The sequence below is a fragment of the Impatiens glandulifera genome, chromosome 9, assembly GCF_907164915.1.
Source record: "Impatiens glandulifera chromosome 9, dImpGla2.1, whole genome shotgun sequence".
Classification (NCBI taxonomy): Eukaryota; Viridiplantae; Streptophyta; class Magnoliopsida; order Ericales; family Balsaminaceae; genus Impatiens; species Impatiens glandulifera.
The window spans coordinates 28,557,083-28,614,853 of NC_061870.1; the positions used below are offsets into that span (position 1 = coordinate 28,557,083).

The following is a 57,771-nucleotide window of genomic DNA, read 5'->3' on the forward strand; positions in this document are numbered from 1 at the left end:
GCCATCATTACTGCCATAATGAAGATCATGATCAACTGTTCTTTAAGTTATAGATACATATCTCTCTATATATAACAAGTGATCAAAATGAGGGATCTAAATCCAATTCATCAACAACAACAACAATTGGACTTGGATCACCACGAAGTCAATCAATAATTTTTACTTAATTCACGAGAAATGGTGAAGACGGGGATTAATAATGATGTTGTGGAGTACTCACCTTCTTCGAGTTTCAAGATTCTGGCCATGAGTTCAAGGCGGAGGCGGTGTCAAAGAAGGAGGGTGGTCCGGCTAGGGAACAGGCGTCAGAGAGGGTTCATGGTGCGGTGCAGGCCCGTGGTGCAGTGGGGGGTTCGGGTTGTGGTCTGTCCATTCAAAATGCTGAAGAAGATGTTAATGGAAATGGCATCAAATGGAAAACTCTTGGAGAATTATTGCTGGTCTACTTTGCCCACTCTGCTTCGTCCCCAGTTCTTTCCATTGTGTTGATCATCATTTCTTTTTCTTTTTTGTATGTTGTGACTACTTAATTGACTTTGATCATCAAATGTAAAGTTTGAATCTTTTAATGTATGATGTATCTATCTATTGTTGTTTACTTATTGATTTTCTACTCTACTGTCAACGTTTTTAGGAAATTTTAGTTTAAAAAACAAAAGTAGATAACATATTATATATCTATAAAACAGAGTAACTTGACTTATTAAGATTTAAGCATAACTATAAACAAATCTGGGAAGCAACACAACAATAAAATAGTCCCACCAGAATACCAACAAAATCAAATTACAACAAAACAAAATCTTAAAAATAAAATATAAGAGAAACAATATTTTAACATATGTATAAAAAAAGTCTACATCTAAGTGCTCAAAATCTCATGTTCCATTCACACTTCAAACACTCATACAGATTTATCCCGGTCCGACCACCCGAAAATTTAGTTGTTGGACCAATGCATACTGATTTTCTTCCATTTTCCGGTCATCGGAGTAGTGATTTCTTTCTCCATCAACAATTCATTGATTTTTTTTTGAATTATTAGGTTTTTTCTTCTTTGTTATTTGACGAAAGTTATAATTTGAATATGTGAATATTGTGGTAGATAGTTTTGATAGATCAAAGCATAAACATTTGATGGTGACCATGTTTAATTGTTTTGTGAAAATAAATAAATAGAGAAATTATGGTTTCTTATTAGTAAATATAAATAAAATGAATATAATAAAAAAAATTATATAGTCACTGATTACAATAGACTAAAATATTCTTAAGTATTAATAAATTAAAATATTTTTAAGTGTTAATAAAAATAATAAAATTAATATATCTAACATTCACCTCCTACGATCACTCAATTGCCGGATGAGATTGCGGATCATCATCTTCGTCACTCTACTTGCATTCATAAATCTACTAAACTCCCCAATTTTGTGTAACACTCTTATTTTACTTCATTTGCTTCGTTTATCATTTATCTTCATTGTTTTTATGAGTCTTCATCCTCTACAGAGAGTTCGTGATTCACTTTGACAGGTTGTTATGGTTAAGTAACTTATTATTTTACATCAGAATTATACATGAGATTTAGTTTTACTACTGTCTAAAAAATATGTCATTGACTCTCATTGAGTCTACAAGATTAAAACAAAATAAGATGGTTTCATTGAGTATACAAGACTTGATTTGTTGCTAAAGGCTATTCTCAAGAATATAACATGAATTATGAGAAAACATTTGTTATTGTTACGAAAATGACGACTGTTCGCACTTTGATTGATATTGTTTCGGTTTGCCAATGAAAAATCTCTCAAAAAGATGTGAAAATTGTTTTCTTGAATGATGACCTTCATGAAGAGGAGACGGACATGGTGTGAGACGATGAATTGTTCAAACTGTTCAAATATATAGGGATCCAATGTCGGAGTATCAATTATATTACCAATATGCGGTGAGAAATAAGCCCATTGTGCACTCGGTGGCGAACGTTGTTGTTGAGGTGGTCATAGTTGCTGTTTATTTTTATTCACCAATTTCGAACATTGAACCTTCCAATTACCCTTCTGCTTGCAGAATGCACATTCATCTAGAGAGGTCTTAGAAACATATAGATTTTTATTGCTAGCAACAAAAACAGATGGATGTGTAGGTGTAACAGATCCCTAGTCTATTTTAGACCTAAGTCGAATTTCCTCTATTAGAAAGATGGGAGTGATGTAGAATTGTTCCACGTAGTCCCTCAAAATCATTTCGAATGCCATTAAGAACTGCACTAAATGTTGCTCTTCTCGACGAGCTATGTAGGGTTCAAAATTTCGCAATTCTACATACTCATTGAAGGTCACATGATCCCAGAGATTAGACATGGCAAAATAATTTTTTTTATACTCTTATCATTTTGCTAAAGTGAGGGAATGTCTGTCTCTAGCTTATACTGCTTAGCAAAATTCGTATATGGTAGTCTAGCCATATGATCCCAAACTTCTTAGGTGTATCATATTTGACAAACTGAATTAGGTGTATCATATTTGACAAACTGAATCAATAAAATGGATAACAGAATTGTTAATCCGCATAAAAAATTTCGAGTTATCTGGCCATATAATTGGACTAAAAAATTATCATTTGCAAGTTTAATCCGCACCCATGTTACATAATTTCATATAGATTTTACCTGCATAAATTTTTTCATAGCATAACTCTAATATGTATAATTTTTACTGTCTAACTAAACACTCGTCAAACTAAACACTGATTGACTGAAACAAATCATCTTTACGACCAAACATGGTGAAAACATAGCAACAAATACGACTCTCAAAATATAACAACGACAACACAAATATAAATCTCCAAACAAAAAAAACAGCTAGAACAACAACTAATCAAAAGGAAGCCAAAGTGAAAAATACCATTGATAATTACAGACTCCAACACCAAACCCAGATCGAAAGCTGTATAATGAAAATTTTAAATTGAACAAAACGAATCCATAAATGAAGTCTCTGATACCATGATAAGCTAAAGAGAGAAGCTATTATTTCTTATTAACAATTATAAATATCCTTAAGTACTAATAAACTAAAATACCGTTAAGTATTAATAAAAGATAATAAAAGTAATATATATTTAACACTTAAATACTAATAAAAGTAATATATTTATCATTTTGTACGTGTTTAAGTAAGTGATTATATATACAATTTAAATATATACAATTTAAATATCATAATATATATATTTTTTTCAAATCGAATCGAACTGAAATCTCTATATATATAATGATGCTTAATTTTTAAAGTGTCCGGATTGCCGGGTCGAGAGCTGTGGTTAATTTGGATACTTGGGTCGGATTGTGGGTTGACCCGTTTTTAAATTTAAAACGGTTAAAAATAAAATTAAAAATGCTAGAGGTATGTTTCGAACTTGCAACCTAACAAAACAAGTACAACTCTTTAACCAACTAGGCTACAAAGACTTTATATTTTAAATTCAACACCAAATTTGATAAACGCGGGACGTTTTAATATTAATATAAGTTCAACTTTTTAACTAACTAATATATAATGATGTTGAGTAAATGGATACTTGGGTCGGATTATGGGTTGACTCACCCATAAACTTAAAACGGTTAAAAAATGTCAAAAAATGTTATCCATAATTTTTTTCACGATTTTTATATTATTACTCGTGGAAATGCACGGGCTAAATGCTAGTTAATATTAATGACAGAAATTTTATAAAGTTTGATTATCATCATTAATATTGTCTAGGATTTGAAGTTCGTTTGAAAAGATATAATATTTAAAATAATAAAGTAAAAGTAATTTGTTTTTAACTTATTTAATTTTAATCAATATAGTCTCCACTATATCAAGGGAGAATTTGACGAGATGACTCTCATAATAGGGTTGAATGAGCTAGTGATCCGCGCATAATTTTAAATGCGTCGGTGACCACTTCATATTTTTTTTGGACGAAATTGCTCATGTCGCGAGACGCAACCGGATGTCAGGTGAAAAGTCCACAAATCGCGAGACACAACCCCGGTTGTGAGAAGCAACCGACAATTGCGAGACGCAAATTTTTTTTTTGAAAAGTTCACAATCGCGAGATCTATTCGCGGGATGCATTCGCGAAACGCAATCACGAGATGCATTCGCGAAAGAACTTTTCACATGCATCCGGTTGCGTCTCGCAATAGGACAATTTCGTCTAAAAAAAATTTTAAGTGATCACCGACGCAATATAATTTATGCGTAATTATTTGAAAAAATTATTAGGTCATTTCTTCCAATTCCCCTATCAAAGTATGGTCTTATTTAATATGAGCTGTTGGGGGCATTCATGTAATTCAAACATAATCTACAACTACTACCCGCCAGTAAAACGGTTACGCGTCTGAACGCCTTCCCGGCTTCCCCTCGCTCTCTCACAAACAATACACAATGATGATACTCAAAGTCGCCATTGATAAGCAAATTCCATCTTCTACGCGCATTATAGCTCACATTTCTATGCCAGAGCCATCTCCGATCTACATTACACGAGAAAACCAACACACGCCTTTTGCAAAGATCATCATGTCACACTGAGGACAAATTCGCCTTCTCAATCAGGTCAGTAGCTTAAATTCCTATTCTACGGTGCATATTCTTCGCAGATGAACTCATTTCCCCAATTAGATCCTCTCATTTTCACATACATGATTCCATTGACAATCGCGCAAACATAAATTGGAAAGAAGCTTGAATTCTAATTTGTGATGTTTATTTACTGCGTTGAACAGCAGGGAGAAGACATGGCTTCATTTCAAGTTCCAGGAAGCGTTATTCGAAGTTCTCTTCCCTATCCAAGGATTCCTTTACGAATATACAGAACTCAAGGCGCGTGCTCCGTTTATAAATGGCGACCACTAAAGAATGTGTGCCAAAGAAAAAGGTGATTGCAAGAGGTCTTAGGCTTATATTAAGTTATAATTCTTTCTATCTAGTTAACGTATGGACATAATTGCAGGAATCCTTCTTATACAGATCGCGGCCTCTATAAATCAGTGTTTATCATTTGCTCAACTTCGGTATGTTTTATACTTGTTTTGTTAATTGATTCTAGATTTAAATCAAGCGGGAAGGAGTTTAAAATAGTATAATGATAGAATCTTCTTTGCAATTGCTCCTGAACCTTTGATGTCATTATGAATATAAGAGGTTTGAGGCTTCTCTGCTTTGACAGGATGATTCGAGTGAGATCTTCAAAGATGGATCTAATAGGGATGATAGTATTGAAAACAAACTTGAGGATACTAAGAAGGCTCTTTCGGAGGCTCGCAAAAGGCAAGAAGAAATTGAAGAAAAGAGAAATTTGCTACTTCAAGAGTTGGAGGAATCAGAAGCTATATTGCAGAAACATGCTGAGGCTTTCAGGCAAGACAAAGAACATGCTGTATCAAAACAGGAAGCAGTAACATCGCAGTTAGGTCAGAATCTCCAAGAATCAATAGAAGAGAAGGTTAAGTTGGAATCCAAATTTGTTCTTGCAAAGAAAGATGCTTTTGAACTTGCATTGCAGGTTGAAAAGCTATCAGAGATTGCATTCCAGCAGGCCACTTCTTACGTACTAGAAGATGCAAAACTGAGGCTTTCTGCTGCCGAAGCTCGTGCTGCTGAAGCAGCCTACAATGCTGAAAAACATATCAGAAACGCTGCTGAAGGTGCCATAGGGTCTATTTTAGAAAGGTCAAAAGAAGCTATAGAGAAGGCATTGACTATTGCGGGAAAGGACAGTGATCATGCTACAACAAATGTGGATGTATTTGCTGATGGTATAAATACAGATGATGAGATTGATTCTACCAAGAATATTGAGTTGCAAAATTCTGTGAATAAGTTGAGATCTCAGTTACTTCTCTCAGAAAATGATATCAGTAAGTTAAAGATGCAAATAGAGAAATCCCATGCACAAGCCAGTGCACATCAACTCCGATCAAATGAAGCGAAGAAATCATTTCTTGAACTCCAGGAGTCTAGTATGAATAGGGTTCATCAGAACGAGGAAGAAATTAAGCTATTGATGGATAAATTGGAGAAGGAAGCAGCAGATAGAAAACAATCTGCTTATGAGGCCTTTAAGGTAGAATTAGAATCTGTCAGGGCTGCTGTCTTAGTTGCTAAAAAAACTGTCCACTCCAAAGATGATATCTATGTGAGAAGATGTGAAACTCTCCAGAGATCATTGAAAGCATCTGAAACCACTTCTAAGAAGTGGAAAGAGAGAGCAGAAACCGCAGAATCATTCTTGTTGACGACAAGCCCTCCTACTAAAGAGGATCAAGATACATTTTTTATTGCGAATGGTGGACGACTTGAGCTCCTAATGAATGATGATTCCCTGCAATGGAAATTGCTGAGTGATGGTCCTCGAAGAAAAATACCCGTTTGGATTTCGCAAAGAATTGATTCATTTTGTCCTAAATTTCCACCGCGTAAGCTTGTCTTGTCTGAATCCCTGTCATTTTCAAAATACAAGACCTTGGAACTGCCCAAGCCTGATGAAATATGGTCAATTTCTCATGAAAAGCCAAAGGAAGGTGATGTACTTGTTGAGCATGTAATTGAAAAGGATATTATAGATGATAAGAGAAGTCTATTAGACCGAATTCTTCAGAGAAAAACTACTCAATGGCAGAAAACACCAGAACTAAAAAAATTAGGTATGTTGTCCCCAAGTGAATGAATCCATATTTTAAGGTTTTAAAATAAGAGAATTTTGTATTATTCTATGCAGAACCTGGAACTGGTACAGGACACGAGATTGTGGTGAGCATATATCATGTTTGTTTCATATAATTGTTTTGGAAACAATTATGAATCCTGGACACAAGGTTTAACTAACTAACTAACTAATGAATTCCTGTTGATATCTAAGCATTAGTTATGTTTCAAATGAATTTTGTTTTTTAATAGTTTCCATCTTAATCTGTTATTCAATAATCTAGTCTTGCATTAGCCTTGTTTACATTATACATATCTTACTTACTTACAAGTTTCAAGCCTTCAATTGGGAAAGCTGGAGAAGACAGTGGTATGTGGATCTGGCACCTAAAGCAGCAGATTTGTCTCAATGTGGTGTCACATCTGTGTGGTTTCCACCACCAACAGAATCAGTTGCTCCACAAGGTTGTCTATCTTCATATTTACTGATCCTTAAGTGTTATGTTTCTTCCATTGTATATCTGAGTCTGTTCTATTTGGAGAAAGAACCTTATTATGTTGGAGAGATCTGGTGTTTGCCTATTCCACAACAATCAGTATAATATGTCTGCCTCAGATGATAATTTTGATTAGGAGTAGGTATAAAGGTTTCAATAACAGATTAAACAATAATAAATCATTAACAACTATTTTCTGAACGAAACTGCAGGTTATATGCCTTCAGATCTCTACAACTTGAATTCCGCCTACGGCACCGAGGAAGAACTCAAGCATTGTATAGAGGAGATGCATAATCACGGCTTGGTGGTAATGTTCTTAACTTAAGAACTAGATGAAAAAAACTTGAGCGACTGTAAAGATCTGTACACTTGCGTGTTCTTTAATATGATACGAATCAAAGACCAATTGATAAGAAGACAAAGAATTGAAAATACGTTTCTTGATAGATTGAGAAAATTGAACTCAAAGGTTCAACACATTATTTATAGAATAAAAATGAAATAGGTCCATAGACTTCTTACTTTTTTTTGGAAAATGTGAGACAAAACTTTTGATAGAAACCCATTATAAGTTTATAGTGAAATGTCTCAAGTGACCACCACACTAATTATGGTTGTTGAAATTCATATAGTTGATTCATTGTTAATAGATGTCTTTTTGTGGAGAGTGATATTGACTTCTTCTTTTCTGAAAGTTTAATCTTCATTAATAACAGAGGCATGATATTGACTTCTAATCATTAACAATTTTCTTGATTCTACTGTAGGCCTTGGGAGATGTCGTTTTGAATCATAGATGTGCGCATAAGCAGGTTACCAAATTATTATTTAACTGGTCATATTATTTGCTCTTTTATTTTCTTCTGATAAGAGGGTTAAGCCCATTATGAGATATAGTAAGTAGTATGTGACATTTTCATGATGAAGTAAACTTGGTCCAATTTGTAAATATCAGAGTCCAAATGGTGTTTGGAATATCTTCGGTGGCAAACTTGCATGGGGTCCTGAAGCAATTGTTTGTGATGATCCAAACTTTCAGGGTCGTGGAAATCCTTCAAGTGGTTAGAAAAGTCCTATCCATGCATGCTACTGGTTTATTAATTTGTTTCCTACCCCATAGGGCCATAACCATATAATAACAGTACCTAGGCTATATTACATATGGATGCAGGTGACATATTCCATGCAGCACCAAATGTTGATCACTCCCAAGGTTTTGTAAGAAATGATATCAAAGAGTGGCTACAATGGTTACGGGATGAGATTGGTTTTGACGGGTGGCGCCTAGATTTTGCAAGGTAAACATATCATAGATTGAAAGAGACTACTATATATGTACCTCAGCAGCTGGTACCTATTTATTGAATGATCTTGTTTGCAGGGGTTTCTCTGGTGGATATGTGAAAGAATATATAGAATCTTCAAATCCTGCATTTTCAATTGGAGAATACTGGGATAGTTTGGCTTATGAGGGTGGAAATTTATGCTACAATCAAGGTATATATATATAGATATAATTAAATGAAAGGAAAGCTATGATATATAATCCTGAGTATTGGCTCGGTTGTTGGGCAGATGCTCATAGGCAACGGATAATCAATTGGATAAATGCTACAGGGGGTACATCATCAGCATTTGATGTTACAACAAAGGTATAATTAATTTGGCTTAATATGGAAGGTGAATTTAAAATCCATATGGTTTGTAATTGTAATTCATGTAATTGTAGGGAATACTACATCATGCCCTTCACAATGAGTTTTGGAGATTAATTGATCCTCAGGGAAAGCCAACTGGAGTAATGGGATGGTGGCCCTCACGTGCTGTCACATTCTTGGAAAACCATGATACTGGTTCTACACAGGTGGGGTGCATAATTAGTTAATAATGCCTCGTCGAACATAATCTAATGAATTTATTTTGAATAATAAAAAAAGGGTCACTGGCCATTTCCAAGAGAAAAGCTTCCTCAGGGATATGCATACATTCTAACCCACCCTGGAACGGTAAATAATAATAATATTATTATAAGTTGTTGTTGTTATGATATTAATGAGATGAGATGATATGATATGTTATGCAGCCAACACTATTTTATGACCACTATTATGATTTTGGGCTGCGTGAAGTGATTAATGAACTAGTAGATGTTCGTCGGCGGGCGGGAGTGAGCTGCAGAAGCTCGGTGAAGATATTTCATGCGAACAATGAGGGGTATGTGGCGCAGGTTGGTGATACTCTGGTGGTGAAGCTTGGATATATTGATTGGAACCCATCCAAGGAAATTCACCTTGAGGGAACCTGGAACAAGTTTCTTGACAAAGCTCAAGATTACCAAATTTGGTTTAGAGAGGACGTTCTACTCAATTGAATCCATTCATCCATCCACTCCCCCCACAACCACTAATCAACCATCCATCTTTTTTTCATTATAATCATAATAATAATCACTCTATTTTAGGATTTATATATAACCTTACACCAAAGTACATTAATATATTTTTTATTAAAAAACATTATTTGAATGTAAACAAACATTTTTTTAGTTTAAGTTTGGACAAAAAAAAATTATAAATATATATCTAATTAAGTTATCTTGAAAGATAACAACATCAAATAATTAAAAAAAACTAAAGAAAATAAACACAAGATTTATATTGGTTCACAAGATTTATATTGGCTCATTTGAAACCAACTTACATCCACTTTCGAAGCAAAAGAGACTAGACTTTACTATCAAAATGTTATATGAGTATTACAATCATTTTATCACAATTAAAAACTCACATAACTCATAAAAAAGCGATGCTCTCAAGACAGATACTTAACTTTCTAAAGTGTTTAGTTGCACATGTAAATAGCCTCAACTAGGAGTGTTCAACCAATTGGTTAAACGGTTCCGGTTTTGCTCTTTGTTTTACAAACTGATTCATCGACCGATATTGGTATTGGTTTTACCTACCTGTTCCAGTCGGTTAATCGAGTTTAACCCTAGAACCAATAATTCAATTTTTTTAATTAATTATTAAAATTATTAAATAAATTGTATTAACGGAAAAGTCCACCTTTATAGAAATTGGTGAAAAAGAAAAAGAATTAAATAAACATAAGTTAAATTAAATTTAAATAAAAGATGTGACCTTATATTTTTTCAAAAATTTTGGTTGACCGGGCTCTTGTCGAGCTACTGTTAGGAGTGCTAGGTTACCCAGATGGATTATTAAATATTATAATATATTTAATATTTAAAAAAATTAATATAAATATATAATTAAATTATTACCGGTTAAACCGATAGAAAAATAGTCTAACTAAAAACCGAACGATTTAACTAGTAAAATAACTAGTTAACTAAAACCGTTAGAATCGATTAACTAATAAACTTGTAAAATGAAACCGATAATCTACCGGTTCGGTTCAGATATTGATTTTTTGATTTATTTGCATGGTCTTCACCTCAACTAATCAACACTAGTAGTTTGTCCAAAATTCTCTAAATTTTTTTCTAATATTGTTATTATATTTTTTTAGTTGTATTATCATAATAAAAAAAAATGTAATTTTTTTTTTATGTTTCTTATTTTCTTGTATCAAGAGTACCAATAAATATAATTTTCTTTTATTTAACATATTTTTTCTTGTACAAGGATGGTTACATAAATATACTATAATTTCAACATTGTAAATAAATTCTCATCATTTACAACAATTTTAGTTTAAGTTTGGACATGAAATAGTAAATATATATCTAATTAAGCTATTGTACAATATTATTTTAGCTAAATAAATATTATGTTCACACTTTTTTTTTTAATTTTTAAAATATATGTACAATCATTACGCATCAACCCGGTTATTATATTTCACCTTTAAAAAGTCCAAATTTTATAAATTATTTTCAAATGAAATATATGTGAAGCTAACTTGGCTTGGTTCCAAATAAGGGTCATAAAGTTTATGGGTTATATATAATATAAATTAAAGACTTATCCATTTATTGGTTATTTTAAGTTACTTTTAAATAAATTTGTTCAATGAAAACTTTAAGAAATAATTATTTGAAAAACAATAAAGATTGTTAAAATAATATTTTATAAAATAGTTGAAAAACCTTTTATCATTTCTAAAAATATTATAAAATAGTAAGATTTATATAAATAACTCAAAAATTAGAAATTATTTAATTAGTCTATTTCACATGACTCTTTCTCTCAATGGATAGAAATAGAATGTGACATAAGTTGGTTTGACCTAAAATAGATAGTGGAGAACTTTACCCACAACTTTGGAAGGGTTTCTCACTAACTTATTCTAACCATCCAAATAAAATAAAATAAAGGTATATACTATATACTACAACTTGAAATACTGAATTGAATTTTTCTAATTGGCTCAATCTTCTCCACTATTTAGTGAAATTGACCTCACAAGTTAATACTTATTTTGTACATAATTTAACTTAAATTGTTCACAGTATGTAGAGTAAGAGGGTGCTCACATATGCTAATTTGCCCTTAGAATGATCAAAGTCATTTATTAATGGTGTCCTTACAATGATGGTGAGAATGTTAAAACTAGTTCAGTTAGAATACAGATAAAAACATACTAGTGGTGAATTTATTAAATCACAATTCAAAATAATTTCATTCATCTATCCTACATTAATTATGTTACTTAATTTATTACCAAAATTATTAAAACACTTTTTATTTTAAAAATATATAAATTATTTTATCATTATATATTAATATATTTTAAGTTTTTATTAAAAATAATATCAAACTTTTAACATAGAAACTATCAACATTTTTTAAATAAATCAAAATTTATTAAAAATATTCATTGTAAATAAACTCTTAGTGTTTAATAGAGATATTAAGTGAGTGATAAATAAATAAAAAAAGTGTATGATTGTTTGTCTTTGAATAATTAGTACCATTTAATATTTGAGAAAAAATTAAATTGATTTGTTACTTAAGGGATGTAGATGTAGAGAATAATTATTACAATAGTTCTATTTTTGTAAGTAAAAGTTAAGACATCACCAATTAATATTTAAGTCATCATATTTTGAATAAACAAGACACAACACGCATAAAAATATGTTAAAACACAATGCATAAATGAAAATTTAATATTGAGTGTCTGAGATTGAACCGGAACAACATTACCCAACTTTAATAGTAGGGAATATTTAAAAAAAAATATACGATGAAAATGGTATATCTAACTCCAATATTGAAAAGTTTATTAACCTTTCTTTCTTATATTTTATTAATAAATACTTTATTTAAAATCTTAAATAATGATGTTTGGATTGTTCTTGTTTGTTTTAAATTTTAGTCTTTTGTGTTGAAAAATATATTATTATTATTATTATTAATGATAATTAACTCTAGATCATTACAAAAAACAAATAATTTTACATAAAAAAAGAAAAGGAAAAAGGCGGGTATGAGTCATTGCAAAAACCGAACTTTCCTCTATGAGACATCAATGCTGGAATGAATCGGTGCCATCAATTAATACCACTCGGTCGATGAAATCGAACGCTCCTCAGTTGAACGTGAGGCACACGTGTAAAAAAAACACAGATGTTCTTACCTTCTTTATCCATTTCAGCTTTGGAAAACCGACTGTGAACACCTAACCTTAGCTTCGGTTACTTACAATCCGAACCTAATCTTACTTCTTTAGTTCATATAAACTTCTTCTTCCTCTTTTCTTACTTGTTCTGTTCATTGTTTCCTAGGGAGATACAAAAAAGTATGAAACTTATAGAGCAAATAAACGACTGAAGAAATTGATGTATGATCATACCTCGAAATTGTCACTTTAAGAGTAAGAACACACTTCTATTTTCAGCTCTCTTTTTCTCTTTCCCTGTATTAGCTGACTCTTGTATTAGTAAAATTGTATGTTTTTGACATTTCTTAGATAACTTATGCTTGAATTACTTTTATCGGTTCTTGATTGTCATTCTCCTTTTGAAAATGGATTTTGAAGTGTTTTTTCATATTTGTTTGTGTTAATAGTTCAATTTGTTCAGTTGGGTGGTTTGTCTTTGAATTTACTTCATTGCATGGACAAGAATCTGCAGGATCTTGCTATAAGAACTGATTTTACTTGAGATTTACTTTGAAAGGTTTCTAGTTGAGGTGTTAATACAGACTACAGTAGTACTTTTTTTCCATTTGAATTTGGTTTGTGTGTTCTGAAAATGACTTTTAGGTTGAACTGAAAAGTTTGCAGATTTCATTGTCCCCGCAAACACACTTGACCACGAAACACACTTGACCACGAAGAACTTACCCTTTAGGACCTCAGGACCTCAGGGAGAATGGGAATATCCACCTCTTTTTCTTGTCGCTAGCTAGAAGAGGAGATATAGTTTGTCTTTTATCATTTCATAATTAATAAAAAGCCTACTTGTTTGTTTTGGGAGCTTCAGTTGATCATTCTTAGTTTCTACAGATAGAGTTTGGTTCTTGGTTTGTTCATTATGGTTTTTTTCAAGATTGAAATGCTAACTACTACTGTAAATTATCTTGCTAGATCCTTAAGCATCTTGCAAAGGTTAACAACCATGCCAAAGCCTCAGCAAAGGCAGCAGTTTGGGCTTCGAGATATGCAAATGCTGCAGCAGAATTTTATGAGAAACCAAGAACTTCGAAAGCACGAGAAGTTTCCGGGCTTTCCGGGCTTTTGGGATGGAAGACAGCAGAGTAATGCAAACCAGTTGCCTCTAAGTAATAGGAACGCTAGTATGACTCAATATTTTCCAGCAATTAATGGAACACATCTTCGTGATGTCTCTCAGATGCTTTCCCATGGAAGCATGAACTTGGTCCATGGTTTTCCAAATGGTTTTATGCAAACAGAACAAGTTCGGGATCAAAATCCACGTCTGATGGACTCAGCTCTTCAACAGTTTGATCCAACATCTCTACTTGGGAGTCCTGTGGATAATATGATGTATACTTTTAATCAACCCACTCACTTTCAAGGTCGTCTCTCCCACGATGTTGCTAATGTGATGACAGTAGGGACACCAACTATGCAGTCAGACTTCAATAATTCATTCTCAGCCAACCATTTCAATGTTTATTCAGATCAGATCCCTGATTGTGGCGTTCTTGGGAATTCAGAACATATGAATCCCCTAGTGAGGAATCTATCATTTTCTCAATTTAACGAGAGACAAGAGCAATCTGCGTGTCCTAGTCTCTTTCCTGGGAAGACAGTTGAATATGTTCCTCCTCAGCGACCGGCATCTCTTGATCCATTAGAACAGAAGATTTTTATCAACACAGAAGATACCAATTGGAATGCCTCGTATGGAACAGGGAATGCAGTTGAACAGTCAGATGGCATGAACTGTCTTTCTTCTCGTCAAACTGGAAGCTGGAGCGCTTTAATGCAGTCTGCTGTTGCAGAAGCTTCAAGCTGTGATAATAATGGAATGCAAGAAGAGTGGAGTGGATTGAGCTTCCAGAACACAGAAGTCTCAACTGAAAATGAGCTGTCAGGTTTTGTTGATGGTGGAAAGCAGAAAATTTGTTGGGCTGATATCGGTATGCAGAATCCCCCCACTCCAACTTCCGAACAAGACTTTGTTTTCAATGATAGTGTTGAGAACAATACATTCCCAGGCTTCCAGTCATCTAACACTTCCTTTTCAGTCGTAAATTCTGATTCCTCCTTTGGTTATGATCAGAAGTTCTTCAAAACAGTTGACAAACCATCTAAGGAAAACACCCAAAGTAGTTTTCTGGAAAATGACCCGTTTTCTTATTCAGTGGGAGGATTGGATGATGCGCATGCTGATCTGAACAACAGAGGAAGTATTGAGGCAGAAGATTCTCTCTTAAAAAGTAGTGGTGTTGCAAATTTAAGCATGGTCAAATCTGAATATATGACCAGTCAGCAACTCATAGGGAGTCGTCGACTAGATAAGTTGGAGAATGTTAATACTTCTGTTAACAATTACCAAAATGAGAGCTTGAGCTGGAACCCTCCCCCGCTTGGCAACAGTCTAAACCTTTTGCCAGGCCCTTGTGGACAAGCAGGAGAAACATGCCAGAGGCAAAGGAATGGCTACCAAAACGACAACTTAGGTTATAATTACCCATCCCGGAATATCACCCGAGAAAACAAAGGGATTGAGAATGTGTGGTCTCACAATAGGTGCAATTCTCAACCCGTGTCTTGCAAGACATCATTCCAGGTAAGCTGTTGAATTAATTATTAATTAGTCTGGGGTAAAATTTTCAGCACAACTGATATTTTATTTATGAATGTGTGCTAACCTGAATCTGTTCATTCTTTTTTCTTGTTAATCTAATTTCATAGGAGGGCTTGTCTGGTCATGAAAAGATTTTGACTGGGATGGAAACTCTGCCTTCTGAAAAAGCAGTTGGTGTACTTGATCCACACATAACTGCACAAACAAGGTAAATTTGGCATTTAGTTTTGTAAATGTAATGCAACTACATATCAAACTTCTTCATGAATGAATCTTTTGACGTGTGAATTTCAACATATTGTATTTGCCAGAAATTTTCATGTTTCTGGGAGGAGTTAATTTGTTTCATGTATCTGATAAACATTTGTACCTGTGTAACTGTGACAGACGAGGCATGGTTGATCATGTTCAACAAGTTAGCTGTTCCAGGAGCCAAACATCTCTATCAAAGTTTGGTTTCACAGGTTTAGAAGACCGGGCGTCTGCAGCCTATCGAGGTGATATTCCACAGAACTTTGGCTTGAGGTCGGCCCCTCCATCTCAATTGCAAACCAGTTCTAACAGTCTTTTCCCATCACACAGTTCTCTGCAAATGGTAAGTTGAATCAGGGAATTAATTCTTTATGATTTGATATTATATTGGCAATTGGATTATTATTCTATGCAACAAATTGTTCTCTAAACTCTTTGGTGATGGATAAAAGCGTAAGATTGAACTTGGTATCACTTAGCCCAAATAACTATGACAAGCTAACTCTATAGTTCTAATGATTGTGCAGGGAAACTCTACCAACTCTCAAGCTTTTGCTTCTTTATATCCCAAAAGCTCGCCCTCAGCACATTTTACTTGTGGTACCCCTCGAGATACATCTGTTGCTGTTTCCAATACTACACCTATTAACAAACCATTTCAAATATTGGAATCTGAGCCCACAAATCCCCCTTATTCGAACTTTCCAAGATCCAATAACTTTGAAATATTGGCGGGTCATCCAATTGAGCAAGGTGTTAATTGTGCATTCACTACTAGAAATCTAGAACCTTTTGGGACTCAGAATTATTCTATGCTGCCACAGATGCAGTTTTTACAGAATTCAGATACTGGTCCAAGTAAAAGGTGTCATGCAAAGAATCCTAAGGCTGATTCCTATACAAATACTGAAGTGCACAATTCAACACATCTTCAACCTGAATTAAGTTTCTTTCCGCCTGCAAGACGTCATGATTCTCTGCAAATGATTAGCAGGCATGAACAAACTGGTCCTCAGATCCTTTCTAATTCAAATATTATGGATCAAACTGAAGATCCTCAAATCAGTCTTCATAAGGCGTCTTCCTGGTCTGAGCATTATTATAGTAACTTAAGAAATGGGAACATTTTGCCAGCAAACGCTGTCCCTCTTCTGAAGCCAGCTAGTGCCTTATCAATTCATGATGGCAGCCAAACTTCAATGCTCGCAAGATCCAGAAAGCGTAAAATTTCTACATCAACATTGCTACCTTGGGACAAAGATGTGGAGCAAGGTTCCTTAGAGCTCCAAAATATGAGGTGTGTTCTATTGTCTCCTAATTTTCCTTCAGACCTTGTTTTTATGGGTCGATATAAGAAAACTCCAGAAACAAGTATCTATGTTGCCATAATTGCAGTTTCTGGTTGGTTCAAGGAAAGTAATAGTTTCCATTATTTTTTTTTCCTTAAATGACTGCATATATGGCATCCCTTATTGATCATGTTTCAACAAAGATTCATTTTATTTGTGTTCCCAGCATGGCTCAACTAGAGTGGACGCTTGCCTCAAATCGGCTTCATGAAAAGGTATGTTGTGAATTATGTTGGCGATGAAAACAATAAGTGAAAACTCTATCTTTTTTTTTTATGCATTCATGTTGTTCATACTTTACATGGGCAGGTGGAAGTGGATGGTGAAACAACAAATGAACAGGTTCAAGAACAACATAGATCAAAGAAACGACTTATTCTCACATCGCAGCTTATGCAACAGGTATTTCGGCCTGCAAAAGCATCGATTATGTCATCAGACTTATCTTCAAAACATGATAGCATGGTATACCTAGCTGCCAAAGTGGCATTAGGCGATGATGATGCTTCTGAAATGTAATGTTTTTATTTCTGAACCCATCAACTCCAATGAACTAGTTATATGGTTTGCTCTCTTTGACAATTTGATAGGTGGTGGATGTGCAGGAAAAACAAATCTCCAAAGAGAAACAAGAAAGTGATGTTGTCAAGAGATGTGGAAAATTTTGAGAAAAGAGCTAAGAAACTGGAAAGTGACTTGTTGAGGTAGGAATGAATTGTTTAAAAAAATATGAGTGTGTGTTCTATTTATCTCATACTTGTGATTTACAACAGAATGGAGAAGAGATCTTTTACAGACATAAAACTTGAACTGGAAGAACTGGAGAAGTATTTTGTGATTAACCGTTTTGCTAGGTTTCATTTCAGAGGAGAACAATCAGATTCATCTTTGCAGAGATATATGGTGGGTCATCCTATCTTCAGGGAAGTACCAGATGTAGCTCATTGTCTCTCACTTTGACCTAATTCCCTGCCTTCTGTTTTGAAAGAAAGTACACCTAGTGTGTATTAGTTAGTTAGTTGCATAAGAAAATAAAGAAAACATATGAGATGTTATCCATGTTGATGATGGTACTACTACAAAAACAAACAAAGACACAATCTTTCTCATACTTACCCAGAAAGTTATATACATTATATATATAGACTGTTTTGTTTGTATGTTAGCTTAATCTTTCTAGTGCTTGTTTTGTTTGATTCAGCCTATTTGCAAATAAGTTAATTCAGCTTGAACTGAGAGATCAAAAGTCTGGTTCTGTAATGAAAAAGGATATATCATATATATATATAAACCCATCTGGGCAAGACTCAGCATAAGTGCATAAATTTAAACCTGTCTTCTCCTGATCTTAATTAGTTTCCAAACGTAGCTACTAATTATGAAGGTCGACGGCGGCGGCGGCGGCGATTGGTTGGGAAGGGGTGTCGTAAAAGTCTAGAAGGCTCTGCAATAGCAAGACTTGCGATTTCAAGAGGACAATGTAGTTGGCCGTGTCTTGGAACAAAGTCGACTGCTGCTGCTGCTCTGATGATGATGATGGTGATCCTTTTACGGATTCTCCGGCGGTTTGGATGGATTTGGGTATTAGGCTTTTGAGTGCCGTGAGCTTGTCTGAGATGGCCGCCGAACAGTCGCCGCGTCGGCCTAAGATGGGTGCACCGGAGCACTTAATCTGGCTTCTATTGGCTCTCCTTCTCATCCTTTTCCTTCTCCTCATCCGCATCGATCTCAATATCATCATCTTTATTTTAGAGGGAGATTCAGATTTGAGACTGCATATAAATTTTGCACTTTGCTGCTGCTTGGCCGTTTATGTATGAATGCTAGACCGGCAAATCCGCATGGAGCTAAAGCTACTATTTTACTTTTATTATTATTATTATTATTATTAAATGATATATATATATATATATATTAAAAACAATAAGAATAGTTTTAATCCTAATAACAAAAATATTATATAAAAAAATAGAATACAAAACACTTTAGTCTTTACCTTACAAAAATAAGTTTATTAAGGACTCCACCAATTTTTTGGATATCGAAGTTTTAACAAAAACAATTTTTTGGATATCGAAGTTTTAACAAAAACAATGTTACGAATTTAACTGGTTCTTTTTTTTTATTTTTGCCTCTTCATTTTTGGGACATTTTTATCTCGAATATGCCTATTTTTTTAGTATAATTTTTTTTTATTCGTGACATTATTTTCGTTCCTATTTTGTTATTTCATATGAACCTATATAATATATATTATTTATAAACTTAAATGGTGTTACATGATTTGAAAATTTATTTAATTATATTGTGGATTATTTTGAAAATGATGGCATGCCTATGGAAAAGGCTGTCTAGTCAAAGATCTAGGAGGCCTGCAAATTTGATACCTGAAATGCCCTTATTAAGGTGTGAAAATTTATTTAATGAAATAAAAAATTATGTTGTAAATTTGATTTCTTAGTTTATTATTAGATATGATTATAAACTTAGTGTATAAGTTAAATAAGAATGGAGAGAAAATTGTGTTTAAATATAAAATATGTGTAAATATATTTTTTAAGTTAATTTATTACGTAAACATTAAACACTAATCAAACAAAAACGTTATGCTGCGACTATATATATATTAAAAAATGAAAAAACCCAAAATGATATTGTGAATTATTTATGGATATAATAAATTTAGAAATATATACAATCAATAATACAAATTAGTATAGAAATGAAATAATAAATATATTTGTAAGTTTAATGGGGGGCAATTTAGTAAGTAAAATAGATGGTCGTGAGTGGTGACACATCACACTTTGTCTTGGGCATGGCCTTAAGCTTATTTGGGTTATTTAATATTTTATTTATTTATTTTTAACTATTTAAAAAAATCAAAAAAAGTTATTTAAAATTGGTTAAATTATTATAATATTTTATTTTATTTAAATTTTATAAAAATAAAATAAAAATATTAAATAATATTTTTGATAAAAAGAAAATTCAACATCAAATAAGTTCCAAACAAAGTTTAATGTAGCAAAGTGTAACAAAAATTTAGCATATATTTTAAGCCACTAGAGCCCTAATAATAAGTCACCAAGTAAACTCAACTTTCAATAATAATAATAAAAATTATCATGATAACATTATGAATGAATTAATAATGAATGAAGCCAAAATTATTAATGATATTGTATATTAAATATTGACACGTCAATTAAAAATAAATGTTTTCCTCATTCCATCCCTTATTTATTTGATCCATGTGACAAAAAGTGCAATATTTGTGGATGATGACTTATTTCCTTTTATGGGGGTATAATTATACAATATTTGTTGTGTATTGGTACAATTATATCAGGATCATTTTAGGATTAGAGTTTTATTTTGGATTATGTTTAACAAAAAAATTATTATAATATAATCTTTTGGACAGTAACATTAGAATATCTAAAATTTACCTTTAACATTAGCAAACATATCAGATTCAACTGTTTAAATTTTAAATAAGTTAAATCTTGAGGAATATGAGATAATTATATGTACATGAAGAAAGTACATAAAATAAATGCAATAAAAGAAATGAAAATTTAAAAGGTAAAAAGGGGCAACTTAATTAAGGTGGCGTGCCATCACCATGTGCAAATGCAATAAGCTTTATTTCTTTATATTCCTTTTGTTTCCTGGTCGGGTTTTAGGGCCACCACCCGTCTTGTCCTGTCTTATCATACTCAGTCAATTGTTGGGCTTGGCTCCGACCCGTCTGTATGCCATCTAACCATTGTTTTACAATATCACTGGTTGTAATATAGGTCATCAGTCCTTTTTCCTTCTTTTTGCATTGTCTTTGTCTCTTGTTCTTGCATGTTGTTTCTATTTCAATTTTCTCATTTGTTTTATTTTGTCTCCTCCATCCTCTAACACAATGTTTTCATCATATCATATAATTACTAGTTGATTTTCTTCTTCAAACTTAATTATTGCATGGTTTTTAAGGCTAGCTTTCACGGGATAAAATCATATGTTTTGGATGGTTCTTTATTCTTCTTCACACGGAAGGGGCAAAACAGTCATTTAAAAAATATTATTATTTTGCCTCTCCTTGTGAGAGATAACAAAGAACCATTCGGAACAGCCAACCCGTTATAGTCTTGACCATGTGATTAATGTGGCTTGGGCAATGGCCTCTTTGATTGTGTTTATATTTTCAAAATGGTTCACATGTTCTACTATTATTTCAGTTTACTAGTTTATCCTAACAAAATTGGAGTATATATATAATATTTAAACCATTCAATTATAAAAAGTTTTTAATAATATGTTATCCACCTATCTTTAATTTTGTTAACCTTCTTTATTTGAATGATGACACGGTTATATTGTTTACATTATTCAAAATTCTTTAGACATTGCATTGAGTTTAACTTTCATATTTTTCAATTTATAATGCTACAAATTTTGATAAAGTTAAAATTAAAAGTTCACTATAATTTCAAATAAAATATTATTTAAAAAAATATTAGCTATATATTATTATGTAAATATAATTAAGTATACAGTTAATTTAAAAAAATTAAAGGTCAAATTTACAAAATTTATTACATAAATTACTTTAAATAAATAATATATTTTTTTAATTTATAAATATAAATTTACTTTTCTTCTATAAAATAATATATAATTTAAAAATTAAAATTATTTATAAATTTGTAAGATCTTAATTATTTATTGTAAATTTAAAATAATAAGAATTTAATTAATTGAAGAGTTTATTTAAATCAAAATAGTTAATTTTCTTTATAAATCATAAAATTGTAAAGTTTGTAAAATAAAATAAAAATAATTGAAATGAATTCAAAATATAAAAAAAACAAAATCTAGAATAAGGGTGTTCAATATATTTTGGTGTTTTGAAGAATAATTTGGATTTTGGTGAAATGGATGTTATAAAAAACTTGATTATTAAAAATAAATAAATAAATAATGATTTTGTATACGATGGTAAAGAAGTGATTTTTTTTGGTAAAAAATTTAAAAAATATTAATATATAATGATAAAATAAAAAATAATAATTTAAAATAATTTTGTTTTAGTATTTTGATTAATGAATTAAGTAATATAATAGATATAAGAGTGAAATTATATTTTTGTTTGGTTATTTTAATTTTTATTTAAAATAATGTATATATATATATATAATATTTTAATTTTAATATTAAAATAAAAAAAAATATGATTTAGTGTTTATAGAAATGTGATATTTTAACCATGCATTCAACAACCGTATAAGATTAAAAAATATATATATATATAAAAACGAGAGAATTTTGTGTCAGGAATGGTTTTAAGAATAATGTGATAAACGTAATTGAACTAAAAAAAAATAGAATTTCTCTCTCATATTAGATTTAATTTCGAGAGAAATGTCAATATTAGGTATAAAGTTGAAAAGAGTTTCAAATTTGTTTATTAAGTTGTAAATTTTATTTATGTATATAAAGTTGACAAAATGTGTCAAATTTATTAATTTAACGTAACGGCGTTAATTTTTTTATGATGTGTAATTTTATTTAATTTTATAAATCCACGTAAGCCAGTTTTTAATCCAAATCATCTGAATTGAAAATAATTTTCCAATCATTTAAATTCCAATTTATGTCTCTTTCTCTAATTTTACATTCAATCATCTACTCCATTTCCTCTTACTCATCTCCCTCACCCCTTCTTCAATATTCCTCAATTCATCTACCACTTTAAAATAAATAATCAAAAGAGATAAGATGTGAATAAGATTACTAAAATGAAATAAAGAGATAAAACAATGAAAAAAAACATCTTTAACCTCTAACAACCCAAAAGAGATGGTATAACATTCAGATTTCGAGTACTCTTGTTCTTATTTGGAATAGAAGTTGTTTCTGATCTCTTAATGGAAGAATATAATGTTTAAAATGACGATGAAAAAGAAGCAACATGTTCTTCCAGATCAATTCCACATGCAGTAACTTTACCTTTCACATTTCCGCCGCCTCAGTCCGTCGAAGAAGATGAAACCATATACGAATTAGAAGAGTTAGACGATAACTAGCCAGCATGAATCCACTGAATATTCCACCGCATTTTACTCTTTCCTTATGTTTGGACCTCGATTTTGTTTTACCTTCTCTATGTGATTCAACTCGCCAGAGTGCACAGTCCCAAAAACCAGTAGACAATCGTTCGAAGAAATCGTCGGAAACTCTGGCTACCGCATCCCACCAATCTAGATCTAAATCTCGACACTTTCCAATCTTCTAATCAAACGGAGTCGCATCTGGACTCTCGTTCTCCTCTATCACTTTAAAAATGTCCATCCTCTTGCGTCATCGATAAAAATGGATTAGATCGAGAAGAGAACGGGACAACTAATTATTCTTTATTTCTAATTTCAGATTGAAAACGATAATTTGGATTAAAAAATTATATATTTAATAATTAGCAGCTGACCTGGATTAAAATAAAAAATTAATAATTACACAACTGTAAAATAGTTAACGCGGTTAATCTTTTTCTGTTAAATGGAATAAATTTGACACATTTTGTCAAGTTTATATATATAAATAAAATTTTACAACTTATTAAACAAATTTAAAACATTCGTCCAACTTTATACACAAAATTGACATTTATCCCATTTAATTTCAATAATGTGTTGTCATATTATTCCCGACATGACATCAAATTCTCGCTCTCTATTATTATTCTAAAAATTAAAATTATTATTATGATGTTTAAGTTTTGAGATAAAAATATATCATCACAGTGATATATATAATTTTTAGGATTATTATAGAAAATATATTTAAAAAAAACTTATTAAAACGTGTGTATTTATATAATTAATTTATTTACATATATAAATTACAAAACTTATTTAATAAGCGTATCAACTGTTAAAAATAATTTATTTAAATTTTTATACAGTTTTAATGGTGTTAAATATATATAACTAATTTTTTGTCTTTAATTTTGTTTATTTGTTACTCATTCGTTCTTTAATTTTATTTATTTTAATATTTATAATAATAGTTAATATATATTTAAAAAATATTTATTTCTATTAAGTTTTTAAATACTAACAATTATATTTTTTAAAATATTATTTATATTTGTATGTTATTTTATTAATAATATAATTTAAATTATTAAAAAATATATATATATATAAATCTTATTAAATTTAGCACATATTTTCAAAAAAGCTATCCTATTTGTTATTTATTTTTATTTGTATCTCAACTTATTACTTAATAACAACTTATATACAATTATAAAGACATCAAATAACTTTTTATTTCTTACTTCAGTTACTAATAAACTTATTAATAACATCAACAACTTAGGTAATTATAAGTTCAATTAGTTTTATCCACCAAGCTTTCTTTCTCAATCTCTTGTGGGCTAATTGATAAAATATTTTTCTACCAATAAATAAAGGCCTATTTGGGTTTGAGTGAAACCAAATATATTATTTAAATTTTTTTTTTTATAAAATATCATATTGCAACTTGATTTAAATAAAATAATATTATAAAATATATTTTATTTAGATATATATTAACCCATTAATAATATTTGTTTATTCAAATTTAGGACACTCAAGTCAAACTAGACAGGTCCAAAATTTGGCCAATCTTATTCATGTTTATACTTTATAGCTTTAACGGTAATAGTTTAATATAAATTTGAGTTGAATAGATAATTTTAATAAGAATTAAATATAATAATAACTAATACATTCTAAATTATCTCATATAAATTATTTATCTCATAAAAAATATTTATTTTTGTTAGAAATATTTTATTTATTAAGAATTAGAGAAAATAATATATAAATATTTAATACATATAAAATGTCTATTAAATAGAAAATTAGTAATAATTTTTTTAAAATGAAAAAAATGTCAAAAGAGAAGACAAAGATCAAAGAAACTTAAATTTTATAAATATAATATATATAACTAAATAAAATACTAACACTGAAGTATTTTTTTTTCTTCGGTCAAAAATACATAGTTTAGGTTCGCTTTTTAAAAAGTTGAAAATTTTCTTTTAATAATTCCTGACAAAAAAAAGTTAGCATAAGATAGTTTGAACACTTAATTATGCTTAGTGTTTGTTTTTGTTTCATGTAATATCTTGTTTAGTTATATTGCAAATCAATAATATTATTGACATAGTTTATTTATACCATTTTAATATTTTGAACATTTTTAGAGTCTGTGTGTATTCGTATTCGATCTTCTTTTAGCAGCAAAAGTGCAGCAAAAGAAATGAAGTTTAAATTTTTGTAAATAACAATTCTCTTATTTATATGAGTTTTTTATTATTTTATTTATTTATATATAGTTGTTAATAATTATAATTTGACAAAATATTTTTTAACTGTTAAATATTGTTTATAAATTATTTGTTCGGTTTTATAAATCACCCTAAAAAATTACAATATTGTTGATCTTCATTAAAATTTTAATTATTATAAATTTATTATATTATTTATTATTTAATATTTTAAATTTTATTTAATTGTTTTAATTTTATGTTATTATTTAATTTATATATATAATCTTTTATTTCTTTCTAAAATGTATATTTATAATTTATACGTATAATAATTTTTTTTCTAAAATATTAAGCAAGCACGATTCAGAAGGAACATTATCTCTTTCTTCTTCTCCCTTCCCTTGCCGATGTGAATTCATTCCTGCCATAGGGTTTCAGTTGACGAAGTCTCAAGGTGAACTTTTGGTAGATTCTCTTCTTGTTAATTAATTATCTGCTCTTCAATTCCATGATCTTCAACATAGAGAGTTTGGATTGCTTTCTCGTTGAAGTTATCGATTGTGTTATTTGCGTCATGAATCGGGTTCGTGATTTCTCAATTATCACAAAAGATTTGATCCATTGTTTCTTTTTTAGATCAGAATCTGGCGTATACTTTTAGATCTGTTTCTAGTCAGTTTACCTTGTTTAGATTTCCTAATGTAGAATTAGATTTGTAACGTGTTCGATTCGAACTGAAATTGATCATCTAGGAGAATCATTGCGTCATTAGATGCGTTTCTATAAAATTCTAGTATGGCGAAGACATGATTCAATCTCGCCGGAGATTGTAAATTGTAATTTACATCTTTATATGATCCATCTAGAAGTTATTCCTATTTTTTGTTGTTCCTTTGTATTCTTACTAAATGTCCTATGTGCAGCAGCTTAATTCAGTTTAATAGTTTTATGATCACCATCAGAATTTAGGCCGATCCTTCAAATTGATCATCTAGGGTTTAGATTATTATTAATACATGCATTCTTATGATCATAGAAAGATCTCCCACTTTTTGGTTTCCTGATTGACATTTCTACAGGGATTCTAACTAAGCTGTTGGAAAATATGTCATTTGAAGAAGTTCTAAAGGTTGTGTTTCCCCTGTTGGAAGGGACTGACCTTGCTTCCTGCATGTTGGTTTGCAAGCAGTGGCAAGCAATAGCCTTAGATGATTATTTATGGAAATGTCAGTGTGGTAAAAGATGGCCTTCGCTCTGCAAACGAACATCTCCTCCTTCCACAAGCTACTACAAATTATTCCAGAGCTTCTACAAACGTCAGAAGAATCGGGCAGTTCTACCACCAAGATTCTCCTCCAAGGATATTGAGTTCTACATTGATATTTGGGCAGAAGGAGAATCGATCTTCTCAGAAGTGGTCCCAGCATCTGTCCTACAAAATGGGCTTAAGCTCCAATCTCGTGGAATCAGCAACATGCCTAGGTTGCACTTGGATGGTCCAGAATACAAGATGACACTTGAAGTGGAGCCAAGGCTGAGTGTACCAGTTGACCAGGATGTGAGAGTCTCGGTTCTTGTTGGACGCAAAGACACAAACAAAGTTGCTTGCATTATCAACAATTCACTGTTTGATTATATGGACCGAACTGCATACAGGGCTCTTGCGTTTGACTATATCGAACTGTCCCCATCTTACCCATTTGTTTCTGGCATCCGAGCATGGATCTCTTTGCTTTTCACGGAGAATAGTACTGAGGAGGTTATTAATGTTTGTGGGATTGAAATGGATTTCTGTGATGTGGCCAATTCTGAAGATGAAGCGATGTGGCTGTTAGACATGTTAGATTGGAAGTAAGTGATGGATCACATTTGCCCAATAACTCCAATAACTTTTTATTATGGATCACATTTGCCCAATAACTCCAATAACTTTTTATTATTACTCAAGTAATAAGCTTTGAATTTCATGTTAACGTTTTTAATTTTTTCAAATAAGTTCTTGCAAATTCCATTGATGGTAAATTTGTCACTGCTTCTTCCTTCCCATCATGTATGTTTTTCAAGATTATGACAAGTCTTTAGACATGTTAGATTGGAAGAGACCTTTAAATTTAAATTTCATTCATGCCACTGTTCTTTAGACTCTCATTATGTAAGTTCTTCAATTTAACTTCTAATTGACATAACTAGCTAGCTCTGGAAAGGGTTTTGTTCAAGAGACCAAAAAAGTCTCCAAATATATCACTTCATTATTTCACATAACAAAAAAATGCTTTCATCCAATAAAATGTTAAGTTACCCAATTCGGTATTGCAACAATTATTAACAAAAAAAAGATTGGCCCAGTGTTAACTGGAAAGTTGCCAGCAACATTAAATACTGGGGAGATAAGTTTCGGTATCTCAGAAAGATGGAATTGGAGCTGGTTTTGCGAGTGAGAAGACCTAGTATCGAAGCAAGTAGGTCCTGCGTCTGAACCAGTTGTAGTCTGGCAAACCTTGGATAGGACCCATAGCAGCAATTGCAACATCCTGCATAAACAACAAATAAAAAGACCAAATGATTGCTAACTGCACACATTCTTTCCCAAAAAATATCTAAATTAAAAACGTAATCGTCCATGCCTGATCATTTATAAAGCGGTTTGCGACACGTTTGACTGTACTAGCATCAACAGCGTCAATACGGGCAAAGAGTTCAGCAAATGGGATTCTTCTACCATATGTAAGAAGCTGCAACAAACACAGATATATATGTATGTCAAGAAACTTGGTCAATCTTCTATTAAGATTCTTTATGTAAGGCAATATTAAATTAAAATTGTACCTGGCGTCCAATATCCTCAGCAACAGGACTTGTCCCGTCTATGTGGAGGAGCAAGGAAGATTTCAACTGCATTTAGGAAGACTGTTAAGTTGGTTGCAGTTCTAAATAGAAACTGTTTGGAATTTAAATGGTTTGAGTTATTTACCTGGTTACGAGCACGAATAACATCAGCTTCTGAAACTTTGTAACTTAACTTGCTTACTTCACGCATAATTGCCCAGGCCAAGTCATCCAAGCAGTCGGGCTGCAAGTAAAATAACAACAATAAAGAACCATAATCTGCAAAGAAGTTGAAGTAACGTACAAAATTGAACCAAACTGTTTGGCTAAGAGTTTGTTTAAACTTAAAAGTCATTAACAACATAAAAGTCTTAAAACATATAATACAAAAATCTTCAAAGGAAGAAGCCAATTTCACCTTAGCAACAGCATAAACACCAAAGAGACCTGTATCATTGTAGTTGGTGTTGAAAGCCATCACGCTTTCAGCTATACCATTTATACCAACCCGTTGAGCAAGCTCAGATCTGCATGTGAAAGACATTAACATGTAAATGCACACGTTAAAACAGCATTATCTGAACTAGATAAATAAAGTCAGATCCTCACCCCATGTGTTTTCCACCACCCACATTCTTATTCCAAGTTCCCAGCATAGATTGCATGACCATCAAAGCAATGGAATCTGGATCAGCCCACGAAGCACCAGCAAAAGCAACAGCAAATTGTGCCAAAGGCATATCATCATCAATAATCCTAACCTGTTTTTTCCAGGGTTTCAATTCATTTAGATAAAATATTATTCGTAAAGATTAGGTCCTCAAGCACCAAACAGAAACAAACCTCAGATCCAGTGAAAACAGCCGGTTCCTTAGCTACTAACTCAGAAGCTGTGGTTGGATTTGATGATAAATTAGTGAATAATTTCTTTACTTGATCAACAATATCCTCATGCTTAACAGCTCCAGAGGCAGAAATGACCTGATCCGGGGAAACTCAAAAATCAAATGGCAAGATGGAGGTATAAAACCAAACAGACTGTATACTTTACAATTACCATTCTTGGACAAGTATAGTGAGTAGATATGTATTGATGGATGTTTTCTTTGGTTATAGACTTAATATTTTCAGCCGGACCCAAAATGGTTCTGCCTAGAGGAGTATACTGGAATGCAGTAGCGTGAAGGTGATCAAAAATAACTTCTTCCTTCTGACTGATCACCTACAGCATTGAATTACGATCAAAATGATTAAAGAATCAATTTCTAATACAAACAATTAAAATGGATTTCTACCTCTTCCATCTCCCTGAGTATCACGTTGCGTTCTCTGTTGATACTATTCTCATCAAACTTGGAATTTTGCAATATATCTGCCAAAATATCCAACGCTAAGGGAACGTTGTTCTCCATAACCTTGGCGTAGAACGTCGTCTGCTCTCTTGACGTGTAAGCATTCAGATGCCCACCAATATTCTCTATCTCCTCCTCCAATTGCCTACAGGTCCTCTTCTGGGTTCCTTTAAATATCATATGCTCGAGGAAATGAGCAGTACCATTAGTTTCGCTCGTCTCGAACCGGCTTCCAGCGTCAATCCAGACACCGACAGTGGCTGTTTTCGCAGCCAGATTCGATTCGGTGGCGACTCTCAAACCATTGGGAAGAGTTGTAACGCGGGTCAACGGTGCGGCGAGGATGGCAGTATGGTCTTTAACAGAAGGGTGAGGGGAATTGTATTTGAGAAATCGAGGGTCTGGGTTCTCAAGCTGCTTAAGTTTCTCCTTCACCTGTACGGATAAACGATCATATATCATGGTGGTCGGCGATGGAGGTGAGGGTAGAGAGGATTCATCGGAAGTCTTAGCGACTGCCGATGATGATGTGGAAAGGGATCGGATGGCGTGATTAGAAATCGACGATGAAGGTCGATTTGACCTTCGAGCTAGGATGAGGATGTGTTTGATCCCCATGGTTGCCTTCTTCTCTAACTAGGGTTAGCTTTGATTCCTGTAATCAATTGGGGGGTGGAGAAAGAAGACTGGAAATCTGAAATGAAGCTACGACTGATCAAAACGCATCGAGAGAGATGAAGGTGTTTGTTATCCGACGTCGTTTTTCCTTTCCAAGCCCAATTGTTTATTAGGCCCATGGGCTGTATAAGCCCATTTCCATGTAAGAGAATGATTTCAGATTCTCTCAGTCGCCGGCGGGACCGTACGCTTCAGATTTCTCGTGCAGCCATGTCGACTGACGAGTTCGTCAAAGCATACTCTTTACATGTTAAATGGTCCGCGGAGCTGGGGAGGTATCAAATTTCTGTCTTTGGGCTGATTTCTTCTGATATTTCATATTTTGAATGAATGAAAATGCTGAAATGTTATTTGAAAATTGGAAATTGGAACTATGTTATTAACTATTTGATTTCACTTTTAAAACTAGGTACACATCCAAGTCTGTCGTGAGCATCAAGAAATACCATGATCATGTCATCATCACCTCTGGAAACTGGTATTTGATTAATCAACTTATGCGCGAAAGTTGTTCGATACATTGCCTCTAGGAGTCTGTACAATACCATGATAAGAATGTACATAAAAAATGCTTCTCCTTACAATAGGATTAAGCTTTTTAGTGACATGTTATCTTCAGGGAACTACTCTCCCGACAATTACACGTTTCCTTCTACTATCAAAGCATGTGGTGACATATCTTCTTTAGAATTGGGTACTTCTGTTCATTGTTTGGCTGTGACAAGTGGTGTGCATTTGAACCCATTTGTAGAAAACTGTCTCCTGGCTATGTACATGAATTGTAGTGATCTTAAGTCAGCCAGACTGGTTTTCAACACAATGCAGCACCGGTGTCTAGTGTCTTGGAATACAATGATAAGTGCGTACTCCAGAAACGGATGTCCAAAGTCTGCTTTGTTGGTTTTTAAGCAAATGATTGATAATGGTATGATACCTGATCAAGCTAGTTTAGCATCAGTTTTACCTGTTTGTGGATATTTGAAAGACTTGAACTTTGGGAGAAGGGTTCATGCACTAGCGGAAGCAATAGGTTTAAGGGATAGAACAGTAGTGCAGAATGCATTAATGGATATGTATGTAAAATGTGGCAGCATGAATGAAGCGGAATCTGTTTTCAAGAAGATGGATGAAAAAGATGTTATTTCCTGGACCACAATGATCAATGGGTATGCTTTAAACAACTATGAGAAGCGGGCATTAATGCTTTGTGCTGAAATGCAGTTTCACGGTGAAAGGCCAAACTTTAGCACAATTTCCTTGCTTCTTTCGGTATGCGCATCTTTGAACGATTTAAAACATGGAAAATGTTTGCACAGCTGGGTTTTAAGACATAAACTCGAGTCAGATATCTTAATAGAAACCGCGCTTATAAACATGTACTCAAGGTGCAAACGCGTTAACCTGTCCCAAACCGTGTTTAGGAACATGCCGAGAAAGCGAACAGCTACGTGGAATTCAATTATCTCAGGGTATAACCAGAACGGACTACATAGAGAAGCAATCATCCTCTTCAAAGAAATGATCTCATTTCCAATAAATTACGATGCTGCAACATTTTCAAGTCTTCTTCCAGTATACGCCGCGTTAGCTGATTTAAAGCCATCAATGAACATCCATTGTTACCTAACTAAATCAGGATTTCTTTCAACAGCAAGTATATCATCCACCTTGATTGACATTTACTCTAAATGTGGAAACTTAGATTCTGCTCTCAAAGTTTTCGACGAGATAAACACAAAGGACAAGGATATCGTTTGTTGGAGTGTTGTATTATCAGGGTGTGGCAAACATGGGAGAGCAGATATTGCACTTTCACTTTTTGACCAAATGATTCGATCAGGATTGGTACCAAATGAAGTAACATTCACCTCAGTCTTGCATGCTTGCAGCCATTCTGGTTTGGTGGATGATGGTTTACTTTTATTTAATGTAATGCTCAAATACCATGAAAGAAAACTACATGGACATCATTTCAATTGTATCATAGATCTCCTTGGTCGGAATGGTCGGTTGGAGGAAGCTCATAAACTGATTAAGAAGTTTGAGCCTAATAATCATGCCATATTGGGTGCAATCTTGGGTGCCTGTGTGATTCATGAGAATGTTGAACTGGGTGAGCTGACGGCTAAGAGACTATTTGAGTTAGAACCAGAGAATACTGGAAATTATGTACTTTTGGGAAAGATTTATGCTGCAGCTGGAAGGTGGATTGATGCTGAGAATATAAGACATATGATTGATCAGATTGGACTTAGAAAGAAACCTGCCCTAAGTCTGATATAATGTCAAGAAATCCTTGTTTTATTATTATTATTGTTGAAAATTAGGTTATTTGGGATTATTTAAGTAAAAGATGGTTAAGAGTATAAATATATAATACAAAATATTTTTGTATTAAAAAGAATGGAGAGTTATTTTAGATGGTTATTTAATTTTTTCTGAATGTGAAATTATGATTGAATTATTATTATGAAAAACCCATTTTTTAGCCTAGGAAAGAGATGGCATACAATACAAAGAATGTCTTAATACCCACTATCCCTTGTTTATTCTATGCGTTGATTTATTAGTTGATCAGTTAAAAATATAATATATATATATATATATGTATATATATTTTTACAAATTTGGTTGTAGATTAATATGCAAATTTGGTTATAAATTAATATGCAAGATATGTATAACGTTAGAATGATTAACATCAAATTTAGATGATATTTTAAAATGTGATAATGAATATTTCTAATATGGAGTTAAAATGATAAATATGGTACTTGATTTTAATATTATTTATTTATCTTAAATTTTTTTATTAAAATAATTCTCATTAAATAAAAAAAAAACTACATATAAAACCTTACAAACAATAAAAAATAACATCTAAAAATTAAATGAACTAAATAAAGTTTTGAAAGTTAAATAATACAAATTTGTATGATTGAAATTCTAATGAAAATAATCCATTAATAAAATACATTTTTTTTTAGAGTAACTTTAAAAATAAACTCATTTAAATTCAATAATAAGAGGATTAAGGTTTGGTAAACAAAATTCAAAGACAATTAAATTTATCTTTAACCAAGGTTGGGTAAACAACGCAATAAAAAGTTTGTCAAATTATAACTTGATAATCTACAAATATAATTAAAATAACGATAAACTCATAAAAAATTATTAAAATATATTTATAAAAGAACTTCAAAAGGTAAATTCCAAAAAATCTTTGTTAGAAAAAAAAAATTATGAATCCGACAACATCGCCTCTTTTGTTACGACGCAGGAAACGAATACGGACTTGAAAAATGGTTACCAATACGATTGAAAGGTATGAACATCAGACGATCCATCAAAGACCGAGAGTATTATTCTAATTACAAAATATGAGATGACAAATTCGATCTAACTAAAATGTCACATCAAACTTAACACAACACCAACTTAAATTTGAGTATGAAAAGATAAATAAAGTAACGTCGTGTTAAAAAGATTATAAAAAAAGGACTTTTCAATTTTTTTAGGGTTGTTTTAAATAAAGAAATATATATATATATATATATAAGAATGATGTGCTAGCATAACTAACATGATTTCTATGCAAACACACGGTTAAAATATAAAATACCACAATTATCATTTGCTTCATTCACCAAAATATCTCCTCATTATCGATCTTTTACTATCTCTCACTTCGAGTAACCAACATATTCATTGTTACCCGTAATTGAACTATATATTATATTACAAACCTTCTCATTTTTCAAAAAATCTCATCCTATCGACATCTTACCATCTCTCATTTCGAGTAACCAACATCTACATTGTTACCCGCAACTGAACTATATATCATATTACAGACCTTCTTATTTCACCCAAAAATCTTCTCCTTATTGACCTCTTACCATCTCTCATTTCGAGTAATCAACATATTCATTGTTACCCGCAACCGAACTATATATCATATTACAAACATTCTCATTTTATCCAAAAATCTCCTCATTATCGACCTATTACCATCTCTCACATCGAGTAACCAATATATACATTGTTACCCGCAACCGAACTATATACCATATTACACACATTCTCATTTCGGCCAACCAACATATTTCTTATTCTCAATCGTTGTACTATCTTTTATTCCCTAACATATCCCAATTGAACTATCATTTTGAGCATTTTGCACCATAACCATCTTATATCATTACACATTTTTTCCTCTTACCATTCTCAATTTAACCAACCAATATAACTCCTAGTTTCCCAACCATCTTATCATATTATAGATTTTCTCACTTCAGTCAACCAACACCAATCGGACTATCATTTTGAGCATTTTGCACACAACAATCTCATCATATTGTAGAACACACTTTGGTCAACCAAATATATTATTTGTTTCCAATTGAACTATCATTTTGAGCATTTTATTCAAAATTATTTCAAACTTACACATGATGAGTTTCAAACTCTTGTCTTTATTATTAAATATGAACACTTAACTCTAATGCCACTTAAAATTTATTTTTATAACTTTATGTATAAATAATTAAATATACAATTGATGTGACTAATAATTAAAAATAAATCACTCAACTTACATTAAAATAATTAAAAAATTATTTTCAATACTCAATCATTCTCCCTCTCTATTCCAATTTTTTTAATATAAAAAGAAAAAATAATCAAACAAATAAATTTATTTTTATATAGATATATTATGAATTAATTTTTAAATAGATTGTTATATATAATTATATAGATATAAAATAATGAATAAAAAAAATATTTATCTTTCTATATCATTATTATTAAAATATATATATATATATATATATATATAATCTAAAATTAGATATAAAATAGACCTTCTTAATTAATACATGTTCATTATTTTTGTAAGTAAATATATATTTCTTTATTAAATTATAAAAACTAATTTAAAGAATAGACTTTTGATTTACGACCGCAAATCGTTCCAATCCAAAATTAGAGTGAAAATAATTTATAATATATGAAATGTTATATATATAATTATGAAAAAAATATATAATAAAAAATATATATAAAAATTAAAATTATGTAAACGAATTAAAAATATTATTAACTTAGTTATTTAAAATATTTAAGTTATAGGGTTAAAATATTATATTTTTAATTTAATCATTTTAAGTTTATGGGTGTCAACCCACGATTCAAATATCGATTTACTCTCATATATATATTCAAATTAAATATTATTATATATATTCAAATTAAATATTATTATATATATATTTATTATATATATATTTAAATATTTAAATATAAATTTACCATTACATTACCATGTTATACTATTTCACTCTTTAAATTTAACTACTAAAGTTCATAAAATTATAAAAAATTTAACTCACACTAAATTTCTTGTCTTAGCAAGCAAATTAGAATAGGCCCATAGGCTTATACAAATATCTGATTGGCATCTTCGATAAAATTTGGCCCAAACTGGATATATATATAAAGGCCCATTACCAAGCAGGGCAAGAACCCTAACGATTTCAGACTCTCTCAGTCGACCGCGAGACCTTGTGCTTCAGATTTCCTCTCTTGTAGCCATGTCGACTGCGAAAGCTGTGAAGGATGTCTCACCTCACGAGTTCGTCAAAGCATACTCTGCACATCTTAAACGCTCCGGAAAGGTATCTAATTTTCGCTCCTTCTCTCTAGATTCAGCAGACTCTAATTGCTCTCTTTAGGTTGATTTCTTCTGATATATCAAATCTTGAGAGAACCAAAATCCCATCTATCTTGAATTGAAGTGTCATACCCAGGATTTATTTTTCCTATGTGATCTTCATTCCGTGTTCTTGTGATGTAAATCATATGGATTTGTTTTTTAAGAATAATATGTTCATTGCTACGACTAAAATATATATTATTTGTGTTATCTTTGGCCTTATTTAGATTGAGCTACCCCATTGGGTTGATATTGTGAAGACTGGCACTTTCAAGGAACTAGCTCCTTATGACCCAGATTGGTACTATATTAGAGCCGGTATGTTTTTTGTTTAATTCTTAAGTATGTTTACTGGGTATTATTTATTCACTTCAATTACTAGTAATTTGTATTGTACTTGGAAATCATACTGCAGCTTCCATGGCAAGGAAGATTTACCTGAGGCAGGGACTTGGTGTTGGTGCCTTCAGAAGGATTTATGGTGGAAGCAAGAGAAATGGAAGTCGCCCACCACACTTTTGCAAGAGCAGTGGATCGGTTGCTCGTCACATCCTTCAACAACTGCAGAAGATCAACATTGTTGATGTTGATGCCAAGGGGTAGGTTATGATGCAGGGTTTTGAGACTTGTTTTTCCTTTCTTACTGTAATGAAACTTTTAACATTGGTTTTGAATGTGTGTTCTCAGTGGGAGGAAAATCACATCCAGTGGACAAAGGGATCTTGATCAAGTTGCAGGGAGGATTGTAGTAGTTGCTGAGTAATATGGAGTGCTCTTCGGACAATGCCATGCTTGAGTTTTAGGGTTTATCTTGCTTGGGAGATGTAGTAGTTGATTTTTAATTATTTGCTTTGGTTTTTCATTGAACTTATTGTCTCATTTCCTTTTATTGCTAAAAAGAATATAATTGACAATGCTTTTTGCTCACTTTTGAGATTATTGGGTTATTGTTGTTGCCATTTCTCTTTTGCAATTGAGTATTTTACCTTTCATTACTCCTTAGGTCCAAACTTCCTGATATTGCCAAGATTTCATACTATACTGATACCCATTTAGTTTAATTCCAAAAGGTTCATAACAATCATTCAATGAAGTTTTATTTTCATGATTGACCTTTCATTTCTCCTTGGAACAAAACTTCTTGGGATTATGTAATGCTGAAAATGTAGTTAAGTGACTCTTAAGACTAATCACTAATGATTCTGGTTTAATAAACACATATATGGGTTAAATTTTAAAGCTGTTAAATTTTCATAATTTTAAAACGATACAAAACTCTTGCTACGTAAACTTCGATAATGGATTAACTAAATTTTCTATTTCGTAACTATTCATAGTAAAATTACAATCAATTCTTCTTGCAATATTAGGAATGATTGTGTGATATAGTAACAAAATGTTAACAAAAGAATTGAGATATCTTCTTCATTATCCTTCTTCAATGTGGCATGTCAATCAAGGAAAATGCATCAGTAAGTCTTGATTCTTTGTGGGTATTAAGCTTGGGCTCTATGGGTGGGGCATGGTCAGTTGCTTCTCAGACCTGCAAGGATTATCAGTATATGATTTAGAAGAATATGATTCCTTAAAGCTACAACTTTTATTAATTATTTCTACAAAAGTGCAATAAATTAACCTTTTAGGAACAAAGGGTCTATCAAAATAAGGCATTGGTTGTGCCTTTGGAACAAGCTCCTTTCTAAGCCGTCTTATTTCTTCTTCTTCTGCTAACTGTACAATATTTCATTATTGAATGTATACCCAAAAAAAAACAAAAAATTAAGTTTCTAATATGTCACAATAACAATAATAGTAATACCTTTTGCTCCCTTTCTATTTCCATCTTACATTGTTCAATAAAGCTGATCTTCTCCACCACCTAGTTTTTTCATCAAAAACTTTTGGTCAAACAAAGTAGGATGTTTCAAGAATATGAGATAAGTTCAAAACATACATATTGGTTGAATTCAGCACGTTCAACAGCTCTGATATCACTGTGCAGTTTTAGATCAACTGGGATTGTGATTTCTTTGGAAGGAGGTTTCACTAACAACTGTGTTTGATCAATTAAAAACATATCAAAATCAAACAACATATAATAATATATTCTGGTCAATCTGTATGTTTGTTTGTCTTTTGTTATTATTACCTCAGGCTGCTCAGTTGTCCATGGCAGCCCTTGTGCAATAGGTATCCTGAGCTTCTCCTCCTCTTCCTTTACTTGTTTTACTTTCTTCATTAATTCTTCTTCTTTGTTTCTTCCTCTTTCCTACAAATTAACAAGATTTGTTTGACTATCACTGTTTGTTCAATCAAATAACTCAATCAAACAGCTAGAATAACTCACTTCTGTTCTAAGATTAAAGGGTTTTTGGCATGTGGGTTTAAGTTTTTGTTGCTGATTTCTCTTCCACTTACTACTACCACTTGATTCTAAGCTCTGAAAATCAAACCCAATAATATATGATGAACAAAATTCAACATCATTCTAGTTCATTAAAAAGGAACTTACTTTACGTCGTTGGCTCCTTGATACCCTGAAACTTGAAAAAGAAAAATAATCAAGATCAGAAAATTAATTAATATTATCTTGTTTTCTTTTATAACTAACCTTCCTTGGCTTCTATCTATAGAAGAAGATGAATCCAGACCCAGACATTCAGATGTCATCAGAAAATCGGAACGTGAGAATGAAGATGTTGTAACTTCAGGCGATGCCCAGTTCATCTCTTTCTCATCTTCATCGGATTGTTTATGATCAATGTTGTTTGATTTTGTATTGAGCATTTCAAAGGCTTTAACCAAAAGCTTCACTCTTCCTGACCCTGAATCTGAAATCAACTTCTCCTCCTTAGAATCATCTTTTAAGACCTTTTCCCTGCTTCTTTTAATGCCCATTTCACTCAATCCATCATCTTCTTTCAGTGTATTTTCATCTCTGTCTGTTTGGTTCTTAAAAAACTCTTCATGAGAAATTCTAAGACTCTCATAAGCAATGCAGACGCATCTATTCGATTTGTCTCTTACCTTGTCCTTGCACTGGCAGGCGACAGTAGAGTGATTAGCTATATCTTTGTTCGACTTCCTTTTGACCAACACGAACTTTCTCTCTTTAGTCTTAATCTGTGAAGACGGAGAGGTGATCTGATTAGGGTTCTTGGATCCAGCTGATTTTGGTGTCGGTGATATGGGAGATTTCAGTTCAGGGTTTTTCAAAATGTTGGGATTGGAATTCTGGGAAATGCTTGATTGCCTCAAAAGTGGATTCTTTGATGGGTCTTGGATCTTGCTGTTAGAATCCATGGAATCCAGGAGATCGAATAGGATGGTTAGATTGAAGAATGGAATCTTCTAATTTTCGCTACCGTGGTTTTGAGGAAAAAGAAACGTTCTTGTTGTTGTTTTTGTTGATACATGTGATATGGACAATGGATGTTATGTTAACTAACGGCTATCTAATATTGGGGCTTAATTTCAGGAATTACTTTTTTGAAATTGGAATTAAAATCTTTATTTTCTTAATTTAAATTGGAATTTTCCTTGTTTTGAAATTTGAATATATGTTCTCATTTTTAATATTGACTCAGCTAATGAATCCGAGAGTAAGATTGATTTATTTAAAATATAATTTATTATTCAAACAAATTTATAAATTGTGAGAAAATATAAATATATATTATCATTGACTATTTGTTTTTGTTAGAATAGGTCAATAATAAAATATTGAGTATTTTTGATTATTTTGTTTCAAAAATAAACTTCTATTTTATCTAAAAGAAATTTAAGAATATTGTCAACTTTTATACATTCAAACATTCTATAAAAAAAAAATTAGAAAGTAAAATTAATAATAAAAATGTACGTTGAAAAGTTAAAATATTAAGTAATTTTTAATTTTACTAGAAAAATTAATTTATAAAATATATTTAAATATTTCATGACAAATATTATCTACTTAAATTTATTTAATAAAAAAATTAATATATCTTAGAACAATTTAAAAGGGTGGCTAACAAATTGACTAAAACAATATTTAACAATATACATTATTTTTTAACGAATGTTACTATTTAGGGATATATTAACATTAATATACATTAATATATATATGACGTATATATTAAATTAAAATAATTTATCATTTTTTTTTTAATTTCTTTTTACACTTTTTCATTTTCATTCAAATAAAATAATTAGTTGGACTATATTAAACTCAAATACATTCAATTGTCAGCCCATTTTCAATAGGAGACTCTACAAAAATATATTTTATCTTGAGTTATATCCTATATTTTCTCATAAAAATAAAATAGTCATTTTATTTATTGACTCAGAATGAAGAAAATAAAAGTGCGGTATCCTAATTATCGGAATATTTGAATTTCAAAAGAAAAAAGAAAAAAGTGGGGCACGGAAATCGGATTGCTGTTATTCATCCATGCAATGCAAGATTGAATCTTTCAGCCAGACCCACCCAGATCAATCTTTCTTTTTCTTTCATTATATATATCCATCATTTGATCCTGTTTTCCACTTCTTGAGATCTTTCGATGGCGAAAGATCGCAAGAAGAAGGAAGACTCGTCTTCCTCGAGTAAGATTACGGACGAAACTTGTAAAAAGTCGAAATCTTTATCAGGTCACAAGAGGGTTCACAGTCAAGCCTCATCTTCGAAGTGGACAAAGCTTGAAGATATTAGTAATCATCGATCAATCAAAGATTATGAATTGAAGGTTCATAATCAAGCCTCATCTTCGAAGTCAAAGATTGAAGATATCAGTAATGAAGATCGGGATCGCCTTTATCGTCGACGAATGAAATATGAGAGCGAGAAGATTTTTATGGCCAATAACATACAAGAAATTCTCAAGAACAGCCAAATGGGTTTTGAAGATTTAATCAGTGATTTGAGTGAAAATCCCCATTCTTCAGAGAATGTCTGCAAAATATGTAAAAGAAAGTTTGATTCAATGAGGGCTCTGTGTGGTCATATGCGACACCATCCCAAGGAGTTCAGAAAAGGCGGAACTGAACAAGTTTATGAAAATCTATTAGAAAACTGTGAGACTTTCTGTCCTGTCAAGAAAAAGCGATCAAAGCCAATGTACACCGTGTCTTCTTCTTCTTCTTGTTCATCATCTGTTTACGAGTTTAATGAAGATGAAGAAGAAGCAGCAGAATGTTTGATTATGCTCTCCACTGGGATAACCAATTGGGATGAGTTTAAAGCATTTCTAAAGCAAACCAATGATCATGAGAATCCAATTCTCAATAGAAAGGAGGAGAAATCAACTGTTGAAGTGGGTTTGAATTCGTCTAATGGGATTCAAAAGAAGAAGGAGGAGCAGAAAATCAGGAGCTTGAGGATCTTCAGTTCGAGTTCTGGAACGATGGCCATTCTGACCAGGGATGAAGCGAATCCAACCCAACAACATGTGCAGCAGCTTGAAGAAAATCAGAACCCAAATGAGATGATGGAAAGTGATATGATCAAGAAACATCAATGTACAACCTGCTTTCGATACTTCCCATCTGGGCAAGCTTTGGGTGGACATAAAAGGGCTCACTATAAGAAACCAGAAGAAGAGAATGATTTGGTAGTTGATCGAGCTCCTCTCTAATGAATTTTTCAATTGACTTAAGAAGGAAATGATGATTTGATGTATGATCTAGCTCCTCTCTAATGATCATACAATTGACCTCTTAAAAGAAGAAGGTTATGTTTTTTTCCCTTTATGTGCTGGACACATATTTTTTTAATTTCGTTTTGTTTCATTTATTGATTTGAATTTTTATTCTTATTCTGAGTTTGATAAATCTATTATTATACTTGGATACTATTTGACAGGATCTTTATACCCATATTGCTTTTTGGGCAAATTAAGACGCGAGGCTCAATAACATTGATCCTTTGATATCAATGTCTAATCAATTTTTTAGTATATAGAATTGATACCACATATTTTCTTTTTTTTTTAGTAAATAGAAAGAGAATATAATGTATCTAGGGTTTCATATTAGTTCTTTTTATTTAAAAATAATTATAACGAGAATGAGATGAAAGTGATGATTTTAATTTCTCAATCATTAGTTAAACTTTTTTTCTTCTCTTTTTTAGCAGCATGAGTATATATAACAAGATGTCGTGAATACACTAAAAGTTGCAATCATATGTCCTCTGCTCGAACTGTCGAGAAACTTTGCTCGAATTGTCGAGAAAATTAGTTCTTTTTTAAACGATTGTTGAAAAACATTTTCATTTTGACTCATACTCGTTTTCTAATATACTTCTTTCTTTTTTTCCTTTTTTTGGAGGGTGATTTTTGGCACATTTCCTTAAATTTTGTTTTGGAAAAAACAATGATTATAACCGACCTCGAGAAAATTGTCTATATATCATCTTGAAAGAGAAATTAGACCGAAAAGTAGTTCAAGGTGTAACATTATTGATTTTATTTTGGAAATTCTCATAGTCATCTGAACTATGGTTTTATTTTTTTCTTTTGAGATTTATATTGCACTATTTGTGATAGAAGACTGATATTTCATCACCATTGCGTTTTTATTTTATTTTTTTTGATGATTTATAATGTGTTATCGAAAATATACGTCTTACATTGCATATTTATTAATTATTATTTTTTGTTTGGACGACTTACATTGTATTATTGATGATAGATGTTTTACCTCGTATGATATATATATATATATGAAGTAATTTGAATCTAATAGACAACCACTATTTCTGTCATTCTTCTTTTAGCTATCCTCTAGTGTGTAGTGTGATTACTGGGTAGCATTTGATTCCTACTATTGTCTAAGGATGTTGTATTGCGCTATCATGGATAGGTGCTTGCGCGCATTGCTTATTATTCATTTAATTTTATTATTATTTATTTTTTAGGATTGGTCATTTTATCTATATTTTCCAAAAAATGTCCCTAATATTGTCACAGAGATTTATTTTTTTCTTTTTTTTTCACAATAATAATAATTGTCTTATTTTTTCACATTTAAAAGAAATTGTCCTGAAAACTTTTTCTAAGTTATTTGAATATTCTAAAGGGAGAAAAAAATAATGATTGTTGATGATTTTAAGGAGGTGGTGATTATTTTTGGTAGAAGATATACATATAAATAAAATAAAAAATAATAATTTAAAATATATAATATTTTAGTATTTTGATTAATAAATTATTAATGAATTGAGTAATTTGATTAATGAGATAGAAGTGAAATGATGTTTAATTATGTTTGCGAACTAGGCTTAAGATTTTATTTTATTAAAAAAATTCATGAGCATTAGACTTGAGTTTACCACATTTTACTTATTTTGGTGATTTTTTTTTTCATTTTTTGTTTTTTATTCATTTTTTTGCTCTTAGTAAAAATTAAGATTTTATTCTTATTAATGTTGTATTATTTGCCCTTATTTTTGTATTAAGGTTTTAAAATAGAGAGTATTTTAGTATTTTGATTAATAAATTATTAATGAATTGAGTAATTTGATGAATGAGATAGAAGTAAAATGATGTTTAATTATGTTTACGAACTAGGCTTAAAATTTTATTTTATTAAAAAAATTCATGAGCATTAGACTTGAGTTTACCACATTTTACTTATTTTGGTGATTTTTTTTTCATTTTTTGTTTTTTATTCATTTTTTTGCCCTTAGTAAAAATTAAGGTTTTATTCTTATTAATGTTGTATTATTTGCCCTTATTTTTGTATTAAGGTTTTAAAATATAGAGTATTTTAGTATTTTGATTAATAAATTATTAATGAATTGAGTAATTTGATGAATGAGATAGAAGTGAAATGATGTTTAATTATGTTTGCGAACTAGGCTTAAAATTTTATTTTATTAAAAAAACTCATGAGCATTAGACTTGAGTTTACCACATTTTACTTATTTTGGTGATTTTTTTTCATTTTTTGTTTTTTATTCATTTTTATGCCCTTAGTAAAAATTAAGGTTTTATTCTTATTAATATTGTATTATTTGCCCTTATTTTTGTATTAAGATTTTAAATAGAGAGTATTTTAGTATTTTGATTAATAAATTATTAATGAATTGAGTAATTTGATGAATGAGATAGAAGTGAAATGATGTTTAATTATGTTTGTGAACTAGGCTTAAGATTTTATTTTATTAAAAAAATTCATGAGCATTAGACTTAAGTTTACCACATTTTACTTATTTTGGTGATTTTTTTTTTCCATTTTTTGTTTCTTATTCATTTTTTGCCCTAATTAAAAATTAAGGTTTTATTTTTATTAATGTTGTATTATTTGCCCTTATTTTTGTATCAAGGTTTTAAAATAGAAAGTATTTTAGTATTTTGATTAATAAATTATTAATGAATTGAGTAATTTGATGAATGAGATAAAGTGAAATGTTGTTTAATTATGTTTGCGAACTAGGCTTAAGATTTTATTTTATTAAAAAAAATTCATGAGCATTAGACTTGAGTTTACCACATTTTACTTATTTTGGTGATTTTTTTTTTATTTTTTGTTTCTTATTCATTTTTTGCCCTAATTAAAATTTAAGGTTTTATTTTTATTAATGTTGTATTATTTGCCATTATTTTTGTATTAAGGTTTTAAAATAGAAAGTATTTTAGTATTTAGATTAATAAATTATTAATGAATTGAGTAATTTGATTAATGAGATAAAGTGAAATGTTGTTTAATTATGTTTGTGAACTAGGCTTAAGATTTTATTTTATTAAAAAAATTCATGAGCATTAGACTTGAGTTTACCACATTTTACTTATTTTGGTGATTTTTTTTTTCATTTTTCATTTTTTATTCATTTTTTTGCCCTTAGTAAGAATTAAGATTTTATTCTTATTAATGTTGTATTATTTGCCCTTATTTTTGTATTAAGGTTTTAAAATAGAGAGTATTTTAGTATTTTGATTAATAAATTATAAATGAATTGAGTAATTTGATGAATGAGATAGAAGTAAAATGATGTTTAATTATGTTTGTGAACTAGGCTTAAGATTTTATTTTATTAAAAAAAAATCATGAGCATTAAACTTGAGTTTACCACATTTTACTTATTTTGGTGATTTTTTTTCCATTTTTTTTTTTTATTCATTTTTTTTGCTCTTAGTAAAAATTAAGGTTTTATTCTTATTAATGTTGTATTATTTGCCCTTATTTTTGTATTAAGGTTTTAAAATAGAGAGTATTTTAGTATTTTGATTAATAAATTATTAATGAATTGAGTAATTTGATGAATGAGATAGAAGTGAAATGATGTTTAATTATGTTTGCGAACTAGGCTTAAAATTTTATTTTATTAAAAAAATTCATCAGCATTAGACTTGAGTTTACCACATTTTACTTATTTTGGTGATTTTTTTTTCATTTTTTGTTTTTTATTCATTCTTTTGCCCTTAGTAAAAATTAAGGTTTTATTCTTATTAATGTTGTATTATTTGCCCTTATTTTTGTATTAAGGTTTTAAAATAGAGAGTATTTTAGTATTTTGATTAATAAATTATTAATGAATTGAGTAATTTGATGAATGAGATAGAAGTGAAATGATGTTTAATTATGTTTGTGAACTAGGCTTAAGATTTTATTTTATTAAAAAAATTTATGAGCATTAGACTTGAGTTTACCACATTTTACTTATTTTGGTGATTTTTTTTTTTCATTTTTTGTTTCTTATTCATTTTTCGCTCTAATTAAAAATTGAGATTTTATTTTTATTAATGTTGTATTATTTGCCCTTATTTTTGTATTAAGGTTTTAAAATAGAAAGTATTTTAGTATTTTGATTAATAAATTATTAATGAATTGAGTAATTTGATGAATGAGATAAAGTGAAATGTTGTTTAATTATGTTTGCGAACTAGGCTAAAGATTTTATTTTATTAAAAAAATTCATAAGCATTAAACTTGAGTTTACCACATTTTACTTATTTTGGTGATTTTTTTTCATTTTTTGTTTCTTATTCATTTTTTTTGCCCTAATTAAAAATTAAGGTTTTATTCTTATTAATGTTGTATTATTTGCCCTTATTTTTGTATTAAGGTTTTAAAATAGAGAGTATTTTAATATTTTGATTAATAAATTATTAATGAATTGAGTAATTTGATGAATGAGATAAAGTGAAATGATGTTTAATTATGTTTGCGAACTAGGCTTAAGATTTTATTTTATTAAAAAAATTCATGAGCATTAGACTTGAGTTTACCACATTTTACTTATTTTGGTGATTTTTTTTTTTCATTTTTTTGCCCTTAGTAAAAATTAAGGTTTTATTCTTATTAATGTTGTATTATTTTTAATTATGTTTATTAATACGCATATTTTCAATGCATATGATGTTAGTGCATGCATATGCAAATGTAATCTTACGAAGGAAGGGTCAGTCATTTTCAAATTATTTATTTGTGGCATTTTTAGACTTTTAAGTGTACCATCGATTAAGTATGGGAATGAATCTTTTGCTTAGGTTGTCCAGAGAACTTTCGTTGTCTTTCACAATTTACTTTTGATGTTAACTTACCTTGAGTATACGTTGAGATTCTTCTTTTATAAACATCGTACTTGAGTCTGAGTTTTAGTCGCGGTCTTGAGACATAGAGTCATCGCTTATTATTAAGAGATCATTTTCTGATTTTGTACCCAAGTTTTGCGGGAGATACTTCATCGTCTTCTGCGATTCTTTTTCCACGAGAATCATTCTAAATTATGAGCTTTATTCAAGGTGTTGAGAATTAGAATCATTATATATGATCGAGAGATCCTATTATAATTTGAAGACCAATGAATGAGCACAAGTATTATTGAGTTCATATCCATGTCTAGCGTCTTCAAATTCTCGAGTCATTTTATTTATTTACTCGGAATGGGACGAGAAAATATAATAATTCCCATGAAAATGAAGGAAAAAAAATGTAGGTATCATAATTATATGAATATTTGAATTTCAAAATAATAAGAGTTTGGGTAAAAATACATTATATTAGAAAGAAGGCGTGAAGCTAGTGTTGTATTATCAACCATTCTTCTTCCATGCAAGACTGAATCTCTGGACTGATCTTTTCGCCAGACCCAGATCAATCTTTCTTTTTCTTTGATCATTTTCTAGCTATTCTCACTTTCTCAATTACAATCCATCATTTGCTCCTGTTTTCCACTTCTTGAGAGATCTTTCTATGGCGAAAGATCACGGGGAGGAGGAACACTCGTCGTCGTGTAAGATTTCCGACGAAACTTCTATTAGATCGAAATCTTTATCAGATCACAAGAGGGTTCTTAATCAAGCCTCAACTTCGCAGCCAAAGCTTGAAGATGTCAGTAATGGCGATCGCATTTATCGTCGACTAATCAAAGATCAGAGCAAGACGATTCTGATAGACACTAACAAACAAGATATTCTCAAGAACAACCAAATGGGTTTTGAAGATTCAATCAGTGGTTTGAGAGAAAATCCCAAGAAATCCTGGAAGACTTTTGTTGGTAAACTCGATGAGGAGAAGAAAGAGAAAGATTGCAGCGAATGCGGCAAAATGTTTTCTTCATTGAAGGCTTTGTCTGGACATATGAAGTGTCATTCTTCAGATACAGGAAAAGACAATGTCTGCAAAATATGTAGCAAAGGGTTTGATTCAATGAGGGCTCTGTTTGGTCATATGCGACACCATCCCAAGAAGTCCAGATTAGGCGGAACTGAAAAGGCTCAAGAAAATCAATCAGAAAACTGTGAGAATCTATGTCCAGTCAAAAGAAAACGATCACAGCCAAGGTACAACAAGATTACTGCAAATTCTAATATGTCTTCTTCATCTTCTTCATCTGTTTCCGAGACTAATGAAGATGAAGAAGCAGCAGCTTGTTTGATTATGCTCTCCACTGGGATAACCAATTGGGCTGAGTTTAAAACATTTTTAAACCAAACCAATGATGAGAATCCAATTCTCAAGAGAAAGGGGAAGAAACTTGAAGTGGGTAATGGAGAATTAACTGTTGAAATTAAGTCGGAAGAAAAGAGCCTTGAAATGGGTTTAGATTTCTCTAATGGGGTTCAAAAGAAGAAGGGACACAAAATCAGGACCTTGAAGAAGATCTTCAATTCCGCTAGAAACGAAAGCAGTTCTGGATCCAAGGATGAAGTGAATCCAAACCAACTTGTGAAGCTTGAAGAAAATCAGAACCCATATGAGATGGAAATTGATATCATCAAGCATGAATGTACAGTCTGCTTCAGAAACTTCTCATCTGGGCGAGCTTTGGGTGGACATAAAAGGGCTCACTATAGTAAACAAGGGATCGAGAAAGAAAGAAATGATGATTTGGTGTTTGATCCAGCTCATCTCTAATGACTTCCAACTGATCAAGACACCCATCCATTCCATGATTGTAGTAGATAATATGTGAAGATTTAAACTTCCTTTTAGTTTGTCTGTCTGGTTCTAGAAATACTTGGTAATGCTCTGATTTTCCTTTGATCTGAAAACTTGTATAGTTTTGCTTGGTCTCTTCACTGCTGATAAAACAATAATAATGAGAGAAGAGTTTTTGAGTTTCTAAGCAGTTTTTGATATTCAGACTCAAATGGTCCAAGTGTGAGGACTCGATCTCAATTAGAATATAAGTTACCACCACGCTCTACCACTTAGCTATGAGTTTCTACGAGCATTACCGGTCCTCTTAAAGCATTACCTACTTATATGATTTCCATTGGGGTTGTGATTTTCAATCCCGACGATGAAAACTTTTTAAAAAAAGTGTCTAAATTGGGGCGATGGTTTAAGGTTCCTTTTCTTTTGTTCTCATGTCTAAATTGTACCGGAGATTGTCTTGCGAGAAGGGTATTCTTCAATATGTCGATAAAAGAAAAAAATAAAATGAGAAAAAGGTAGTACTAAAGCCATACTTCCCATAATGATAAAAAAACCGTCCATAGTATATATACAAAGTGTATCAATTTTTATGTTTGAGTAGATAAGAATGGAACTCGTGATTTAAAGTAAATACTCTTTTAACACTAGTGGGTTAATTTTTATTTGTAACTACTAGTATCAAAATAATATGATTATTTATAACTATAAACATATGAATTATAATGATTACTACAATATAGGAGTATTAAACATGGTTATTCCCTTCTATTAAGAACATCTCATGTTCATCTAGTATGGCACACAGGATAGGAGAGACATACATACTAGTCTCTCATATTTAGATTATAGCTTCAACTGTCATTGGCGCCCATAAAAAGATTATGAACTATCACTTATTTCCCTTAAAATGAGCAAAATACCAAAAGAAGTGTAAAGAAAAACATGTCTTCTACTAAGACAATTCCACCTGCTGAATACCCCATATGTCTTTTGCATACTCATGAATTGTCCTGTCACTGCTGAATTTATACGATCCTGCGGTGTTCATGATCGACATTCTTGTCCATCTCTGCCGCCACCCCCACAAACCAAGCATAAATGGTGTCAGCTCAAATCCCACAAAAAAAATTAAAATAAAAAATAATAATATTAAACTCACAGTTTGGTCGAAGTATGCCTTGTCAACTTTCTCTTGACATTCTATGTAACTTGGGAAATCCTTTCCCACGAGAAAATAATCTCCTTGCCCAAAACCCTGGTTTCCTTCAAGGGAACCTAACAATTCATTATAGTTGTATGGACCAAACACGCCGCTTCTCACATATTCCTTCACTTCTTCAAAACGTGCATCAGGGACAAACTATACACAATTCAATTAATCAATCATTTGATCAGAATTCCCAAAGATGGATTACAGAATGTAAATGATAGACTTGTTTTAATTACCTTGCCTTCAGCTCTCTCCTCCCTAAGTCCTGCTATCTCATGAGCTTGAGCACCAAAGAGGAAGAAATTATCATCCCCAACCTCTTCCCTTATTTCAACATTTGCACCATCCAGTGTCCCAATCAAGATGCATCCATTCATTGAAAATTTCATGTTGCTCGTTCCACTGGCCTCCATCCCCGCAGTACTGGTGAGAAGGGATGGGAATTATATTCAAAAACAAATGTCATCAGGCAAACCGTAAGACAAAATGATCTACGAGTTACGTACCTGATATGCTGCGAGAGCTCACTGGCAGGAATCAGCAATTCAGCCACACTAACATTATAATCAGGAACAAATATCACCTAAAACCAAGAATTAAAAGAAAATGGTACACAACAAACATATTAATGATACAGCAAATAAAAAAACAAATCATGGCACAGTAAGGAAAACACTAATGGGCAAGAATTTATAAATCTTCCCATACAATTGTTATGGACACCAATTTCTAAATCTACTTGCTAATGATTTAGTTTCAAAATGGGAACAGGTGCTGAAGATAATTTCATATTTGTTCAATAAATAGATCAGAACCAAATTTATTGCAAAATTTCCTACGAGTTCTAGCCCTCAGCAGGCAGTGAAGTGGAGATAATATGAACATTTTCATGGTTAAGATATTTAAGTAATCTTTTTCATGGCACTACAAATATTATTTTAAGTGCCAACAAGTCTGAGGTGTAAGGATGTAGTTATTCAAATTAACAGCGTGAACCTAAAGAAGAATTATTTTCACTTCAATTGATAAAAATCCCAAATAGAAGTTAGAAGGATGTATTATTATACATGCTTGCCATTGCATACACAGAGGTGAAAAACATGTAGCTGGATGACAACAATTAGACTGTACCTTCAACAAGTCACCTATTTCTGGATCATTATTAATGGTAGCACCAACATCCGTGATAAGTTTCACTATCCTTTTAGCTTGAACATATGTGGCGAAGGCTTTCCCTCCAAATATACAAACCCGAGGTGCATATTTTTCCTTCCGATCTTTTGAAATCATCTCTTTCATCTTTTTATAGCGATAAACAATGCCTAAGATATTCATAAGTTGTCGTTTGTATTCATGAATGCGCTTCACCTGAACAGACATTTGCCTTTTTCTCAGCACAGTTGCATGTAAAATGGCAGGAAAGTAAGATTATAATAATCACTGGTTTTCATGGCATTTCATATGTGCAAAATGTAAAGGAAAGAAGAGTTTCTTCAAGAGAGTTAGACCTAAGTTATATCTTCCTCGAGTACATAAGGTTTATCTTAAGCCTTTAAACCCATTACAGATTCCCTAAAACATCGACCAACCCATAGAGCTTAGCCTTCAATCTATAAAGTGTTGGCGATACAGAGAGAAGAGGTTAAGATAATGTACGCCAACTCAAAGCATCTGAGCAGATGTTCAGAGAACCACTAGTAAAGTAAAAGTTGGGTTGCCTCTGCCATTGTCACTGCTATTTAAGGGAATGGGTACTCCCCGAATTTGGGCTCAATTATTATGGCAGAGAAACCATATGACAGGTTCAGAACTATACAAAATGGTAATAGATAATTCCACTTGGCCAAAACAATAAATTATTTTGGGACAAAAAGGAGATAGTGTACCGAAACAGAACATATTATGCTAATAAGATTATGATGAGAAAAAAAGAACCACGAGGTGAGGTATGGACCTGGATATCAAACATTGCATCTGGACTAACAGAGTACCCTGTTCTTTCTTTTATGAGTGCCACAACCTTCATCTTGTTGCTCCGTTTTGCTGCCCGCCATTCATTATGTAGTTCCTCATTATCGGCAAACTGCCATTGTAATGAGAGATGATAATAAAAAATATCAGTAATTTTAAGTACACGTGATGTGAAAAGAAAAGACGAATCTGTTACTTAGACAAAAGATTGTATCACTGGGAACTTATATTCATATCACACACTACCTTCCGCAGTTCAGCCAACTTCTCTGTGTTAAGGACCCAGTCATCTGAACCAATCCACTTAGTTATAATGTTACTTAGAAGTGGATTGCAGAACCGAATCCATCTTCTTGGTGTTACTCCATTTGTTTTATTCTGAAACTTCTTAGGCCACATCTGCATAATGTATAATACAAGGATAACAGAATCAGCACATTTACCCATGTGAAGAAAATTAAACCAAAAGAATTTAATATAGCATGAACCACTTTAAGAATAAAGAGATGTATGTATTGAAAATTTCAAATAGAATTAAATTCTTTCACACCTGATAAAATTCATTAAACACTTCCTCCTTCACAATGTCACTGTGAATCTCAGCAACTCCATTCACAGCATGACCACCTACAACGCAGAGATTAGCCATGCGTACCATCTGTGGCGGTTTTGGTTTTGGAGTTGATGCTGTCTCAACATTTTTACTCTTTATGCTTGTTTGATGTCTTCCTTCATCAGATGATGCTGGTTTCTTTACGGTTTTATCAACTTGATCCTTTCCTTCATTCAGAAGCTCTGAGTCTTTGCTGAGCTTATCTGCTTGACTTCCTGGATTAAAAAATAATTTAGCAACAGTGGGTGGCAAATCAACATTTTCCAGGATTCTCATTCTATTCAACTTTTGCTCCAACATCTCAGGAGCTGAAGATCCATGCTTCGATACAATATAATGACTCAGCTGTACAATAACAAATAGCATGTTTAAGAATTAACTGGAATAAGGTAGAGAAACAATAAGATAAATTATTTTGTGCCACCTCCTCATCAATCTTCTGTATGATCTGAACATGTCGAGGAAGCAACTTCTGCATAAGTTCAAAACTCCATTTCTCCAAGGCCTCTGGTAAAACAGTATGATTTGTATATGCCACGGTTCTACCAAAAAAAGGTCATCCATTTACAAAAACTAGTGAGATAAACAACACATAGGGACTGTGCAATAGTAAATGCAAATTATTGAAAGAGTGAACATATAATGATTGGTGGATAACTAATAATGCATCATTCATATAGAAACTCTGAAAACAAACACATCATATATGGAATATTTGATTAAAACCAATTCTCAAAATAATCCAACATTCCATCAAATTATTCAAATCATCAATTAAAATACCAAAATACCCATATTTATGTAGTCTTTATAACATTTTAAAATATCAAATACTAAGGCATTATTGTCATATGACCCCAAAATTCACTTTCTCAAAAGTCCAATATCAAACAACCCCTAAATGTCAAAGTGAAAGTACACAAGTGCATGACAAGGTTAAGCATTTTGAATTCAAGCACATGAGATCAAATGAAACAGAAGTACCTTTGGGTGATAGCCCAAGCCTCTTTCCAGCTTAGACCCTTCACATCCATTAATATCCTCATTATTTCTGGGATGCAGAGTGTCGGATGAGTGTCATTCATCTGTACGGCAACCTTTTCAGGAAACTCCTCCCATTTCACATGTCCTCCAGACCTCCTCTCAAAACGTGCAATAATATCTTGCAGAGAAGCAGAACATAATGTATATTGCTGCTTCAACCTAAGAATCTTTCCTTCTAAAGATTCATCCCCGGGGTACAGTACATAGCAGATCTAATCACAGAACCAAAAAAAGAGAGAATATTATTTCATAAAGAGAAGTATTAATGTTAACTAATACAATAATAAAGAGAATGCACACACTTAGACAATGAACTGATGTACAGAAATTAGCACATGCAATTAACCCTAGTCTTCAGTTTTAGAGGGATTACAATGCAAGATTGATCTTCCAAAAAGTGCAATAGAAACATAAATACTACAGCATCATGCTTCTGCTGTATGCCGAGATGCAGTGTGCCTCTTCCGTTATGCATTTCTATGTAGCTCAGATATCAAGTGACGAACATTCTGCATATATGCAATGATGCACAATAATGTATTCAAAGATCTAAACTTAATTATCAAGTTTTCCAAACCTTTTCAGCACTTTCTTGGGCCTCACAAGCTTTAGTGTGCTGTCCAGAATTAAAAGCTGATAAATCAAAATCTTCTGGTCGAACTTTTGTTGACCATAGTCGAAGGTTAACTGTAGTCTTAGTCTTATATCCAGGGATTGGAACATCATATGCAACTGCTACTATGTCTTCCCCACCAATCCAATGTGTCCTTCCGTCTGATCCTTTCACGACCTTGCCATAGAATTTCACTGGATAGGAGACGTCATTTCTTGCAATCTCCCAAGGATTTCCCATCTACACACAAAATTCTTAATTAGCCAAAAGTGGAACACAAAAGACCACCTTTTTGAGATGACGTTATTTCCGCAACAAGTGTTAGTTCCACCATTTATGAAATAATTTAATGTAATGGATTAACCCAAATAGAGACCATACTGCAAGCCAATCTTCAGCAGCTTCCTCTTGACCTTCCTTAGTAATTCGTTGCTTAAATAATCCATATTTGTACCTAAGCCCATAACCCCATGCTGGGTAGTTTAGTGTTGCCAAAGAATCCAAAAAACATGATGCCAGACGCCCAAGTCCTCCATTTCCCAGTGCTGCATCTGGTTCCTGTATCAATCATGAGTTTTAATATTTTTATCGCCATAATCTAATTTTTTATGATTGATTAAGATTAACAAAAACAAATGATTATGCTGTTTACTTATTTATTTCAATAGTTTTTTAATATATTACAATGTTGATGCCATATAAAAGCATCTAAAAAATAATGATCAAGTTTTTTTTGTCTGATGAACCTTAAAATTAAATTAGTTAATTTATATACTTATTTTAGGTGATATTAGATAAATAAATTATCATATACCCTTTTATTTAGTCGATAACAAGTTAAACATTACTTTTCCCAAAAAAACAAGTTAAACATTACAAAAATATATGGTATATAAATTCATAATTAGCAAAAAAAAATGGAAAATATACATATAAATGAGCATGAGCCTAAAATGTGATCATAATCTAAAATTGATTCTAGTCCCACTTAATTGTACACATAATGGTTTACAATAGTAATGGAATGTAAATCTTAGTCCATGTAATATAAAGAAAAAATTAAGATGCTTGAACTCTCTTGAATTAGCCAATGTGATAACCCAATTATTTTCTCCCTCCATTTAAATGTTTAGATATCAACAACTACACACTTAATTATATTTTATTAATTTCATTTTAATTATAGTTGATATATAAAAAAATATTCTTGATTCTTCACCTTTCAATAAATCATTAGCATCATATATTGATGTATCTTACAGTTTAACACAAATTAATTACTAGCAAGATTTCTTAAATGATTAAAACTACATCCAAAAATAGTTATTCAACTTATTACTGATGATGCACCAAAAGTTAGATGTATCCTTAGAATAATTCTTTATTCCTTTCAAATAATGCATAGATTCCTTTGTTAATAATTATTTTAAATCACATCTACAATAGTATATTCCCCAATGACACAGTAGTCTCAACTTGAATCAGTCCCAACTCAAAAGTACCTTCAAGAATAGTGTCATTTCACTCTATATCCATGGTATCAAAATAATAGCTTGCAGCCACTAACGTTCAATAGAATGGCTGGATATACTGATCCATCTGAAGCTATTCTATAAGCATTATAGAAGCTTGACAACAAAGAAGTTATTTTTTATTCAATTATCTAATACAAATCATCAGCTATCTCTTTTCACAAACAAATTATAGAGATAAGATTTTGAAGAGAATGTTGGTCAACCGAATCAGCACACATAGACAACAAGAATTCAGTTATAAACTGTAAACAATTTGTTGTATTATTTGATTAGCACAGCAAACCACTTAAACAAAACAAGAATGTAAGAACTATTGTCATCACTAACTCATTCAGCATAATAGGAGAGCTGGAATGAAATACCTAATAACAACCTCACCTGGCATGCTACGTTTTCTAAGTTGTATCCAAGACTACTCAAAGCTTCTCCATAAGCATCAGTCAATCCTAAATTGCCAATTGCATTTAACATTGCTCTCCCCTGCAAAATAATGTAATGAAAGCTTCTTATGAGTTCAAAGAATACGCAAAATAAAAATACAGGGATCATTTCTTATAAAAATTACTTGTGCAACAATATGTTGAATTCATAATGAGAGCCATTTTGTATTAGCCACACCACAATAAAAAAAATCTTTGTGGTTTTGTTGTATAAGCTACTTGTTTGGTGTTGATCGTATATTTATAATGGTATGTACAATCAGGGCTTTGTCTCTACTTCTTTTTGCTTCTCTTCGTTGAAGATATGCCATTTCAATATGCTATAATCTTCATATTTGGGGAAACATACCAATGAAAGTTCAATAATTCAAGAAATAATGATGCCCTGATCATGCTATTTCCTACACTTAATCATGTAATCTTCACAAGTGACTTTTTTATATCTACAAGCTGTAGTTTGGATCACTGGTGTAACTCTAAAAAGGCAAGCAAGAAAGAATCCCGGGGTTCCCGGGGTTTGGTTGTAATCTTATACATGAAACGTGTCTAGGAAATGTATTCCTTCTTGTAGATATGGGGTTGTTAAGAGTTAAGATCACCAAAACATAATAAGAACTTATAAATCTGCAGTAACTTAAGGCTTAATTCACACCTGTAGAAATTCCATTGACAAATAATATGCCTGTTTGACATTCATCTTCTCATAACATTCATAAGTTGCATTCCAGTTAGCGATTAATGAATCGCGGATACTTTGTGCTGTTGCAGAGTAAGCAGCAGGAAGTTCAAACTTTTCTGGAGAAAACGATGGTTTGAATACTGAATGATATTTGATACTTGATGCAACAGAAGCAGCATCTGAACTGAAAGAAGGCAAACTGACACCAGCTCCTAAACATTGTGAAAAAGAACTTCAGATCAAATTTGTCAAAAGAAAAAATGATTCTATATAGTGTCCATGCCTGATTCAGAAAAGGTCACTTAAAAACAGTAAATTATGAATCAATAAATTGCCTACAAACTAGAATTATGAGTGCATTGATAGTGATAAATAAAGAGAAATCAATGAAAATTGAAAACAAACCTTCATTAGAGACTGTATTCTTCGTTTGTGGCTTGGTGTCACTGGAAACATTCGTCACTGACAATGAGCGTCTTACACTCCCCGTCTTGGGTAACCTGTGGAATAAAGTCCTTGATTTTCTATATTTGTAGCTGAAATCGATGAATCTCGAGTTTGGACCATAATGCGAGGTCATCTCAGTCGAGGAGAGGAGTGAAGACGAAGAAGAAGAAGTCGCCATTTTTGCTAATCGGATTGGAATAGCTTCCCCCATTACCAGTGTTTATATTTCAGATCGGAAATCGGGGAACGAGCAGAAGAAGCGGACTAATTTGTCGAATTTATGGATGCCGTTGTTCGAGAAATCATCAAATCACGTGATAGCTGCTGAGCTGATAACGCCATTCCCATGGCAACCGCTCCATGACGGATTGTCTAATATCTTATCATGTCTATTTGATACCGTACCACCATAATCGAACCGAATTACTCGGTGTAAAACGTTTTTTTCTCGAAATCAAATGGAAATAGGGGAGATGGTCGTGTTTCGATTCTCGTTTTTATTTCAATTATGTCTCGAACACTATAAACATAATTAAATATATAAAATAAATTCTATAAAAATTCTAAATCGTAAAAAAATTTATTTTTCATAAGGATGCTATATGAGGATTTCTCGAAATCGAATGGAACGAAGATGATATTAAAAACGAAAAAAAATTAATAATTACATTCTTCACCTCGAACCACCCAATTGTCATCTTACATGCCGGCGCGATTGCCCGTTTCTTATAACTTAGCGTTAAGTGAAATTGATGTCTTGCGTTTTATACTTTAATTGATTCTGATATTTTTATAATATGAATTTGATTCTGATTATAAAATATTTTTATAATATGAATTTGAATAATATGTCTTAATTCTCCCTATATCATTATTAAAAATAATTATTATATATTCAATTT

At 31.6% G+C, this 57,771-nt stretch overlaps 11 protein-coding genes across 12 annotated transcripts; 7 read left to right on the top strand and 4 right to left on the bottom strand.

Moving 5' to 3' along the window:
• Positions 1–5,003: 5,003 nt before the first annotated feature.
• Positions 5,004–9,633, top strand: LOC124916150. Its single transcript, XM_047456882.1, has 13 exons — positions 5,004–5,084; positions 5,236–6,712; positions 6,787–6,818; positions 7,046–7,178; positions 7,423–7,520; positions 7,981–8,025; positions 8,169–8,274; positions 8,385–8,511; positions 8,595–8,710; positions 8,789–8,865; positions 8,943–9,077; positions 9,151–9,219; positions 9,297–9,633. The coding sequence occupies exons 1-13, from the start codon at positions 5,004–5,006 to the stop codon at positions 9,582–9,584; spliced, it is 2,784 nt and encodes a 927-aa protein (XP_047312838.1). The 3' UTR covers positions 9,585–9,633.
• A 3,320-nt stretch (positions 9,634–12,953) lies between these two features.
• On the top strand, positions 12,954–18,195 carry LOC124914350. The gene is made up of 9 exons (XM_047454877.1): positions 12,954–13,054; positions 13,769–15,440; positions 15,566–15,666; positions 15,846–16,053; positions 16,238–17,007; positions 17,226–17,274; positions 17,369–17,574; positions 17,665–17,763; positions 17,833–18,195. Exons 2-9 carry the CDS (start codon positions 13,800–13,802, stop codon positions 18,017–18,019), a joined length of 3,261 nt encoding a protein of 1,086 aa, XP_047310833.1. The 5' UTR covers positions 12,954–13,054; positions 13,769–13,799; the 3' UTR covers positions 18,020–18,195.
• Positions 18,026–18,833, bottom strand: LOC124914351. Its single transcript, XM_047454878.1, has one exon. The coding sequence runs from the start codon at positions 18,798–18,800 to the stop codon at positions 18,432–18,434; it is 369 nt and encodes a 122-aa protein (XP_047310834.1). The 5' UTR covers positions 18,801–18,833; the 3' UTR covers positions 18,026–18,431.
• A 6,901-nt stretch (positions 18,834–25,734) lies between these two features.
• On the top strand, positions 25,735–27,388 carry LOC124913933 (F-box protein At5g39250). Of its 2 annotated transcripts, none has more exons than XM_047454374.1 (2): positions 25,735–25,827; positions 26,453–27,388. In XM_047454374.1, the coding sequence occupies exon 2, from the start codon at positions 26,479–26,481 to the stop codon at positions 27,226–27,228; it is 750 nt and encodes a 249-aa protein (XP_047310330.1). In that variant the 5' UTR covers positions 25,735–25,827; positions 26,453–26,478; the 3' UTR covers positions 27,229–27,388. The 2 variants fall into 2 exon arrangements, with proteins under 2 accessions (XP_047310330.1, XP_047310331.1); XM_047454375.1 differs by lacking the exon at positions 25,735–25,827 and adding an exon at positions 25,835–25,956.
• Positions 27,389–27,581: 193 nt separating this feature from the next.
• On the bottom strand, positions 27,582–30,266 carry LOC124913932 (probable mitochondrial-processing peptidase subunit beta, mitochondrial). Its single transcript, XM_047454373.1, has 9 exons — positions 29,495–30,266; positions 29,257–29,421; positions 29,043–29,180; positions 28,809–28,960; positions 28,618–28,726; positions 28,345–28,443; positions 28,200–28,265; positions 27,998–28,105; positions 27,582–27,904 (listed from the first exon to the last, which is right to left on the bottom strand). The coding sequence occupies exons 1-9, from the start codon at positions 30,167–30,169 to the stop codon at positions 27,818–27,820; spliced, it is 1,599 nt and encodes a 532-aa protein (XP_047310329.1). The 5' UTR covers positions 30,170–30,266; the 3' UTR covers positions 27,582–27,817.
• A 458-nt stretch (positions 30,267–30,724) lies between these two features.
• On the top strand, positions 30,725–32,648 carry LOC124916151 (pentatricopeptide repeat-containing protein At5g39350; the record flags this gene model as incomplete). The annotated part of the gene is made up of 1 exon (XM_047456883.1): positions 30,725–32,648. A coding segment is annotated over one exon (1,788 nt), but the record flags the coding sequence as incomplete, so codon positions are not given.
• A 3,096-nt stretch (positions 32,649–35,744) lies between these two features.
• On the top strand, positions 35,745–36,913 carry LOC124914843 (40S ribosomal protein S19-3-like). Its single transcript, XM_047455456.1, has 4 exons — positions 35,745–35,907; positions 36,173–36,263; positions 36,361–36,544; positions 36,633–36,913. Exons 1-4 carry the CDS (start codon positions 35,824–35,826, stop codon positions 36,706–36,708), a joined length of 435 nt encoding a protein of 144 aa, XP_047311412.1. The 5' UTR covers positions 35,745–35,823; the 3' UTR covers positions 36,709–36,913.
• Positions 36,914–37,454: 541 nt separating this feature from the next.
• LOC124916152 (reticulocyte-binding protein homolog 2a-like) lies at positions 37,455–39,301 on the bottom strand. The gene is made up of 7 exons (XM_047456885.1): positions 38,557–39,301; positions 38,458–38,488; positions 38,293–38,385; positions 38,095–38,214; positions 37,900–37,998; positions 37,765–37,824; positions 37,455–37,676 (listed from the first exon to the last, which is right to left on the bottom strand). The coding sequence occupies exons 1-7, from the start codon at positions 39,246–39,248 to the stop codon at positions 37,455–37,457; spliced, it is 1,317 nt and encodes a 438-aa protein (XP_047312841.1). The 5' UTR covers positions 39,249–39,301.
• A 1,194-nt stretch (positions 39,302–40,495) lies between these two features.
• Positions 40,496–41,566, top strand: LOC124916153 (zinc finger protein ZAT9-like). Its single transcript, XM_047456886.1, has one exon. It carries the CDS (start codon positions 40,496–40,498, stop codon positions 41,564–41,566), a length of 1,071 nt encoding a protein of 356 aa, XP_047312842.1.
• Positions 41,567–47,129: 5,563 nt separating this feature from the next.
• Positions 47,130–48,297, top strand: LOC124916154 (zinc finger protein ZAT9-like). The gene has a single exon (XM_047456887.1). The coding sequence runs from the start codon at positions 47,130–47,132 to the stop codon at positions 48,291–48,293; it is 1,164 nt and encodes a 387-aa protein (XP_047312843.1). The 3' UTR covers positions 48,294–48,297.
• Positions 48,298–48,995: 698 nt separating this feature from the next.
• LOC124916803 (alpha-1,4 glucan phosphorylase L isozyme, chloroplastic/amyloplastic) lies at positions 48,996–57,248 on the bottom strand. The gene is made up of 15 exons (XM_047457568.1): positions 56,828–57,248; positions 56,396–56,634; positions 55,682–55,783; positions 54,150–54,326; positions 53,733–54,008; positions 53,096–53,367; positions 52,536–52,653; positions 52,049–52,456; positions 51,745–51,897; positions 51,482–51,610; positions 50,659–50,895; positions 50,034–50,110; positions 49,764–49,950; positions 49,477–49,677; positions 48,996–49,386 (listed from the first exon to the last, which is right to left on the bottom strand). Exons 1-15 carry the CDS (start codon positions 57,078–57,080, stop codon positions 49,270–49,272), a joined length of 2,946 nt encoding a protein of 981 aa, XP_047313524.1. The 5' UTR covers positions 57,081–57,248; the 3' UTR covers positions 48,996–49,269.
• Between the last annotated feature and the right edge of the window lie 523 nt (positions 57,249–57,771).

Excerpts from the sequence above, each read along its gene's own strand:
- LOC124913932 (XM_047454373.1), bottom strand. The coding sequence starts at position 30,169 with ATGGGGATCAAACACATCCTCATCCTAGCTCGAAGGTCAAATCGACCT. Across the intron at positions 28,961-29,042 it reads CTGTTTTCACTGGATCTGAG|GTTAGGATTATTGATGATGA; the intron begins GTTTGTTTCTGT and ends TGGAAAAAACAG. Across the intron at positions 27,905-27,997 it reads ACCGCTTTATAAATGATCAG|GATGTTGCAATTGCTGCTAT; the intron begins GCATGGACGATT and ends TTGTTTATGCAG.
- LOC124914351 (XM_047454878.1), bottom strand. The coding sequence starts at position 18,800 with ATGATGATATTGAGATCGATGCGGATGAGGAGAAGGAAAAGGATGAGA.
- LOC124914350 (XM_047454877.1), top strand. The coding sequence starts at position 13,800 with ATGCCAAAGCCTCAGCAAAGGCAGCAGTTTGGGCTTCGAGATATGCAA. Across the intron at positions 16,054-16,237 it reads CACACAGTTCTCTGCAAATG|GGAAACTCTACCAACTCTCA; the intron begins GTAAGTTGAATC and ends ATGATTGTGCAG. Across the intron at positions 17,275-17,368 it reads CAAATCGGCTTCATGAAAAG|GTGGAAGTGGATGGTGAAAC; the intron begins GTATGTTGTGAA and ends TTACATGGGCAG.
- LOC124914843 (XM_047455456.1), top strand. The coding sequence starts at position 35,824 with ATGTCGACTGCGAAAGCTGTGAAGGATGTCTCACCTCACGAGTTCGTC. Across the intron at positions 35,908-36,172 it reads ATCTTAAACGCTCCGGAAAG|ATTGAGCTACCCCATTGGGT; the intron begins GTATCTAATTTT and ends GGCCTTATTTAG. Across the intron at positions 36,264-36,360 it reads TTGGTACTATATTAGAGCCG|CTTCCATGGCAAGGAAGATT; the intron begins GTATGTTTTTTG and ends ATCATACTGCAG.
- LOC124916152 (XM_047456885.1), bottom strand. The coding sequence starts at position 39,248 with ATGGATTCTAACAGCAAGATCCAAGACCCATCAAAGAATCCACTTTTG. Across the intron at positions 37,825-37,899 it reads GTGCTGAATTCAACCAATAT|GTGGTGGAGAAGATCAGCTT; the intron begins GTATGTTTTGAA and ends TGAAAAAACTAG. Across the intron at positions 37,677-37,764 it reads AAATAGAAAGGGAGCAAAAG|TTAGCAGAAGAAGAAGAAAT; the intron begins GTATTACTATTA and ends AATATTGTACAG.
- LOC124916153 (XM_047456886.1), top strand. The coding sequence starts at position 40,496 with ATGGCGAAAGATCGCAAGAAGAAGGAAGACTCGTCTTCCTCGAGTAAG.
- LOC124916803 (XM_047457568.1), bottom strand. The coding sequence starts at position 57,080 with ATGGGGGAAGCTATTCCAATCCGATTAGCAAAAATGGCGACTTCTTCT. Across the intron at positions 54,327-55,681 it reads TAGAAAACGTAGCATGCCAG|GAACCAGATGCAGCACTGGG; the intron begins GTGAGGTTGTTA and ends TGATTGATACAG. Across the intron at positions 52,457-52,535 it reads TACAGAAGATTGATGAGGAG|CTGAGTCATTATATTGTATC; the intron begins GTGGCACAAAAT and ends GTTATTGTACAG.
- LOC124916150 (XM_047456882.1), top strand. The coding sequence starts at position 5,004 with ATGGACATAATTGCAGGAATCCTTCTTATACAGATCGCGGCCTCTATA. Across the intron at positions 6,713-6,786 it reads ACCAGAACTAAAAAAATTAG|AACCTGGAACTGGTACAGGA; the intron begins GTATGTTGTCCC and ends TATTCTATGCAG. Across the intron at positions 8,512-8,594 it reads TGGCGCCTAGATTTTGCAAG|GGGTTTCTCTGGTGGATATG; the intron begins GTAAACATATCA and ends TCTTGTTTGCAG.
- LOC124916154 (XM_047456887.1), top strand. The coding sequence starts at position 47,130 with ATGGCGAAAGATCACGGGGAGGAGGAACACTCGTCGTCGTGTAAGATT.
- LOC124913933 (XM_047454374.1), top strand. The coding sequence starts at position 26,479 with ATGTCATTTGAAGAAGTTCTAAAGGTTGTGTTTCCCCTGTTGGAAGGG.